This window comes from Aphis gossypii, chromosome X (assembly GCF_020184175.1).
Source record: "Aphis gossypii isolate Hap1 chromosome X, ASM2018417v2, whole genome shotgun sequence".
In the NCBI taxonomy this organism is placed as follows: domain Eukaryota; kingdom Metazoa; phylum Arthropoda; class Insecta; order Hemiptera; family Aphididae; genus Aphis; species Aphis gossypii.
The window spans coordinates 11,607,546-11,665,524 of record NC_065533.1 but is presented as its reverse complement, the minus strand read 5'-3'; the positions used below and the strand labels follow the sequence as shown (position 1 = coordinate 11,665,524).

At 26.1% G+C, this 57,979-nt stretch overlaps 5 protein-coding genes across 10 annotated transcripts; 3 read left to right on the top strand and 2 right to left on the bottom strand.

The window, feature by feature from the left end:
• Positions 1-6,783: 6,783 nt before the first annotated feature.
• On the bottom strand, positions 6,784-17,247 carry LOC114130279 (uncharacterized). 2 transcript variants are annotated; one of them, XM_027995231.2, is made up of 8 exons: positions 16,948-17,247; positions 13,370-14,697; positions 13,031-13,285; positions 11,874-11,999; positions 11,611-11,815; positions 11,259-11,482; positions 9,510-9,743; positions 6,784-9,048 (listed from the first exon to the last, which is right to left on the bottom strand). In XM_027995231.2, exons 1-8 carry the CDS (start codon positions 17,024-17,026, stop codon positions 8,770-8,772), a joined length of 2,730 nt encoding a protein of 909 aa, XP_027851032.1. In that variant the 5' UTR covers positions 17,027-17,247; the 3' UTR covers positions 6,784-8,769. The 2 variants fall into 2 exon arrangements, with proteins under 2 accessions (XP_027851032.1, XP_027851026.1); XM_027995225.2 differs by having other exon boundaries at positions 11,596-11,815; positions 16,948-17,245.
• Positions 17,248-20,152: 2,905 nt separating this feature from the next.
• LOC114130266 (peroxiredoxin 1) lies at positions 20,153-23,792 on the top strand. Its single transcript, XM_027995206.2, has 4 exons — positions 20,153-20,359; positions 22,818-22,952; positions 23,024-23,394; positions 23,460-23,792. The coding sequence occupies exons 2-4, from the start codon at positions 22,822-22,824 to the stop codon at positions 23,537-23,539; spliced, it is 582 nt and encodes a 193-aa protein (XP_027851007.1). The 5' UTR covers positions 20,153-20,359; positions 22,818-22,821; the 3' UTR covers positions 23,540-23,792.
• Positions 23,793-26,153: 2,361 nt separating this feature from the next.
• On the top strand, positions 26,154-31,135 carry LOC114130304 (protein arginine N-methyltransferase 5-like). Its single transcript, XM_027995252.2, has 2 exons — positions 26,154-26,456; positions 28,583-31,135. The coding sequence occupies exon 2, from the start codon at positions 28,627-28,629 to the stop codon at positions 30,409-30,411; it is 1,785 nt and encodes a 594-aa protein (XP_027851053.2). The 5' UTR covers positions 26,154-26,456; positions 28,583-28,626; the 3' UTR covers positions 30,412-31,135.
• A 386-nt stretch (positions 31,136-31,521) lies between these two features.
• On the bottom strand, positions 31,522-39,272 carry LOC114130247 (uncharacterized). Of its 3 annotated transcripts, none has more exons than XM_050206741.1 (5): positions 33,511-34,813; positions 33,360-33,436; positions 31,927-31,995; positions 31,787-31,864; positions 31,522-31,715 (listed from the first exon to the last, which is right to left on the bottom strand). In XM_050206741.1, exons 2-5 carry the CDS (start codon positions 33,411-33,413, stop codon positions 31,596-31,598), a joined length of 321 nt encoding a protein of 106 aa, XP_050062698.1. In that variant the 5' UTR covers positions 33,414-33,436; positions 33,511-34,813; the 3' UTR covers positions 31,522-31,595. The 3 variants fall into 3 exon arrangements, with proteins under 3 accessions (XP_050062698.1, XP_027850994.2, XP_027850986.2); XM_027995193.2 differs by lacking the exon at positions 33,511-34,813 and adding an exon at positions 38,602-39,272 and having other exon boundaries at positions 31,526-31,715; positions 33,360-33,447; XM_027995185.2 differs by having other exon boundaries at positions 31,527-31,715; positions 33,360-33,447; positions 33,511-34,796.
• A 90-nt stretch (positions 39,273-39,362) lies between these two features.
• On the top strand, positions 39,363-47,596 carry LOC114130313 (TATA box-binding protein-like 1). 3 transcript variants are annotated; one of them, XM_050206740.1, is made up of 5 exons: positions 39,363-39,470; positions 43,074-43,319; positions 43,411-43,664; positions 47,027-47,121; positions 47,218-47,596. In XM_050206740.1, the coding sequence occupies exons 1-5, from the start codon at positions 39,432-39,434 to the stop codon at positions 47,490-47,492; spliced, it is 909 nt and encodes a 302-aa protein (XP_050062697.1). In that variant the 5' UTR covers positions 39,363-39,431; the 3' UTR covers positions 47,493-47,596. The 3 variants fall into 3 exon arrangements, with proteins under 3 accessions (XP_050062697.1, XP_027851072.1, XP_027851063.1); XM_027995271.2 differs by lacking the exon at positions 39,363-39,470 and adding an exon at positions 39,532-39,737; XM_027995262.2 differs by lacking the exon at positions 39,363-39,470 and adding an exon at positions 39,749-40,100.
• The last annotated feature ends 10,383 nt before the right edge of the window (positions 47,597-57,979 follow it).

The window sequence follows — 57,979 nt, the reverse complement described above, 5'->3', positions numbered from 1 at the left end:
AATAGTAATCCACACGGCACCTAATGTACAGCAGAGCGGTACCCACTTGACCTCGCTTTTTTATATTTATTATTATTATTTCAAAAACTTTTTCATCACCTAATACCGTGTTTGTCTGAACGGAACAAATTACTCACCATCTCAAAAACTGTGCAGGGCATTCCAATTTTTACAATTTACAAACAACACTTGTATAATAAATGTATGAGTAATGAATTAATTCACTTGACGATGAATGACGTAAATATTTGTGTAACTTCAGTCTTCAGGTACCTATCTGTAAATTATTTTAGTTTATTTATTTAATTATATAATTTACATTTCTATACTTAACACCATGTGACCATATCAATTTTAAATTATAAAGGGGAGCTCTTTTAATTAATTAATTTAATAGTATTTTAAGTTTGAAAGTTATATACTTATATGTTTTATATTCAATACTGTTGTCTATAGGTACTCTGAGTGTCCTAAAACATACATAGGTATAGTAGGTATTTTAGTAAATGTTAATTTTAGTTGTATCATTGATGATCGATTTAAATTAACTTACCAATTACCATACTTTACATTTCAGCTAGGTGATTTACCAGTTCACCACAAGTCGACAACCATTTCGACTTCATTATAAGAGATTCAGTAGGTATAAATTATTTGCTTCTTCTACTATGATATTTTATTGTCTCCTCCACATTGCTCTAGTTAAATCATCATAATATGCATACATTACACACTGTTGTCTGGATGATATGCCCTTATATTTTTAGCCATGGAGTGTATTACATTAAATTATTCACAATCCACATAATATTATCTATAGGTTCACGTCTATATTATTAAAGATTAAGAAAAGGTCAACTCATAATAGTTTTGTCTTTGTTATTTTTAGATTCTGAACGAAGTGATGAATGTATTGATTTTACAATGGTGTGTGTTTTTTTTTTTTTTTTTTTTGTTTTTGTGTCTGTGTACAGCATAACTAGTCGAAATAATGCTCCAATTCCAAACAATGGGGGTGGTTTCCGATGTAAAAGTGAATATCCTTGGTGCATTATAGAGGTAAAAAGTTAACATTTTCCAACAGTTTTCAAAAAAATCGAGAAAAACAAAAAAAAAATGACGGAAAAACGGCAATTTTTACGCAAAACCAGTTTTCGACCAAATCGATTTTTTTTTTATGGTTGTAATTCAAAAACTAATCACTGAAAATACTTGAAATTTTCACCAAATGTTAATGTCAGTAGTATCCGTATATAGTTAAATTTTCAAAAAATTTTGACTTTTTTTGAGTTATTTATAGACCACTGAAATTTTCGATTTTTTTGAGAAATTTTTTTTAAAGTGTCGATAAAAAATTTTTGGATGACCAAAAAGTTTTGAAAATTTAATACAAGGTTCCTTATGAGTTGTTTTTAATGTAGCTAAAAAAAATTAAAAATCGTTAGTCACAATTTTTTTTTATAAGCGTTTTTAGTTCAAATTTTTACGAAATCTGTCGAAAACGCGAAAATTTGCAAGTAATTTTGAAGTTGAAAAATCATAAAATTTTTAGATTCTGAACGAAGTGATGAATGTATTGATTTTACAATGGTGTGTGTTTTTTTTTTTTTTTTTTTTTTTTTTGTTTTTGTGTCTGTGTACAGCATAACTAGTCGAAATAATGCTCCAATTTTAAACAATGGGGGTGGTTTCCGATGTAAAAGTGAATATCCTTGGTGCATTATAGAGGTAAAAAGTTAACATTTTCCAACAGTTTTCAAAAAAATCGAGAAAAACAAAAAAAAAATGACGGAAAAACGGCAATTTTTACGCAAAACCAGTTTTCGACCAAATCGATTTTTTTTTATGGTTGTAATTCAAAAACTAATCGCTGAAAACACTTGAAATTTTCACCAAATGGTTATGTCAGTGGTATCTGTATATAGTTAAATTTTCAAAAAATTTTGACTTTTTTTGAGTTATTTATAGACCACTGAAATTTTCGATTTTTTTGAGAAATTTTTTTTAAGTGTCGATAAAAATTTTTGGATGACCAAAAAGTTTTGAAAATTTAATACAAGGTTCCTTATAAGTTGTTTTTAATGTAGCTAAAAAAAATTAAAAATCGTTAGTCACAATTTTTTTTTATAAGCGTTTTTAGTTCAAATTTTTACGAAATCTGTCGAAAACGTGAAAATTTGCAAGTAATTTTGAAGTTGAAAAACCATAAAATTTTTTTCTTTTATAACTAAGTTTTGAAAATTTGGTACAAGGTTCTCCATACATTTTTCTTCAAATATCTGTAAAAAAAACTCTACCGGATTCAGACAAAAAATTTTTATGAGTGTTTGAAATTTAAATTTTTACAAAAACCGCGTTAAATAACAGTTTAGCCTCAAACGATTTTTGATATTTGTTATTATTCAAAAAGTATAAGTCGTAGATACTTGAAAATTTTACCAGTTATTAAGATTCGCTTTTTCTTTACGTGATTTAAATTTCAAAATATTTTGACTTTTTTTGAGCTATTTATAGACAACTGAAATTTTCAATTTTTCTGAAAAAATATTTTTGAAGTGTCGATAAAATTTTTTTGGCCCTATCAAAATACTTGAAAATTTAATACAAAGTTCCTCATATGTTATTCTTATAGTGATTAAAAAATTATAAGAATACATAGGCACAATTTTTTTTTATTAGCATTTGAAGTTCAAATTTTGACGAAAATTCGTCAAAATTATGAATATTTGCGAAATATTTGAAGTTGAAAAATCATAAAATTTTTTTTGTTTATAACTAAGGATTAAAAATACAACACTAAGTTTTCCATAAGTTTACCTTCAAGTATCTATAGAGAAAACTCGAAGCATCATTATAGGAAAAATTTTAAGTGCGTTTGAATTTTAAATTTTAACGAAATAGCGTAACGATAACGATTTATCCTCAAACGATTTTAAATATTTGTTATTATTCAAAAAGTATAAGTCGTAGATACTTGAAAATTTTACCAGTTATTAAGATTCGCGTTTTCTTTACGTGATTTAATTTTCAAAATATTTTTTAGTATAAGCTGGTTTTTTTAAACCACCTTTTTCACCAATCACTAGAAATTATATCCTAGGCTAACAAATCATCTTCGTTCAGAATCGTTTTTCGTATACAATGATAACTATCATTGGATTCAAATTTAACACTCCTATAATATATAATAATGATCCATACGGCACCTAATGTACAGCAGAGCGGTACTCACTTGCCCACTTTTTTGAATTTTTTCTTTTATAACTAAGTTTTGAAAATTTGGTACAAGGTTCTCCATACATTTTTCTTCAAATATCTGTAAAAAAAACTCTACCGGATTCAGACAAAAAATTTTTATGAGTGTTTGAAATTTAATTTTTACAAAAACCGCGTTAAATAACAGTTTAGCCTCAAACGATTTTTGATATTTGTTATTATTCAAAAAGTATAAGTCGTAGATACTTGAAAATTTTACCAGTTATTAAGATTCGCTTTTTCTTTACGTGATTTAAATTTCAAAATATTTTGACTTTTTTTGAGCTATTTATAGACAACTGAAATTTTCAATTTTTCTGAAAAAATATTTTTGAAGTGTCGATAAAATTTTTTTGGCCCTATCAAAATACTTGAAAATTTAATACAAAGTTCCTCATATGTTATTCTTATAGTGATTAAAAAATTATAAGAATACATAGGCACAATTTTTTTTTATTAGCATTTGAAGTTCAAATTTTGACGAAAATTCGTCAAAATTATGAATATTTGCGAAATATTTGAAGTTGAAAAATCATAAAATTTTTTGTGTTTATAACTAAGGATTAAAAATACAACACTAAGTTTTCCATAAGTTTACCTTCAAGTATCTATAGAGAAAACTCGAAGCATCATTATAGGAAAAATTTTAAGTGCGTTTGAATTTTAAATTTTAACGAAATAGCGTAACGATAACGATTTATCCTCAAACGATTTTAAATATTTGTTATTATTCAAAAAGTATAAGTCGTAGATACTTGAAAATTTTACCAGTTATTAAGATTCGCTTTTTCTTTACGTGATTTAATTTTCAAAATATTTTTTAATATAAGCTGGTTTTTTTAAACCACCTTTTTTACCAACCACTAGAAATTATATCCTAGGCTGACAAATCATCTTCGTTCAGAATCGTTTTTCGTATACAATGATAAATATCATTGGATTCAAATTTAACACTCCTATAATATATAATAATGATCCATACGGCACCTAATGTACAGCAGAGCGGTACTCACTTGCCCACTTTTTTGGAGTTAAAAATAAACGGGTAAAATCGTACGGAATCGTGTACCTACCTACCTACCTATCTTAAAAGGGTATCGCCGATGACGAACATATGCAATTGTGTTTTATCCATACATTTTTAATTCAATATTATATACGTCGATACATTGTACCTAACAAACTTTGTTTAAAATACTAATAAAATTAAAAATTGTTTTTTTTCGTATTATCGAATAAATAATGAAATTTTTTTTTACAGAATACCTACCAAAAATTTTTTTGATGTACAAAAGATAACTAATAAGACCTAAAAACCCATAAGACGATGAGATAAGAGATCCATGCACGCTTGTTTTACCTACCTTATAAAAAAATGTAGTATTATTTGCGTGAACTTGCGTTAACAAAAAATTATAGTCGTAAAAGAATCTTTAATTAAAAAAAAATCTATTTTATTAATGAATAAAACTTCTCAATAAGAGTATAACTGTATACAAATATTAAAAACCTATAATTATAATAAGAAAAAAAAGAAAGAATAAATTTTTAAGTACATTAACATTAGGCCATACTTTATTTATTTTGTTAACAATTAAACAAAAATAAAAGCGTAGTCAAGTGGGTACCGCTCTGCTGTATAAAAAAAATGTTATGAGCGTCTTAATCTTAATTTTTTTACGAAATCTCGTAACAATAACGAAATATACTCAAACGATTTCAAATATTAATTGTTATTATTCAAAAAGTATAAGTCGCAGTTAGTTGAAAATTTCATTAGTTGTTTAGATTGGCATTTTCTTCACATCATTTAATTTACAAAATATTTCGCTTATTTTAAAGGTATTTTATTGAAATATTCGTTTTTTTTTTATAAACGCCGACAATTTTTTTTTTTTGCTAAGTCAAAATACTTGGAAATTTAATACAAAGTTCCTCATTAAAAGTTCAAATATTGATAAAAATTCGTCAAAATCATGAATATTTGCAAGTTATGAGTATTTTGTAATAATTAAAAGTTTATAAAACATTTTGTGTAAATAGCTTAAGATTAAAAATTTAATACAAGATTTTCCATACGTGTGGCTTACAATAATTATAAAAGAAGTTGAGTGTTGGTCAATTAAAAAAAAAATGTATCTTAAGTTTATATTTTTACGAAATCAAATATTTACGATAATCGACAGTCGATAAGTTAGGTAATCATTAATTATCAAATAATTTAAGATTTTTGTTATAGTTAAAAATTATTCTAGTCGTAGAAACTTGAAACATACACCAGTTTTCATTTTTTTAAATATATATTTAATTGAAGTACACAATTTTTTCACACAATTTATCAAATTCACAAAAATTACAAATTAAAAGTATTTTGTAGTAAACATAATAAATTCTTAAATTTTTAAGGATGAAAATTTTATATAATGCTCTTTATAATATCATAAGTAGTTATTTAATAATGGAATTAACAATATATTTTTAAAATTAAAATTTTGAGATTTTGTAATTAACAGAATTTTAGCAGATATCACTGAAATTATTTAAACATGTAAGAATATTTTTTGAAGAAAAAGTCACTTGTTAAATTTTAAATGTTAAGAATTATTTTTCATCAATAGAAAAATTTAATAAAATGTATTAAAACAAATTTGTTTCTTATAATATATGAAACTTATTAATTATTATTAATAAAATATATTTTGACGAAAATATCATAAGCATTAAAAAATTTACAGCATTATTATTTATTCCATTAAAATTTAAAAACAAGTAATCAATCATTAAATAAAACTACACAAGAGTAACTTATTGTTAGTTATAATACATAAAAATGGTGAGAAATTAATAATTAAATTGTATGTAAACAAAAGGGAACAATTAAGTTTCATGATTTCCATTACTGCTCTAAAAGCATAACCCACCCAATGCTGCTCACTAATTGAAAGTTTTTACCACATTTATTAACCAATATTAATTTCTGATAATAGGTAACATTTTTCTCAAATATTTTCAGTTCAAACTATTATTAATGTTTACAAATAAAACAATGTATACATAAATTATAGTGATTTTAAAATAATAATATTATATATTTTCAAAACAATCATACATTTAGTTTAATTTTTTATATAATTTTTATAAAATTCTTGTTATATTGGGGGTGTCACAGTAATAGTTAGTCTATTTAAATAATATAATAGAAAAGGCGGAATCTGATAGATTTTATATTATCATACTTAATAGTAATAACCTTAGATTTTTTAATTTGACTTCTACATTATATTACCATTTTTAATAATTGTATATTTTAAAGACAATGAAATAATAACAAAAATAAAAAATATATCAATTATTATGAACGAAAAATAATAAAATATACTTGTTTATTTTTATAATAAACAAAAGATGTGGTCAACAAATTTTGAAATGAGTATTAATTTGGAAAACAAATTATTAAATACACGTATAAATATTGATATAAATACAGTATTTATAATCAATGGTATTAGGTATACAATATACATACAATATTTTTAAAATAAGAATAAGATTGTTTAATGTGATATAATTAGGAAAGTATTTCATTAATTTGAAACTAACAAAATTCTATGTCAGTACATTTTATATTTTTGTTATAACCAGCAATCAGCGTATTATGTACCACAATACCTTAAGAATTGATGCACCAGTGCATACAAAACAATAACTGCTGTTTATTAACCATAAATCATAATACATAATATTTACAATAGTCTCGCTAATCCTGACTTAATGGGACCAGACACTATCCGAGTTATCGAAAATCCGGATGAAACAGAATGGCATTTTTTTTAACTTGCTAATACGTATTTTTCAAAAAACACCTTATGTATTTATACAAATTCAAAATTTATTGATTTACAATTGTACATTATAAATTATTATTATTAATCGAAACAATAATATCTTTATAATGGGTATTCAGGTATTCTCGAATATATACATTATACAAGAGTACTAAAGTACAAAATACAAATTGTCCAGATGTCCGGATTAGTGAGACTCTACTGTATTACTTATTATTATTTATCTTATATCTAATTTATACAACTTTTTAAAGAATACATAATTATAGTATAGTTTTTATTTTAATAATTACTATTACAAATAAACTTAATGTATTTTTCTTACTTGGTTAATATAAAATAATCATTTATACAATTTTGATGAAGATAAATTATTCTTATCTTGAAATATAGCATATAAATTCATATTGTTTATAACAATTTATTCTCTAATTGCTATATGTGATCTTATAAGCAAATTAATACATTTAATAATATTAAAATTATACTTCATAAAATTGGTAAGCATATTAAAAAACTATGGTATAATAATGAAGTTTTAAGAGTAAATAAATACTTTAATATTGAAAGTAAAATGAAAACATTCTTCATACATTTAAGATGCTTAATAAAAATATGACCACGAGAAAATGTAATATATCAATAAAATATTTTTTTTTTATTAATAAAAGATTTTATAAAAATTAAATGTTGAAGTTATGCGGTATACTAAGAACACTAATTAGCAATATTTGATACAAAAATTGGTAATGAATCAAAAATAAAGTACAGATTAAAATGAATATTTCTAATATTACATAAATTTACAATGAAATATTTAGAGGTATACAAGAGAATTATGTTATTCATACATTTTCACAGTATAAAGTTTATCAATTGTATACATAATATAAGCAATAGAAGAATCTCAATGTTTGATAAATAATTGTACAGTAAATATTTTGTAATTTATATAGTTCATGAAGTCATTTAGAATACATAACATATTGTAATTTATTAAATTTAAGCGGCTGATAATAATTTAGGAACTTTAAACAAACAATTTATAACACAACAAAAGAAATACCAAATAATTCAATATTATACAAAAACGTAAAAATGTAAAAATATGATAAATAAAAATATAAAGGTATTAATGACAATAATCAGTCAAAGCACATTAAAATATAATATACTTTTTGGTATATATGTGTGTATAAATAAAATGAATTATACATAATGATAAACAAAATTCTTACATATTTAATGGAATTACTTTAAAATAATCTCATACATAATTAAAATATTTAAAAATGATGATTTTATAAAAGTTGTATTCCAACATTTTAAATTATATATCTAGCTAAGAATATAAGACACACATATTTTTTAACATTGTAACTTTTCATTTATTGATATTATATTAATTATAATAATAACCTAGCTCATTGCCAACCCTTATTAGTTATTTTTTCAATGAGATCTAATTAGGAAAACAAATTATTAATTCAAAATATTAATAATTAACTAACCTGTGAAACAATGAATGTTTGGAAGAATAATTGAAATATAACATTCAAAATAAAAATACTAGAACATCTTTACTCATTCATAATGTATGTTTATATTTAAAAGAGTACCAAAAATGAAATATTATTTAAGTGTACAAGTCTTAATCTTGATCTAATGATTATTTTAGTAAAATATCACTCATTAATTGTCTTATTATAGGGTTCACGGCATTTGTATAATAAGTAACTTTTATAGAAGCTAACACAGACAAAACATTTGAAATTTCTTCAGCGTTCATTCGTGCTTTTGATACATAAATTAAGCGATGTAACATTGGTACTAAACAGTCTATTTTTTTATCGCCAAGCAATTTTATTACCATTGTAATTTTAGTCACACTGTTGATTATGAAGCTAGCGTTATATTCTTCTTCATATATACAACACATGCTTGACTCCTAAAGATAAAATATTTTGTTAGTTATTAGAATAAAAACAATATAAACTAAAAAAAATGTATCACATTATAAGAATATAGTATAATTGTGTATTAGTATCATTTTATTATATAAATACCTATTAAATGAATTACTTTGTTGGAAAAATTATTTTTAACTATAGCAAAATTAATGGTGTACAGTATCGACTGTATTTAATTATTATACATATTATATTAAATTACTAGTTATAAAATATTTTCATGAATTACTATTTATTTACTCACAAAAATTCATATACAATTAAATAGGATAATTTTATGCTTTAATATTCAATATATAAAATACTAAAATATTATTATTAATATAGTTAGTCTAGCAATGATTATTTTTAAACCAAAATATTATTCAAATTGTACAAGGAGGAGCTAAAGAATTATATTAATACACATTTAAACATTAAATAAATAAATAATACTTACATTTGCAGCATTAAAAAAGTCAAACACAACACGTTGTATATAGTCCCACTCACATTGATTATTGCAAGGTTTATTTTGAACAGCAGTTTTCAAGTAAACAATAATTCTCATTACAGCATTCATCACACAATCCAACAAGTAAAATGATGCCTCAACAAAGTCTGGAGGTTTGGCTGAACTTAAATAATTTGCTATGAAATTCCTTATTTCATGTGGTGTGAACTTTGGCATAAACTATAATAAAAATTATAAATTTTTATTTATATACACATACAAAATAATAATTATATTAATATATATATAAATAAATATAAAAGTAAATGACTCGACATAAATAATTCTTAAAAAAACGATAAAAAGAAGTTTTATGAGTAATTAAACAGTGCTAAGATTTATATGCAATGTAAAGAAAATAGTGAAATTTTATTTTTTTAGAATAAATAATATTAAATATACAATTTACTAAATAATTAATAAATTAAGTGAAGAGAAGCATTTAATAGCATTTTAAATAATTTTTAATTTTAAATAAATCCATACTATATTAAATATATTTTTACTTTTTTTTTTAGATTTATTAATGGTTTTATGTAATTGAAATTATGAGAGTAATATAACTTTGAGTAATAAGATTTATAATTAAAATATTCAAAAACATTAAAAAAGCGGCTATAATGTGCATAATTCGCAAAAGAATATTGCAAAAAAAAAAACACACCAATGCATATTGATCTTAGTCCTAATGCTTATAAAACATAGTTAAATGTAGAACTATCTATCCATGAGTTTTGAAAACAACTAATAATATTTACCTAATTTTAAATATATAAGAAAATAATTTTTTTAATCAATGGAATAGGAAAACTTAATTTTTAAGTTATATATTAATAAGTTATTTTTGGCTACATAACATTTTAAAACTATAACGAGTCAAACTTGATAATTTATAAAACAGTAAAATCATATTAATATCGTAAGAAATTAATAATTATATGCTTGGGTATTATTACAGTAAAAATATATACTTAATTTTTTAAAAATTAAATTAAATTATTGATTTTCAATATTCAGTTATTATATTAAATATTTCAATAACCAACAGCTTATGTAGTGTACTCTCAGTAACTCAAATTTCACGGTGGTAAAAAAAATTCAACTTCATATAAATTTTGAGTTATCAAAAAAATTTTTTTTTTCAAAATTTAAATTAATTATATTAATTATCATAATAAATAATTAATTTACATAAAAGAAATTAAAAAAATATACATACATACTTTTTAATTTTAAAAAATTGGTCCAAAGGTTATTGTTTATTTTTATTTAAAAGATTGTTCTCTATTCTATTTTATAAATAATTGAGTGATTTATATACATATTCCATACCTTCATTAGTTTCAATATATTTACATAATTTTTCTAAAGCAAGTGTTGCTTTTTTACTTGTGATAGTACAGGGTTCTATTTGCGGGTCTTCAACTTCTTCTTTATTATTGTCCAATAAATCGGAGACGATATTGTTTTATACATACATATCTACATATATTTAATTCTGAATTTGGATAAGAAAATTTGAGATATCGAAATCTTGTTTAATTAATTTTTGAGTTGACAAGTTTGTTATAACATTAAGTTTTATTGTTATTTAAAAGGGAATTTTATTTATTCGAGATATCAAGAATTACGAGTTAACAAGGTTCGAGTTACCGAGAGTAGACTGTATAATAAATTGTTAAATAAGAAAATTACTGTTGCAATGCTAAAAATAAATTCTTCTTGGGCTCTTTGAGTTGATGATCTATTTAAATTAGAGTATGAAATATGACTCTGTGAATGAACGGTCATAATTAATTGTTCATCCATTCCATCTATTGTAATATATTCAGATGTCCACAAACGTAAGAAATGAGAACGAGTCATCAAATGTAAACTTGATAATTCTTGTTTGATATTTTCCAAGTGTGCTGATTTAACTAAAAAAATACATTATAACTTATATTATACAAAACAAAATAACATGAATTATTTAATTTTTTAAATTAATATTTTTATGATAATATAATCTATAATACATTATGTAACTTACTTAGATTACTATTACCTAATGTATTTCCCCCGTAGTGTGTATTATAGATAAGAATAGGCTGAATAGTTACAATGATCGATTCACATACATCAACTTTAATAGATGAATAATTATGAATATTCCAACGTACATCATCCATTATTTTAGCCAACTGTGCAAGTAATTTATCCCAGATTTCTAAGTGGCAATCTTCAATAGTTTGAAAGTCATCCACAAGTATCTACCAAAATGAAAAGTTTTAAATAATTAATTTTTAATTACAAAGAAAATATACTCACTTTAGTTAAATTTATCAAATATTTTAAATATTCAAAATTTGGCGAAGGGTTTAGGAGAGGTAACATGACGTATGTAAGAAATGGCTTTGTTTTTATAAAATACAGCTTCTGGATAAATCCTAAAATCTGTAATAACAATGTTTACAATATAAATATATTTCTGTTGTACGTTTAAATATATTATGTGCTATTCAAGATAAAAGTGAACACTTTTGCCTATGTACAGTGATCAGTAGGACATCATCAGCCCACTAGACAAAAGCTAAGTTTTATACATAGATAATATATAATATAATAAATATTATATATTATCTATGGTTTTATAATATGCTTATTGTATTCTAACTGCACATTTATTATCAACCACACATGTTTCTATATGCTATAATATGGAGGTCTACTACGTAATTTTTTTAGTTACTTAAAATATGAATAAATTTATAAATGTAGAATTATAGTATAGGTATTTAATAATACAAAATAAAAATAATAATTCAATAAGTTTACACATCACAATCTAATCCTGAATGAAAAAAAAATTACACTGTGTAGGTATGGTACACCCATGGAAAAATAATAATTTAAAAATATATGTTATAATTATATATGTCAATGTATATTAAAAATTAAAAAATACTATTACCTATTTTTATTATTTATATTAGATACTATATAATTTAACATCTTTCAAATGTGTTACAGCATGAATTAAACTAATATCTCATGTGTTTACGACTACAGTTACAATTATTGTTAAGCCCACGTTTTATTATAGTATTATTTTATTAGTATAGAAGTTACATTGTTAAGATTAAGTTCAATTGTCATCACCGCCAAATTGTTGGAAATAACCATAGATGCATGATATACAACAGATTTTTAGACTTTATATGACAAATAAAACCATGTGTGATAAATGTTAAGTGTGCGTTAAACTATATATAATAATAATGATGGTTTTATGATATTAACTGTTAATCAACTGTATTTGCTAACAATCACCAATCAATGGTTTATTACATTGCATAGTTGCAGGATATATTTATATATGTCTGTGGATACAGATATGACACTATAACTAGTTTTAGTCAACTGAGTAGTTCACTTTTATTTTGAATAGAATACATTTTAACTAGCTAATATAAAAATAAACTTACGCAATTATGAAAGGGCTCACGTGCAGATGGTGGTAAATTTGGATATTCTAACATCAAGTTCTTATATTCTTGATAAATATAACCAGTATCCATGTCTAAATGAAGACTAAGCAACATTTGGTATAAACATGATCTATTAGAATCTATATCTTTAGGGTTTAATCCACAAATACCGGTTATATACTGCTTTATTAATATATTAAACATTTTTTTTGGTTGTTGTATCGTTAGCCAAATTGAAATGGACAATAATTCCTGTAAAAAGTGACATTTTAATAAAATAGCAAAAATTAAAATTAAAATATTTATACTTTTCTTCAACAAGTTAGTAAGACTTACTTGATGATTAATATTATTACTATACTCATTGTGGGCAACATAACGTAATTTTTCATCAAATTCATTTGATACAAAAAAAGGATTATCAATATGGTTCACAACAACATGTCTGAGAATAGTCAATTTATCTTCTAGATCCAAGTGTTTGATTCCTTTAAATATTACTTTTCCCAGAGCTTCGGACACTATGCCTCCAGTTTTACAAAAAGCCATAACATTATCAACGATAGCCTTAAAGCAATTGTAATCAACACCGCTTATGTGATTGTACATTACTTGAATAGCACGGTCATGAACAAAAACATTTTTGTTTTCTATCATTTTTTTTATCCAACCATTGAGATGAAATTTAGAAGAATTATCTACACGTATAGTCATTGCATCAATATCAGTAATATCAATATTACTAAAATCAATCTTTTCTATGGCTATGTTACGTAGAATTGGATGGAACTCTTTTAATAAAGGTTCATTAATAATTCCATTATCTATCAAACTACATAATTCATAGCATAGATGTCCAATAGCTGCTTGTAGATTAGTGTCATCTTCAATAACTTCCACTTCATACCAAGAAAGCCAAGTATCAATGCTGAAATTGCACATATTCATACACTTATACATAAGTACATCAAAAAATTTTTTAAACATAATATGACCAGTATCTGTTGACGGAACTGAAGAACGTAATGATTTTAATTTATACATAGGATACATCCTGTAAGTATCAGGTATACTTTTGAATTTAATCATTTCTATTAAAATGTTAAATATGCTTTTCACCCGAAATCCATTATACTTTGTTATTTCTTTTTGCTCGTCTGAGAAATTAAGTCTTCTCATATCATGAGGTAAATTATCCTTACTGAATACTAGCATGGCTTGATTGAAATGACTGGCTACAGAACCTTCTGAATTAGATCTTACTGGTGCACGTCTAACTGATTTCATTAGAGCAATAATTAGGTTTTCAGTAGCAACTAGCTGTGAAAGTCCATCCATATCTTTTATTCCATTTAAATAAAATTCAATTAAATCGCTACAAAAACTGTAAGGAGTATACATTATAGTTTCAAATATAAATGGCTTTAAATCCAATACATTAACAATTATAAAGTAAATGGAACTAGGGAGAGGGCTGCCATGTACATATCGTTTGAGGTTAAGTGATGCATCTTCTTTCACCCAATTACAATTTTCCAACTTAGTGTTCAAATATAGAATAAAATGAACTACTCTTTGGCCATGATTTGAGAATTTATATTTTTTTGATTTTAAATTATCATTAATTATGTTTGTAATATCTTGTTCATTAATGCCCATTAACGCTGAAAAAAAACAATAGATAATTTATTAATAAACTTTGAATGCTACCAAATACATACAAAAAATATAATATATATAGTTCTTATTTTCTAAAAAGTTATAAAATATCTTAAATTTTTGTTTATAGAATTTGTTCAATATATTGTTTGCCAGAAGAGAATACCATATTATGTGGTGATTGGCCAAAACTGGTTTATTCTTGTGCATCTCTAGTACAAAACATTCTAGATCAAGTTTTATTGAATCATTTTGGTTTTTGGTAACAGCTATACACTAGCTCCCCCTCAGTGGAGGGAGGGATGTAGTCTTATAACAGAGAAGCGTTGTTACTTGGAAACAAGAACACTGTGTGAATATATATTTTCTTGTGGTACAAAATATAATTGTTTTTATTTTTCTGTTGAAATAAATTTCAATTTTTAAATATGTAATACTAAAATCATATCAAGATTTTTTATCTATGAGAACTATTAATTATATTTGTGATTTTTAATTTTTAATTCTCTATAATATTATCTTTATTTTAAACAAGAGTAAGTTTTTATTTAAGTAGTATTTCAAAATAGTATAACCAAAATGTCATCAAAACATTTTCCAAAATATATATATTTTCATTTACATAATAGGAGGTATTTTATCTACAAGTATAAAATAAGTTCTTCTAATAGCAAATACAGTCAATCATTATTCACCAAAAGTAATAGATAAGACGTCTCGTTAAAAACATTAATTCATTAAAAATTAATCACTTTTTATAAGTTTAAAATTTTAGTATGTTATTAAAATTACATAAAATCAAATAAACATTATAATGTATCTTAAAATCAAGATTAATCATTATTTTCTGTAAGAGTCAATAAAGTGATACCAACCAATATCATGTCATATAGCATATATTTATTAATCACATTGCATTGGTAACATGTTACCTACAATGCCTGCAACTTCATATCATAAGCTTCATAACAATATAATAAGAAGAATTGTGGACGGAAGTTAGATATTGGGTTAATGAATCGTTTTAAAATAGAATGATAATGCTTATATTTTATAAATTAATTAAGGGGCCCAGTGCCAAATTTTCATGTCTTCCGCAATTCAATAAAATTTGAAAATTTTGTGTTTTAGTTACCACCTTAATTATAATACTTTTCCAATAATTTACTACTCGATACCTATTTAAGGGGGGGGGGATTGATAGGGTGTATTATATCGAAAAAATATTACTTCATGGAAATAATTATCAGGCCTTGAAGAATTTTTGGATTTTGGTAACTATATTTTTATTTGAAAAAAGAAGACTTCCTACAGACCGCATCAAACTCTGATTTTTATTTTATTAAAAAGAAATAGTAAAATATAATTTATACAAAATTGCTTAAAATTGTATTATTTTTTAAGACAGATTATAAAGTTTAAGATTAAAATATTAAAAAAACGGAGATCGATGCGGCCTGTAGAATATAACCCTCCATTAGTTAAAAAAAATTTATCAAATTTGGTTGATTCTACAGAACAGGATCTCTATTCCCACAGAGCATATTTTTGTGTACAAAATTGCATTTGCACCTGGTGCCTTAATAATCATAAATTGATAAATAATATACATTATATTATATTTATTTTGATTTTTAATACATTAATGACTAATCAATAGGTACCCTATTTAATCATTGGAAATACATAAAATTAATTACACATCACCGAGATATAGCTCCAATGTGCATATTTGGTATAGATCCTCATATTAGGAGTATTAAATTAATGTTTGGCTTTTAGTGACAGCTGGTTAACAGCTTGATAAGATTTAAGTATCGATTATAATATATTTACAGTAAAAAAAATGATATACCTATTTTACCAACAAACAATAGATTTATTAATACATTAGATTCATACTATGTACAATCAGTTAATAATAGTCAAACTAAGAACACAGGCATTTATTAATGAGTTAACATAATAAAACAATTAAGTACACGAATACATGATATTAGAAATCACATGACACGAATAGTAAAGGAAAATATATTACGATGTACACCTAAAGCAAACGAAATTAGTATCCAAAACAATTTAAGTTTGATTCTGTAGGTACCTACGATCAAGCATGCGTTTATGTTAAAATGGAAATGGTAAGATCAACGCAGATAATAGGACGACAGATTAATGTTGGCATCACTAAAACGATTTACCTCACGTATCTACCTTTAAGTATACATTTAGTAATAATAATATAATAATATTTGTACCAGCATTTCTGGAGTTGATTTGCTCGTTTATATCGTCCAGCAAGCCGAAAATGAAACGGACATTTTCACTGGACTCCATAGCGTTCGGTGCCGGTGTACTATCGTTGCCCTTTGGTCTCCGCAACTGGTGCGAACACGCAAAAGCCGAATGGGGCGAGGAAAAAATTGAAAAAAATGGGTTTGACAATCACCGACAGAGGTAATGCACGAAGAGAACACAATCGTCTTTCGTCAATATGGCATTATGGCGCGTTCAGGCGTTCGGCTATGGTACTATAATATTGTTATCATCATTATAACCTCCTATCTATACTAGCCATAATGACGTCACGGAGGTAGATCATTATTCCGTGAAAACGCAATTACTGCGCATGCCTGGTTAAGTTTTAAGACGGATATACGCAATGAATTTATTGTTTAATCGTGCGATAAAACTACTTGGTAATCGATTATTTAATATACAAATTATATTATACTAAATTATCATCAATACGGCGATTGAGCATTAATTGAGCCGCAGAATGGATTTTAACTTTTAAACGGTCGAGCTTGAGCGGCTGTAGCCGAATAATACAATTTATTTTGTCATGGGTATTATCACGAAAACACAATATCGACAGCAACAGCTGCTGCTGCTGCTGCAGTACAACAGATTATTGATTAAAAAGTTAAAATGAAATATTTCATACTACATTACTACCTATTACAATTGATTATAAATACTACTTACTAGTATATTTTATAATCAATGCTATTACTGTGATAGTGTGATGTATTATTATTTGTTAAACATTTTAATAATACAACATTAAATTAGATATAAATGGACAGTGGATGATAAACGCCTCCGTCTCGTTAGAGTGACGAGTCTCGAATCCTAATCGGACAGTCGTAATAATATTATGAAGTATGAATGCATAGTGCAGGCACGTCGCCTGCGAAGACGACATTTTATTTTACTATATTGATGTCTTGTCGAAAATTGCATTTGGCAAACTAAATTGTAATAGGTATGGGCAAATGGACGCAATTAATTGTAAACAGGCACACATTTTATTAATTTACTGTCATTTAAAGCTCTATAGATTTATTTAAATGCAGGAAAATAATCCCAAGGCCTGTCTATGAATTAATTTATCTTGGAAAATTACAGTAATATTATGTGTTATTTGTTTCCTTGGTTGTGTGTAACAGTTATTACGAAACACATTAGGCAACTAATATAATAAAAAAGTTTTTTAGAGTCGTGACATCGATGAAATTAAATTATTTAACTAAGACGTCTCATTAATCACGAATCATTGTTAGAAACTCTAAACTCTCATTATAATCTTAACAGTAAAATAAATTAACAAGAATTTTGAAAATAGTTTTCAATTTTAGTTGAATAGTTCACGTCTCACGACTTTCACGATGTATGTACTTACCTATAAGTATACTATGTATAATCAATGCTATATGATAGCATTGATAGCCGATAATATAATAGACTATAGTAGGTTAGGGTTAAAAATCAAATTTTATCCAAGTTACTGAACACTGAATGGTATAACGAAAATTATTGGATATCTTAAATATCTAGTATTAAAACCAATTATATGACAATTATTTATTTATTTTAGATTCTGAAAGGAGCAATGCATGAATGTATTGATTTTACAATATTTGTTTTTTTCTGGTAACCTAGGTAGACAGGTAGGCAAGTGGGTTTTTACGTTATTCGTGATAGTTTAGTAGATTACTATTAAATAACACAAAATAATACAATACAGATATTATATACATATTCAGTAGGTATTACAAAATGCTTACGATATAAAATATATGACGTTTTAATAACTATTACCTATTCCAATTTCCAAACGATAGCAAGATTTTAGAATAATTGATTTGTATTATTATTAAATGTAAGATACATGTTAAAGTTTAAAATGGGATTCAAAATTTAACTCCTGTAAATATATATTATTTATTAGTATGTATAGATAGATCATAGATCTATTCATATTTTAATACCTATTTAATAATTTAAGTACATATTTATATAAGTTCATAAAAGAAAGTTCTAGAAGATATTTTAAGGTGATGAGTTGCTAATTAATAACACTGAAAAAAAAATAATATTTATATAGTCTTATAAATTATATAATAATAATATTACATAAATTGAATAAAAAAATAAAATAATTTGTACGATGTGTTAAAAATGTTATAGAAATTGTAATAAAGGCAATATAATGCAACGGGCATACATTAAATTTAATTAAACATAGTGTGCCTTGTGCAGCGCGCCCAAGTTTAGTACATATTTTTTAAAAATATTATTGATAGTTTATTGAAGATAAAAAAAATTTTAATAATGTTAAATGTGAAATCATCGGGGCTGAGAACCTATTAAAAAACGTAAGTCTTTCTCTAAGGGCACATTATTGAGTAGAAAAATCATATTTCGATTGTTTTGAAGGCATAAAATCAGTCCAAATCGTATAATACTATGTATTTAAAATTATTAACACTATTAATAACGGTGACGTAATGGCAACTTTTTTCCCCAATTCTTGATATATTTCGTTACAATAATAATTTTATTATTTAGTGTTTATCCGATGTAAAATAGTACCTAATATGTTGAAATAGTATTGTATTGTTTATTATACGATACGCAATATTTTATTACGCGAACGTAAACAATTATCGCGGTGAGTTTGTATGTTATATAATATTATATCGATTATTAATATAGGTAAATATAATAATAATATTATCTTGCAAAACTACAGAGGTCGGCGCGTCCGCGGGCCGCGGCTGCCGAAAAATGCCGAATCATTCCGATAATTTAGTAATAATAATAATAATATTAAGTACGCCAAGGAGATATCGTGCGTTCGTCGTACGGCACGACGTTAGCACTACCACGGTATTGTCTATTCCGTCTATAGTCGGTTCATCCGTGGTTCAGCGGTTACGACATTCCGATTATTCGACAACCGTACGGCGTAAAAAAGACGGGTGGCGGACACAACTTCCAACGGGTCGACTAGTCGATTTTCCGCGTTCGACATAATATTACATATCATTACAAAGCCGCCCGTACGGTGGGGCGGTGCGGTGCGGCGGCGGTGTTGCAGGCTGGTGCGGTGCGGTGGCGGTGTTGCGGGCCGGCGCACGACTTACGCACGAACAGTAACCTACCACGACCACTGCCGGCGACGCCAGCGCCGCCCGTAATAATTTAATCGGCCGATCACAATCGTCACAACTCACGATCCGCATTCCGACGGTTCCTCGACGAAGTACGAACTCGCTGACTTCATTATTCGTTTTGTCGGCGTCCGTTTAGCACGCACACTTTGCCCGCCACGCACGGACCACTGACTTTTCTTTGTCGATTTTCGCGCAACTACAACCGCAGGTAAATATAAACGTTTTTATTACAATCCTACAGGTCCGGCGATGTTTTTCGCCGGTGTTTTTTCGCGGTCTCTGTGGCGACCGCCCGACACGCGTTTTCCCATCATCGGTTTCGCCGGACCGATTACGTAACTACGCCGACATGTTGCGGTCGGCCGTGCACGGTGTTAGGTTATACGTTTTTTTTTTTTTTGCCGCGATAATCGTCATTATAATATTAATGCTATTATAATGCATCTCTGTTAGGACGCGACTCGGCTAGTCTCTCGTAAACGATTATCGCGATCGGCTCATTTTGTTTCATACATCAGGCACCACCGTCGAAAAACGTGACGTCGATCACTCGTTTTTCTTATGCAAATCAATTTTTTGTACTTGTGTACACGTGTTGTGCAATAATTATCATGTATTTATGCGTTCCTTATGTATTAAATCATAGTCTACCTATTTGGTTTTCAAATTTTTTTCATTTTAGTTTGACTTTTTAATCTTGTACATTTATTATTGTTACTTTGTCTGCTTATCTTGGTGCACGCTGGTTGTTATTTTTATTTAATAAATAATTAACTGTGTAAATCAATATGTCGATATCACACACGTATTATATGATTTCAAGTGAATTGTACTTCACATGAGATAATGATTTCGAGTATTGATTAAATTAAATATCTAATATATTGTAATTTAAAAAAATTAGTAAAAGTTTATATTGTGAGTATGAAATTAAATAAAAAAAACAAACAATAGGTACATGCCTATCATTTTATATTTGTTTAAAGAATTAATTACTATTAATTAATATCAAAATGTAAATAGGGTTTCATATTATAAAACAAATGAATTTTATTTGAATAATATTATATCATGTGAAGTATTTAATTTACAAATTAAATACATCTACTATAGGTACTTGATTTTAAAAAAAATTCTAGTTTTTGTCATCATTTTATTTTTCTGTAATACTTAGTTTTTATTTTGATCATTTAAACCTAATATAATGGATTCTGATGTCTACATAAATATGAAAATATCTATCTACCAAGTGGTTTAATAGTTAAATTAATTTTTTTTTCATTTTGGATAAACTTAAATTTCGAAGTAATTATTTTAAACAATTATTATAATCATATTTTGTTATCAGTGCTGCTTGTTATTTTTCTTAGAAGAATATGAATTAAAATAAACTTAATAATGCCATTATCTAATTATAATAAATAACATTATTATTTAATTGTGATAATCTAGTATAATAAAATTACAAAATAGTTGACCAAGCTAAAAATTGTAATCAGTTATTTTTGGTTCAAATATTTTTTTCTTCCACTTCATAGTATTTAATCTTTTTATGGATATCTTTATTGAAATTCGTTATCATTTCTTTGCATGTACATTTTAAAGAGTATACGTCATAATCTAACATGCAATGTTAAATTATTTAATTTATATTTTAATAAAATGATGCATAGGTACCAATATAGTTATATATAGGGCCTGCCAGCAACCTAAGACAAATATGTTATAATGTAGCCATGATATAAATAATAGAGCATTACTGTAATGTTCATGTTTGTATTTATACTTATAAAAGTCCAATCCCAGTTCTGAATATATTTTCATAATTGGAACACCTAACCAATATTAATTAAGAATAAAAGTATTTGGGACGCCAAAAGACCACTGACATGGTAATTCTGTTTATTTATTATGATGTCAGATTAGTTGCAGCCCCAGAAGAATAATTTGGTTTAGGTCCGTCGGCAACTTAAATGGATCTACTTTAAAGGGACGTCATACCAACCGGTTGTGTTGTATCCATTTTATACACGCACAACATCATACATTTTCATATCAGTTTCAATAATATGCTTTTAGTTATGATGTTATAGTGCATTGACCTATTATCGAACTTGTAGGTAAGAATATTATCAATATTCTCTTGGTGACTTTTTACAATATTTTAATTTTTAAGTGAGTTACGAGTATGAACTATATTAAATACTTGAAAACTCATAATTCACTTAAAAATTAAAATATCATTATAAAACCAACAATGGAACACAGATAATGTTTTTACCTATAAATTTAACAAGAGGTCAATTCACTATAAAACTAAAAGCATACTATTGAAACTGATGAACAGAAGTTTATTATGTTGTACGCATGTAAAACGGAGACAGTATAATATGTGGTTACAAATGACATCCTCTTAACATGCTTGTCTTTGGTCATTGTTGGACTTGTGGTAGTCAACGTGTTAGCATAATTACATGTATTGTTGCTAAAAATATGTGTAATATATAGGAAATACTATTAATATAAGATCTGCGTTTTATCTGATGTTTAATTACAATTATTAATATACATAGAGTGCAAAGGAAAATTATTTAGTTTTACAAGAGACTCATTACTAAAATTTTGAAAGTAATTGATTCTTAAATATTTATTACTTTTTTTTCTAGAAAAATGGTGTTAGTACTTGAACAACCTGCCCCAAAATTCAAGGGTACTGCTGTCGTCAATGGAGAGTTTAAAGACATTTCATTAGAATCATTCAAAGGAAAATATGTTGTTTTATTTTTCTATCCATTGGACTTGTAATATATATATTTTATTTTGTATTTGTTTTTTAATATTTAATATTAAATTTTTTATTTTTTATTTTTAGTACTTTTGTGTGCCCGACTGAAATAATTGCATTCTCTGATCGTGCTAATGAGTTTGCGGCTATCAATTGTCAGTTAATCGCAGCCTCTTGCGATAGTCACTTCAGTCATTTGGCTTGGGTAAACACTCCCCGTAATGAAGGTGGTTTAGGCAAAATGCAAATTCCTTTGTTGGCTGATAAGTCTGCTGCTATTGCCAAGGACTATCAAGTTTATAATGAAGCTACTGGAATACCATACCGTGGATTGTTTATCATTGATGATAAAGGAAACTTGAGACAAATTACAATCAACGATTTGCCTGTTGGACGATCTGTCGATGAAACTTTGCGTCTTGTTCAAGCATTCCAATACACTGATGAACATGGAGAAGGTATAGTGCTTATTTTTAAATTTTAAATTTTCAGGCATTGTAAATTTATTTTATTTCTATTTTAGTTTGCCCAGCCAACTGGAAACCAGGTAGCAAGACCATTAACCCATCAAAATCCAAGGACTACTTCAAAACTGTTGAATAAATATATCACGTATTAAAAGATAATACTGTTTCTTTTTACTAATGAATTATTTTTATAATTATCTTATTTAGATTAATTTGTTTATACAACAAAAGTTAAATTAATGGGAATAAGGTATTACACTTTTTTTTTTAATTAGCAGTTCCACGCATAAGTGATTAATTTTTTTTGTATCCAGATTTTTATTTATTGCCATATAAATTCAATTTAATTAAAAAAAAAACCTTAATTAAATAAAAGATTTACCGTTATATTTTGTCTGTATTTTATATAGAATTAATATAAGTTAAGTGTTTCCATTATAATATAATTGAAATATTATTTGAGATAATTATCTGTGATAGTAGGAGTGTTGCTTGTATGTAACTGTAAGGTTCTTTAGTGCATATATATATCATCTAGATCGGTATTTCTCAACTGGTGTTCCGTGGCACTTAAGTGTGGTGTTAATTGGCTGTAGGTGTGCTCTGAGTCTCGACTGTGGTACTTGTGTATAGTATTATTAGGTGTGAAAATAGAAATTTCCCAGTACTTAATTTTACTATTGTGTTCCGTCAAAATGTATGATTACGAGAAATGTGCCGTAAGCCTAAAAAGGTTGAGAACCACTGATTTAGATTTAACGTTTTGTTATTTATAAAAGTAATATTATAATAACTGCAATAGGTTGAAAAAAGTAACATTGAGTGAAATGCTTTATACATGCATTATGATGGTTATAATATTATGTTGTAAAAATGATTTACAGTAAGTTTATATTATTCTAATTTGATAAGAAATTAAATACTGAAAGGTGTTATATTGCATCTTATGTGTCTTACAGTTTTGATTCATAAATAGTTTAAACTGTCTTTTTGTTAATGATAAATGTTGTTACTAATGAAACAGATTGTCAAGTTTTCCATTAAGAGTATTGTGTGAGAATAAGACCAGAATACCAGATCATATTATATTTAACTGCTGCTATATAGATGTGTAATTTACTTAGCTCAGATATTGCATGTATATAATTATTTATACGTCGTTAACTATAATTAGGATAGGTACGACCACAGATATACATTTACTATTTTATTTAGTATATATATATATCTATGGGTACGACCAATGTTTGGTTATTTGTACCTATATGTTGTACAATGTACATTGTATGCCCTGCTTACTTCATTTGAACAATTCGGTCAAGAAATTGTAAACGTGAGCGCAGAAGAGTGGTGTTTAATGTGAGAAAAATACAGATATCAATATCAATAATTAATTTTATGTAATGCTCACTGATACTAATCGCATCTCATTTTATCTTTTCACTTAACCTCTAATCAATCATTAATCGTAATTCATCAGTGAGTAGCAACTTACTGTCAAGATCATAATAAATAATATAATAATTATGTTCGGCATCGGCGATGTTCACACGAAGTCTAATCACGCACGTATACAAAATAGCGTTGCTGAGCGTCATAATATTATTTATCACGAATCTCTGCGACGTATACCTTTCCTTCTCAACGAGCGTGGACGTCGTTTTTCTATCCTCTAATTCTCTAGACGTTAGCAATGACCAAAATTTCGTGTAATTACTAATCACTATAATCATCGCTGTAGCTACCGGTCAGAGAAAGAAAAATACGTCCAAGCCTCAAGGTCAAGACCACGAACTAAGATCTTAGTTCCGAGGTCAAGATGTAAATCTCGCCCGATATCGGTTGCCACTTGTTGTCATAGAATATTTATGTAAATTGTAAATGTTAAATCGTAAATAAATATACAGAATATAATATTTTGTTCAGGGAAGTCTTCGGTCGAGTTATTGTTGGCAGTGACGCAGTGTGGACCAACTGTAGTTCAGTAGTTGTAACTTGTACCTTAGGAAAATAAAGGATTTGGTTGTTACATTACTGCTGTTGTACATTTAATTTATAATATAATGTTATTTTTCTAATTTGGACTAATAGTTTTTGAAAAAAAAAATTTATTTTTCGGAATGAATATTGGAGAATTATTATTATTATTATTATGTATTGATTTTTAGTATTAGTCACCTTCATAATTTCATAGGTATTCGGACAATAATTAGTCCACGGCTTAAAAGTTAAATAGGTACAAAATATTTTTTTTATCATTAAACGTTCTTTAAAATGTGTTTTCAATAATATAATACTTTTAGAATATATTAATGCGTTATATGTATTTGTTTTTAAAAAAATAAAAATTAACATCATAATATTATAATAACGACGAATAAAAAATAATTTAAGTATAATAATATAATAATGATAATTTATGAAAATCTCGCATGGCTGTATAAATCATAGACATATAAATTAATACATCTATGATACAACCAAAAATCTTGAATAAATATTTTTAAAATAATAAGTCTCAATTTTTTTTTCTATGTATACTATTGAAGTCCAAACTAACTTTGACAAAATTCATCAAAATGACGAATATTTTGTTGTTAAAAATATACAAATTGTTTAAATTTGATATCGCTTCAAAGCTTAAAATTGAATGCAAGGCTATTCTAAAAGTATTATTTTATTGAGAATACATTTTAAAGAACGTTTAATGATAAAAAAATATTTTGTGTTTAACTTTTAAGCCGGGGACTAATTGTCCGAGTACAAAATTACGACGGGGACCAATTGTCCGCATATGACATTGTTTCGCGAGGACCAATTGTCCTAAATCCTTCGCATACCTACTTGTTACTGTTATCAATTATCATAGCGTGTGATTAACATTTACTTTTCTTTTTATCATACTAAACGAGGTTTTGAAATTTGAATACACGCTGTTGAATTTTGCTCACAACAAGTAGTTAGGTGTAGTACTTACTCGGAGTTCAGTTTTATTGGAATCAAGCGATTTGAACAAACGGTTCGCCAGAGGATTCGACATTATTTCCGGCACGGTAATAACGAAATTTATATTAATTATCAATTGAATTATTTGAAAACTCTTATGGTTTTATAGCAGGTACTGCTGTAGTAGGTACTAGATAGGCATATAATAATTTCATAATCCACAGCTATTTTACAAGTATCATTTTTGTTATTTACTTTTTGTGTTTGTAATTTTGGTGCTCAGAACGAGTGGAAAATGATGATCAGTACACTTCAAAAGTGCCCTTGTGAATTGTATTAGAATTGGACTAAAATTTAATAATGACTGAGTTTATTTGAGTAATCAAACTATACTTGAGTTAACAATCGTAAATTAAAATGATTGGTAAGGTTAAATGTTACAAGTTATAATTTATAAGTATAACACTTGTTGAATATCTATATGTGTCATATATTTTTAAATAATATGATTTTGACAAAATAATTGTGTGCCAAGCACAATATGAAATATCAACTTTAGACTGAAGAATAGTACTCGAATATGCTCTAGATTTAGCCATTATTTACGCATGTCACATGTGAGAATTACAAATAATCTATGCTCGATAAATAGAAAAAGCTAGTTTTAGTAGTTAATTATAGGACTTAATAATCGTTCTCAGCTTAAATTAAAAAGTTTTATTCAGGTTTTTATTACAAGAGTTGTGTATGACCTCAGACCTACGCTTTATAAATTATGTCGTAAAAGCTAATTGACCCATATCAGTAAACTAATATGATTTTTTACTAATAATTAAAAACAAAGTTACGTATTAAATTAAAATATAAATATATATCTTTTTTGTTTGAAAATTGTAACTATACGTTATTAAAATAAATAACTCAAATCTAAAACTGATTGATTTTCAGTGATGTCTAATTATGAATTCAGTACTAACATGACAACTAAAACTTGGTTTATACTTAATTATCAACTATTTGTAAAAACTCATATTAGTTCTCAATTATGGTTCAATCGGCTTAATTGACATAATTTGTAAATTTTAGGTTATATAATATAATGTTAATAGTAAATACTTGAATAAAATTAAGCTTTTCAGCACTTGCCTTTTACTAAATACGATCATTAAATTCTAGTTAGTGTAATGTAGCTTAACTTAGCAATCTGGCTTTGTTATCAGAAATATTGATTAAAAATGAATGATATAGGAAATCAGTGCCAGATAAGGATGTCTCCCGTCGAAAAAGGTATTTTATTAACAGAAAAATTCCCAAGACTTTGGTTTTTTATAATTTAAATTTCTTTTCATTTCATACAGACTTAGGACTGTCTCAAAAGAAGTGTGGTTAAGAATATGTTTGTTTACACTAAATAAATGATTACAATTATAGAAAAAATCATTTATTATTGTGAATGAAATATTATTAAAATAATATTAAATGTTAGCTTTAAAAAATGAAAAAATATAAAAATTCATACTTACATTCATGGGTAAATTTTTTTATATAATTCATACATGATATTTTACTCAATAAAAATATATCAATGATGTTTCTAATGAGCTCCTGTATTTTTTTTTAAATTTAGGTGTATTGACATTATTGAGCTTTATTTTAATTTTTAATCTTATTAGATGGCAGTTGTTTGGGAAGCACCACCAGATAGATAAAGTACTAGCATTATATTTTAAACTAGCCGTTTATAAACCTGTATATATGGATTAGAATGATTAAGTTTAATACTTTATTTACCAAAATATAATTTGACCCATAGGATTTTATTTGGTATTTTTCTACGTCTATCTGAGTCTGCTCAATACTCTCATATATTTTTCATAGTTAGAAATAATTATTAAAAATTCTTAAGTTACCCTATTATTGCAATTTATATAAATAGAGTATATAAACCAAAAATATTATCTTTTTTTTTTTTAGCTTTACAAGCCATTTAGGTTTTTTTCTGCTGAAACTATTTCTTTCCATTTTCCTTTCCAAAAAATCAATATATTCAATTAAATTCAAAAGTATTACCAATTATCTGCTTATCATTATTTTTTTCTATCTGATAATAATTTTATAAATATAATTATAAAACAAAGATAAAGAAAAATATTATATTTTACCAAATATTTTATTGAATTTATTTTATACTTATACATATAATACAATCTAATAATTATTAATTATTTTGCAGGTCTTGTAACATTCAATACAGAAATTACAATCAACTAATACACCATGTCAATTAAGGATGTTCGTTTTGGTTTCAATTTTTTAACAGACACAAATATCAAGGCATGTATGGATTCTGTGGAAGAATTAGATCTCACATTTGCTTGTTTATCAGTATCATGTCTTAGGTTAAAATCTAATTCTAAAGTATTGGATCCATTAAATACTGTTATGAATCCTGAGTTTTGTCAAAAATGGTGTCATTGTGTTGTCGCAAAAATTCCTCTACCTAATGTGGATTCAGAAGTCGAAAGTACTAGATTAGAAAATCAAAAAACATTTACACAAGACATTTCATGGGCAACATTTTTAAATGTGTACTGCATAATGTTTGAGTTACCACTATACGGCGATGTTGTAAATTTGGTTAGATTGCTAGACAATCAAATTGATATTTATATAAATTCTGCTGTATTAATACAGTTTTGGGCATTAGTACCAATAGTCAACTTAAAAACAGATCCATGGAAAAAATGGACTAAATTCATATCATCTATAAGAAATGTAAATAGAATAAAATTAGCATTGGAAATTGGGACTGAGTTACCTAGCAATGAAGAACTTGACCGTTGGTTAGGAGAACCAGTTGCCGCTTTAATAATACAGTCTAAAACATTTTTGACAAATAGAAAAGGTTACCCAGTATTACCTAAGCCTCATCAAGAATTTATCAAAAAAATGTTCAATATTGGTTGTCAAATCGTAATATCTGGAGAGTTAGGTATTAAACAACAATTCAATTATTTAGCTCATCTATACCAAAATACTACATCATTAACCCCTTATAGCTCTGATTTTATTAGCGGCTTTGAAGATTATCTTCAGACACCATTACAACCGTTGAAACATAATTTACAGTCTTATGTTTATGAGACATTTGAACAAGATCCTATCAAGTATTATGAGTATCAAAGAGCAATATCAAAAGCTTTAAATGATAAATACGAAGATAAAGTAATTGTTGTTTATGTTGTTGGCGCTGGTCGTGGTCCATTAGTAGATGCTACATTTGAAGCAGCTAAGGAGTCAAATATAAAAGTTAAAATAAATGCTGTTGAGAAAAATGAAAATGCTTTACCATCATTGTTCTTAAAAAATAAAGAAAAATGGGGGAATAGTGTTACTATTATTAATGAAGATATGCGGTTGTGGAATCCACCAGAAAAATGTGATATTCTAGTGTCAGAACTATTAGGATCTTTTGGAGATAATGAATTATCCCCAGAATGTTTAGATGGAGCTCAAAATTATTTAAAAAATGATGGTATCAGTATACCTTCAAGTTATACTTCTTATCTTGGTCCAATACAATCACGTAAATTACATGCAGAAATATCGTCCATTAGAAATAATAAAGATAATTGTAATTTTCAAAAACCTTATGTAGTACAATTAAACAATGTTTATTCTATAGCTCCTCCAAAATCTCTTTTTACGTTTGTTCATCCCAAAAAAAATTTAGAAGAGAGTAATGACAGAAGTGGGTTTTTGAAATTCAATATTTCCCAAGATTGTGTATTGCATGGATTTGCTGGTTATTTTGAAACTGTACTTTATAAAGATGTACGTCTTAGCATTGTTCCAGAATCATTTAGTGAAGGCATGTTTAGTTGGTTTCCTGCTTACTTTCCTTTAGTAAAACCAATTTTTCTGAATAAAGGAGAAGAACTTCAGATTAATTTTTGGCGGTCCAGTGACAAGTATAAAGTGTGGTATGAATGGTGTATGACTAAACCATATCAGAGTATTATACACAATATAAAAGGAGAAATGTATTTTATGTCACTTTAACTCATTTTGCTAGTCATAATTGTCAATGTGTTTATTTTGTAATAACTGAAACCTGTATGTTTTGTTATTTTATGATATATTATTGAATTGCAGTTATAAAATATTTTTTCATGACTAACGTACATTTAAATGTTTGTTATATTTACCATAAGTGAAACTACAAATACTTAATAATAGTAATAATGTAATAATGATCATTTCATCTTTTGAATGATAAAATTATATTTTGATATTGTATACAACTTTTTTTTTATAAAATATATGTACAATAATCTGTGTTATATTGTATTCTACTATACACTTGATTACTTGAAAATGTTTTTTTGTAAAATGTTTGTATAATATACAAACTATGTAAAATAGTCTTAATTTTGAGGAAGATTGACTATTATATTCTAATATTATTGTATTTTACAAATTTTTTTTGTAAAACACACTTCAAATAAATACAAAAAGCTTTAATTTTTTATTATTCTTAAATTTTTAAATTCTTAAACTTAAATTTAAATTATTTGTTCATATAAGTATGTTTATTAATGTTGTACCTTGTTACTGTAATGTATTACTCTCAAAAATTAGCCTTAAAAAACATCCCTAAGTATAAGTTGTTATAAATTACATAAACTCCGGTTTGGTAGTAAAAGCATTTTTTTTGATGCAAGTATATATTATCATGAGTTATACTTTGTTTAAACTGGTAAATAAAATAGAAATTCAAAAATTTCCTCGAGATATTTTATTTTAACATGTTTATATTTAATTGATTATGTTAAATATTACAAAAAAATAGCTTTATTTAATAATTATTTTTTATAGTTTAAACATTTTGATACACTTTCAAAATAAAATATTGTAAGTTATTATTTAGTATTTAATATTAATTTATGTATAATAATTAATTATTATTATTACTAACATAAAAAGGCAATCAATCTATACATTAATTATACTATTATATTATTATAATATTTTTGGATTAAAAAAAAAAAAAACACAGTAAATCAGTGATTTATAGAGACCAAATAATTAATAATAAATATATAAATACCTAAATTGTTAATTTTGAAAATATAATAATTCAAAAATAATTTATACAATCACTACTTAAATATTTAAAGTATTTTTAACACAACATTAAATCTTTTATGGAATCTATTTCATTTGTACAACTATAAATTAAAATTCTAAACATCTTTTAGATCATTACAAATATCTTGCAAAAACATAGTTAACCCTTGTAGTTCAATAATTTGTTGTTTTCTTCTTTTTTCAATTCTTTCATAATATTTGTTATTGTATTTTATCTGTAATCATGCAATTAAAAAAAAGATAATTAATATAAATCTATAAGTACTTATAATTTAAACAATCTTACCATTTTTTCTACTAAGTTGATTAAATAAAATATTGATTGAAAATCGGTTTTAATAGTATGATGATATTGATTTGGAATCTGAAAAAAATATTTTATTTTATTTTGGGATTTGATATTTGTTATGAAACATTAAGTCTTACGTTATTTTGGGGTTTACATTCTAAAGCTCTTATTTCTTTATTGGTTTTGCTGTTACTATTGGAATTTGACTGTAATACAAATTACATAATACAAGGTATTAACTAAGAGGCAAATGCTATATTTTTAAGCACATTTTAAATTAAAACAAACAAATGTCATTAATGTCATGGAATGAGGATTATTTATTTAATTAAAGTAAATAGTAAATAGTAATTAATTTTTTATTAAAATTAAAATAATAAGTTCTACATTATAATTGATGAACAACAAATGTATGAGTAGTGATTAATTAATTATAATAAGACAAAAAGTTTAAGTAATAATTTACAAAATAATAATAAAAATACTAAATACTAATAAGAACATAGTATACTAAAAATTGGCATAGAATTTTTAAATTTACCTATAGGTAGGTACTCACATTGAACAATGAACATGCAAATTTAGATTTTAAATTTTTAAATACGAGAAAAAAATTAAGTATAGTTTAAAATGTTTGAATACTTCTAGCAACATATTTTTGGGAGTAGGTATTTGACAATCTCATTATTCATACTCATTTTTAATTAATAATAAATAAATGTATATAATAATAAAATATAATAATTAAAAGATTATTGGTCATAGATAGGTAATCTTCAGAAATATAGTTTTACTGGATAAACATATAAAATAATATGTTATTTATTTTTTATTATTGATTTTAAATTAATTAATAAGTATTATATTTATTAAGTGATAATTTATGAATTATTAATTTTAAGAAATGTTGGAAATTATTAATAAGTTATAATAATATAATCAAAAATTCAAAATCATTATTATCGACCTATAGCCGAGGGTTATACATTATTTGTCGATAAAGGTACTATATTTATTATAATAAATATGACAGAAATTTTTCATTACATAATATCTATAATAATGACGGGGAAAATATATTTAACTGTTTGACGAGAAGTAATTTTTTTATGAATAAAAATTCAATATCAATAAAATTCAAGTAAAAACTGTAAATTCTTATGAAAAGTAGTTTTGGAATTGCAATTAATTTTTTTTTATGTGTTAAATGTTTAAATCTCAGATTTGAACAAAAAATGTTTAACCATCTACTATTTCTTCGTCAATGTTGAATGACAGGTTTGATTTTTACGTAATTAAGTTTCAATAAAAAATATATCTATTTATTAAAAATTTCAAAATTATTGCTTATCCTTATTACAAACTTTAAAAATATATTTTAATAAACAAATCGAGTATGAATATAATTTAAAAAAGGTAACAAAATGAAGATTTTTTTAAAATAAATGATAAGTGTTTATTTAATTGTTATACTTTAAAAAAATGATATTCTCAACACAAAAATGAAAAATATTAATAATTATTGTAAATAAATAATATTAGGTATATATTATTTTAGTAGGTACCATACCTCGAGCATTATCCATTTATATTCTGGAATGTATTCTACGTTGAATATCACCATTTTAGCATTCCGTATTGTCGAACCTATTAATCACCTATTATGTAAAAAACAAGTAGCCGAGTTAGGTGTTAGATACGAAAGTATTTATTAATTTTACTTAGCGGGTCGGCGTAGATATATCTATTTCACAGTATTAGTGTCGTTTGGTTTTCGATATGCTCTCAAAGACACAAGTAAACGAACTGTAGACGGTGTAGAAGTAGAACGGTTTTAAAATAACTATATTATATACTATTTGGTGAGAAATGGAGATCTATTATTAAACCTCCATGAAGCCCAACCCTTCTTACATTGTAACTTTATTTCTCCAGTTGGCTTCTAAACTATAGGAAAAAATTATTACAAACGCCGCTCACAGCGTTTTATAAATATACTTAGCAGCACCTACAACTATATTATATTATATTCTCCATAGAGATATTTTACGCATCCCATTTGATTTGTATAATATACCTAGTTATTATAATATTATATACACAGAATTATTTCCTTTATTAGTTACCTATTTCAATTGACTGTCCTGTACACCATAAACCTGCAGTGAACTTAAAAATACATATCCAAATCTATGACTGTAAGTCTGTAATTCCGTTATAATAATATTATAAATTTATAATACAATAAAGCAATAAGGTACTTATATCCTATTAAGATAATATCAAAAATTGGTTTGTCTTTTTATGATTGCACATTCACTGCAGTTATATACCTAATTGTGTTAGGGTTGCTTATTTAGAAATAGAAGTGTTTTATCTATCATTTCTATTTAATATAGGTACAAGTAAATATATAATTAATATATTACAAGTATAATATAGGTACCTATATAGCAACAGTAGCATTATAATATCGATCTACGACAATACTTTTATTTCCATATTTTTCGATTATAGTTCAATAGATGATGCTGTAGGGCGTAGTCAATAATTTTAGCTTTTAACTTAGCAATAATTGTCGTATTTTTAATACCACAATAAATAATACTACATTTCTAAATCTTTGTCAAACAATTATTATTTAATTAGTTCCTGACTTCCAGAGTAAAACCTTTTGGATGCTGGTAATATTGTAACATATTACTGTGTTAAGTTTGAATTTAATGATAATATAATTGTGCACGAAATTGATTTTGAGCGGAAATATTCCATCTATTACTTACTAGGAAGTAGGAATGGTATTTCATGATATGTTTTAGATACCTGCTGAGTGGTGTGAATGTGTGACGAATGTATTAATTTTATAATAATGTGTGGTTTTTTAATTTTTTTCGTGTATGTATAGTGTATACACAAGCAATAAGTTGTTGAAAAAATACTTCAATTTTTAATTTTGAGGGTGATTACTGATTATGGATACTAAATTGGATTTAGTTTGTACATCGAAGAGGTCAAAATTAAAAATAATCTGTATTTTTTCATAATAATCGACAGAAACAAACAAAAAATTAATGTAAAACAAGAATTTTGGTGTAAACCCAGTTTTTGAAAAAATCGATTTAGTTCAAAAAATAATAACTAGGTAAGAATAGATACATGAAATTCTAACTAAATATTTATGTGAGCCTTTGTTACTCATAGTTTAAATTATCAAATATTTTGAAACTATTTATAGACATTTAAAATTTTCAATTTTTTTTTTTATACATTTTGATGGAAATTTATTCACTGGAGAAAAGTGTTTGACAAATTGTACGTTTATTAATTAAAATTACCAAAGTTATATAATCATAATATTTTTTATAAGTTTTTAAATTTAGAATTTCAATAAAATTCGTGTAGGCATAAGAAATGTTCAAATTATTACAGGAATTTATAATTTAAAATTTAATACAGTTTATTAAAAAATTATTTAATCCCATGTTAAAAAAAAATAATTCTAGTGGAATTTGAAATAATTTTTTTAATACCGTTGAGCTTAAAATGTTTATTACAATGCATATTAACCCGTAAAAAATTATTTCTCATAAAACTTTTTTTATATTTTGTTGTAATTATAAAACGAAGTACAGTATATTGTGTATACTTTAAATTTTTACCAAATGTGTTTGTACGTTCATTTTTTTTAAACATGATAAAATTCTTTCTCTTCATGCTATTAATTTCTTATCATATCAATTTTGCTTATTGAACATAATTAATACAGACTTATAAAATGTTAATACAATTAATAAGCAAATACAATAGGTACAAGTACCTAACCTTTTAAGTCATCTCTTTTTATTTTTTAATTTAGTACATAAAAACCATTGAATAAGTGTGCAGTGTGAATATGAATATATTATTAATAAAATCAGTATTTTTCTAGTATTTAGATTATATAAATTATTGATAGAGAAAAAAAAACATTATTTTTAGGGGCCCCGTGCTCCCCCTAAATCCGGCCTGGTCATGATATCCTGATTGAGCCATTGGTTGTGTGATAAAAACAAAAGTATAGCTCTACTATCAACAGACTAAGTTAGTGAGTTAGTTAAATTGTTATGACATTTAATTTAGTTATTAGTTATTAATAGGGCTCATAACTTATAGCTCTAAAAAAGATTGTTATAAGCGCAATAATATTATGCTCTAAAAATATTCATATAAAAATTTATTATAGTGTTAGGTTATAAAAATACCGCCAAATGTTATAGGGATTTGAATTTGAATAATAATGTAAATATTGTAATACTATTTTATCATTATTCATTACGTATTGTTCTATGGATGTACCACGGATATTTATTAATATTAGTATTATGTTTTATGGGTTATACACACACGTTTTTAAAATAAACAAAATTTATGATACATTTATACATTTATGAAATTGCGGTTTTTTTTTATTAAACTCCTAAGTGTCCTAATTCATTTTAATTTGAGATTAGTTATTGTATAAAATAATTTATATTAACAATGCCAAACAAAATTTGTTGGTTTGGATGTAACAAAACAAAAAAACTATCGGTATTTGTAACACCAAAACATCCACATTTAAAAGAAAAATGGTTGGATGCTCTAAATATTAAACATTTAGACACAAATGATGTTATTTGTGAACAACATTTTCTAGTTGATTCAATTAAAAAATAAAATAATATATTGGATAAATTAGGAAATATTGTATGCTTAGTATAAGTAAAATAACAATAAGTATTATAGTATTTTTATTTTATTAATTTATCAATTATTTAACCTCTCAAATTATCAACTTTTTGTTAAATGTAAAATACCTTTTTGATATAACTATAATAGGTATTACATTTATTAATATAATATTTACACTACATTAGTACGGCTTCGCTTAAAACCAATTAACCTAATTAACCTAACCTACGGAGGGGGGGCTACATGGGGTCTGGCCCCCTCGTAAATCCGTCACTGCTTAAAATTTATAGATACAAAATGTTCTGAAATTTTTTTGGGTATAGATATTAGATAGAAAAATTCATAACATACGTTATACGCAAAAGTTATACTTTTATTTTCCTACGAATAATGTTTTTGAATAATTATAAAAAATAATGAAAAATCGTTATTCATTGTTGAGACACTTAATTTTGTCTAAATTAAAAATATATACAAAAAAATCACGTTTGTATATTTTTAGATTTTTTAGTTCCAGTATGAACTACTTTTGAGGAACATTCTAAATTTAAATTTCAAACACAAAACAGTTTTTTATTTATAGTTATATCGCTTAAAATTACTAACCATGTTCGCGGGCCGTGTTATTCCAGTTGAGAATCACTGGCATAGACTGTCGATGCTTCAAAGGTACCATATAAATTATTATGTAGGCATGTAGCATATAAATAATAATATGTAATTTATAATATTATTTTTTGAAGGACTAATAAAGGAATTTACCACTTATCAGTATTAAGTGGAGTGTATTATATGTTTATATAATATAATAAGGGGAACTGTGAAACCAAGAAGGGCATCTGGCTACGATGCGATGGATATGACCCACATTGTAATGTTAGATTCAATTTAAATTTTAGCATACATAGTAATAATCGTTAATACTATGTCGTTTGTCAGTACTAATATTTAACATTTTTTTGTTTTATTTTTATATACCTATATATTTTAATATATTTTTAAAGTATAAATAATAAATTAAAATATATTTTTTTAAATATTATAATTTTAATGTATGTTTAATATTACCTATTAAATATGTACCTATAGTAAATAGAAATAAATATAATGTTGTATAAAACATCTTTAAAAAATGGATATTTGTATCAGTTAGTGATTCAAATTAGAAACACGCACCATTAACTACTTAAAAATAAGTATGAAGTTTATTAAGAAACCAAGAATAAGGTATTTTGATCTGTGCAGGTAGTAACATACCTATGTGTTTGCTATAGTTTGAAAATCAATACCTATTAGGTGGCTAAAAAAGTGCTATTTTGAAAAATTGAAGTTTCTTTTTATCAATAATTTAACTTTACCGTAAAGTGTAGACAAAGCTCACCGACAATAAGATCAGTAAACCAGAATATGTAAATATTTGCTTGGCTTCATTAGGTTCAAAAAATTATATTTTAAATCCATTGTATGAAAATTAAAAATATAACAATGGAACAAATACTGCAATCTTAATAAGTAATAACACGGTTTGGTTAGTTTTCAAATATCACTACGAAATTTTTTATATCATACAACTAAAATAATTTTTTAAACATTAGAAATATATACGTAAAGTTAATGCAAGTTTGATACAACAAGAAATGTTATTTAAAGAAGGCTGTTAATGACATTAATGATCAGTCATAGTAAAGACAAAAATTGGGATTTGAAGAAATGGGATCTCGTTTTGAAGTTAATAATATTGAAAATGAATATATGGTTTTTAGGATTAAAAGGAAGGTTCAGTCGGTTAAGTATTAGGCACAATAAAGAGGATAATGAGTGATCGTCACAGATATTATCGATAATCCGAACTTATAGATAGTACTGTGTAGTGTATATAGAACTACTTTTTAACATTAATTTTACTACTGCAAATTTTTCGAATGTTAACTTGTGAAAACGATTGAAAGAAATCAAACAAAAAATTATTTTACGAAACGTCAAAAGGAATATTAAAAATGTACTGATTAGTATTATGTAAAATGTTCATATCACAAAATATATTCACTACCACAATATTGTCATACTATAAATCACTTAGAAAAATATTATTTTATACTGACCAAGTCCCCATTGTCCGAACGCAAATAGATTTAATCATCAGGTCCTATGGTATTGAGCATATTATTAAAAATGTCGAATCAAAAACAAAACAAAATAGTGAGTTAAATTTCAATCGATCGCGGAACAGTCGAGGTTGGAAACAACGCGATTATAATAGTTTTACTTTAAATAGCAATTGGTTTTAGCCGCACGACAAGTTTCAATTGCAACGGCCGATAGTTAACGCTGAAAAGGGGGAAATTTTTTTTTGCAAAACTCATTATGATAATATTGTTCGTGTAGAAGTGGCTCCAGAAGAAGTCCTAAATAAATTTGTCGCTCTCTTCTGTATTAAACAATACCTATATTACAAATCACGAGTATATTGTATCGCGTACATTTAATATCAGAACGGTGGTTTATACGTTTTTCACGAGGTTTTAATATTTTTCGTCACAAAAACCGCGACGAGTGTGCCCGCGGCGGTATCGTCTATGCGCCAGAAAAAATGTCGGACCCTCGAAATTTGTTTTCAGTCAGTCATCGTCATATATTGGCCTTGAATATTATTAAATAATAATAAAAATAATGATAACACTACGACGACGATGGATAATATGTATAACGGCGGCGGTAAACGTTTGTGTAATAATAATAATAATAATAATAATAATATAGTTTTTATTAACTTCTAACACACACACACACACACACGCGGACCGTGTAATAATAATAATATTATACCTACGCATTTCCCCGACGACTGGTGCAGGCGGCGTAAAACCATCGGACGCGTCGTCCTGCATCGCGCAGTCATCATAGACGCGACGCGAGTTTGGTCGCATCCTCTATGCACGCTCGTCGCCGTAATAATATAATAATTCGTACGGTACAGTATAGTAATAATAATAATAATATATCACATAATAATAATAATATTATAATGCAGTCGTATTATTCCGTTGTCAGCGGTCCGCTGTGAGCAGTTGTGATCAGTCCTCTAACAGCGTTGCACCGTTGCGATTTGTCTCGACGTTTTTTGTTTTTTTTTTTTGTTTAATTTTGTTTTCCGTACAAGTTTTCAAAATCCTTTTTTTTTCACTTTTTTCCATCGACTATTGTCGTCGTTGTCGCCGCTCCGGTCGTTTTTTACACTGTGCGTTTATATATATTATATTATATTATATTATATATCATATTATTATTTTCGTATACCACGATCTCGATTCGTGTGTAATATGTTATAACTCTGCGGAACGATATTTTTGCAGTCGATACCGCCTAACGCCCTCCTCCTCTCCCCCGTACGTTTTTATTCGTTTTTTTTTTTTTTGCATAAAACACGCACAATCGGTCATTTCACTATATTATTATCTCGCCGCACAGTACGTTTCACGCGCGCCCATATAATCGGAATACAATATATTAAATCGTGTAATAATATTATATTATAATATATACATCGAAACCGCACCGTTTGCATACCTACCGTCGTGTCGTTCAGATACCTACCTATACCGTATGTATATGTTTTTTTTTTTTATCGCGTAAGCGTTATATAATATATTTAAGTACCTTATATGAAATAATTGTGTTATTTCGGTATCTATACACATTATTGTGTGACGTGTATGAAATATTAATTATACGAGCTCATAATAATAAATCGTGGCGTAGGTGTTAACTGTTTATCATTTTTTTTTTTTTTATATTTTACGTCTCCAGCGTCGATTTGAAAATCGTACTTGTGGTGGTATCCACGAGTCCAGGGCTCGGATTTAAAAAATATAATTTAATTTTAGGCCGCAAACGACTAACACGTTACCCGTTTAATTTTAACGTTTTTACGACATTGTTATGCGTATTGTTTTAACGTAAAAAAAAATGTCTTAATATTACACAATACCTACATTTCGGGATTGGAAAAACGTGGAAACCTATCTGGTATTAATAAATAAACTATTCGTTATTCGTAGAATGTGGGTATTAATAGTTCTTATCTGATATATTAGTAACTGCAGTTAAATAACCTACTAAACATCTAAATGTGCATCTATAGCTACTTCTTTAGGTATTACTAGTATTAGGTACCTATTTACTACTTTTTTAATAATATGTCAGTTTTGTCGTATCGGCAGAGTCAGACTGTCGTAGTTTTATTATTTACGCGTCTAGTAATGTTTAAAAAAACGTCTGGTAAAAAATTATTTTTATTTTAAATTTTAATTACACTTAAAATGTCAATCATTTTACAATTCAACAATTACGTTTTAGTGTACTGCTGCTGCTATAATATACACAACAATTATTACTGACGGTAAAAATTATTAATTAGCACATTGATTTTGTATCAAAATAAATCTTCAAGTGTTTATAATAGATACAAAAAAGTGTTTATTTAATTTAAGGTTAAAAAATACAAAAATATACTACAAATATACCTATAAAACTATAATAATACCTATAATATTAAAATAAAAATACGAATTTACTATTATTTATTTAATTTGATTAGTTTCATTAAAATTGAAGTAAGGTGCTTATAGTATTATATTATATTAATGACATTAGTTATGCATTGGAAATGATCTTTCTTCATCATCAACCGATGTTATGGGAATATATTTTATGTAAATTAAATAATTATTTAAGTATATGGTTTAACTGAATTCATGATTGATGTAGTATCATTATGAATGTTATTTATGTTCTTTATGACTGTATAATATCACAATATTCAATAATCATTTTATCAGTAATTTACTAAATTTCGATCATTTTTACTTATTAGTTATGATTTTATGAATAATAACTAATTACTTATTTCTGGTAATAATATAGACAGTATTGTACCTAGGTTAAATTAATATAAATTTAGAAATAGGTGACATTTTTGAAAAAAAATTACCAAGCAATGACATCATGGGGAAAAAAACGCAAATTAAAGATTTTTTTATTGCAATAGAAAGATACAAAACGCATTTGTATAATATGAGAGTTACCTTTCTATCATACTCCCCACTAAAAAGGCGTTTGCTGTAAAAACCGAGCCCTAGTGATACTGATTAAAATATATTTGTTGTTGTCCTTGTTCAATTTTTTTAACTTATGTGACATCCTCTTTCACTCCAATTGTTTTTAATTTAATAGAAAACACTTATTTAAAAAATAAATTGCAATAACTACCTACTGGTTTTGTATTAAAAATATAATACTTTTCATAAGAAGTAGTGTCATAAAATACATAAAAAATGATATCCAAAATACAATTTAACTATATCTGTTTTAGTCATCGTAATAATAGGTATATATTTTCCATTTAATGTTGTTTTAGTATATTAAAATAATTACAGAGAATATTATGAATTCAATAATACTATTAGACTAAACTTCAGATATAGTTACGATATTATAAATGGAAGATAACTAGCCTAAGTCATAAAATTGAATCTACTTGAAATTAACGCACCTATTATTTTACAAAATTTAAGAATTCAATACATATAAATATATTAAATATAAAGATAAAAATAATAAATTATAATAAATAGGTATCCAATATTTATTTGGATATAAATTATTTTACGTAAAATTATAAGTATTATATATTATGTAGGTACCCAATTTATAAGTGTTCCAAGTGATCTATAGTGGAACGTGTTTAAGTGAGAAGAATGTTTTCGTTGTTGATTACATTTTAAATTTAATGCTTAGTTTTAAAATACATTATACCTATTAACAGAATATTTTGTATGAATAAATTTGTTATAGGTAATCAAATGTATTAATCTAAAAAAGTTACAATTTTCAAGATCACATTTTTTTCAAGAGCTTATTTGACTTTGGTGTTTAAATACTTTGATTCTGTTGTATTAAAATCAAAATAGGTAGGTATAGGTATAGCTCACATCTCGTATACTAGCTGTGTAGGCCAGTTGCATAAATAAGAATTATTTTCACCGTGAATTAATTATATTTTTAAGGAACCCGGAGGTTATAATTATGAAACATATTTTGATCGAACCTGAAGTTTCATTTTTGGATATTGTCCAGGTGTCCCGTTCCCTACATGGCCTACATACTTCGCTTGACTGGAATGAATTCTGGTTAAAATTTGTGTTTAGCTAAATTCACGTTTTAGGAGAGGTTAATAGCTTAAAATCAGATTATTAAATCGAATAAAATTACTACAGAAATAAAATATGTTGTTCCAAATAATATTTTTGACTCTAATCCCAATACTATCTCTATATCTCTATACTTTCTTACCAGAATTAATTTTTTAACAAAAGTTGTTTCATAATATCTCCTTTAGAACAATATATAGAATAGATAGGTACTTTAGTGTGAAATAAGTTAAAATTTGCAATTATTCTTAGATATATTTGTATCTAGTTACAACTTTAAATGCGATATGTAACAAATATTATTTGTATTTTGTTATAGTTTAAGTTCAATAACATAATTAATATATACGTTTATCTTTTTGCAGATAATTATGACACCTGTTATTAAAATAATAAACAAAAATAATTTAAATATATCTCCGTTAAATTTAAATGAAAATATGATTTATTTCAATAATGATTTTCATGGTCAAGAGCCTACAATACCTATACAAGGCTGTTTAAACGTTAATATAAGTAACGTATCAGCTAGTTTTAATGTGAAATCGCATTTAAATCTCAGACACTTGGCATTGCATGGTCATAATGTAGAGTATAGACGTGAAAAAGCGGTAATTTTATAATATTTATAATTTCTTTTAGTTTAGTGCCTTTTGAATTTAAATACGTTAATATTATGTTGTTCTTTTATCATTATTTTAGAAACTGATAATGAAGTTACGTAAGCCAAGTACTACAGCAAATATATGGTCGAGTGGGAAAATAGTTTGTATTGGTTCAGCATCTGAAAATGATTCAAAAATAGCTTCAAAACGTATTGCTAGGATTATTCAAAGACTGGGCTATGCTGAAGCCAAATTTAGTGGTTATAAAATTGTCAATGTTCTTGGTTCGTGTAGCTTACCATTTTATATCAGAATTATACAGTTTTCCGAAAAATACAAATCAGATTCTCAGTGAGTACCTTCTAAAAATTATTCAATATACGTATCTTTTAAATTTACAATATAAATATTATAGATTCAATATTATTATAATTATTTTTTAAAGAAATTAATAATGGGATGTTTTAAATAGCATTTACATTTTAAAATATGTATTAATTTTCTCACTATTTCACACAATATTATATTAGGCCATTGCAAATTTTCAGTTTTCTCTATATTAGTGAAAAGTGATATGAATGGTAATGAGAAATATTGAAGTGTTCTGAGATTATAAGATTAAATACAATTGTCTTCATTGTTTTAATATGAAATATCGATATAATATTTTTAACAATAATTATCGTTAATGGAATGAATAATGGATTCATTTATGTATAGAGCATAGGTACTCAGTACCTACAACCTACTGCAAATAAGGCAAATGATATAAGCATTTAAGAAATAAATAAAAAAACAATCTAACGTATAGTTCCTTAAGAATTATTTTATAAACTATCGACTCATAATTGAAATATTGGTTAATTTACATCTAATTAATGTATTAAACATTTTAATAGATAGGTACTTCATAATATTGCATATTATACAAATACGTTATATTTCAATAATAATTGTAATTTTATGCACATTTCTATTTTATTTATTAAATTTCTATTTTATATTTTAGTAGAAATGCTCCGTTTTTGTCGCCCTTTTGCATGTTGCCAAGTACATAAAAACAATTATTGACAATTAGTATCTATACCATCAGTGGGCGAAAGGGGTGGAAAGGATAAACCCTCCACCGGATCATGGAAATTATATTATAAATAATATTTATAGTACCTATTTTATATTATATATGATTATTCATTCATTATCATTCAATGTTCATAATTTATAGTAGTTATTGTTATTTATTAAATCGCATTTTCGCTATTGCCTGTATGCGACCATCAACGTACTAGATATAATGCGTACCTACTGTATTAGTGTGGTTAACTAGATGTCCAGATAGAATGTTCAAATTTCATATTGTTGTATTGTTGTATTTGCTATTTCACTGATGACAGATATCACACGGTCGTTCATATATTATATTTCACAAAAATCGTTGACGTAGTTAATATTATAGACATATTTATATTTTTTAGTTAACACGGATTAAATAAAAATATATATATTTTTTAAACATTATATTATTATAACCTTTTGAACTAAAATATATATTTAACTCTAATGACTGATTTATTAACTAATTGTTATTAAGTTAAATTTTATAAAATAATCAATTTAATATAATATTATGGTAGGAAAATTCTATTATCTTTTTCAACTTTTATGTAGTGCCAAATGTGTTATGCATAAATATAATTTTTCTCCTGAAACGTTCAAACGACATTATATCATCGCAAAGTTTTATTGTTGTGTCGTTTTTAAATCACAGAGAATAAAAACAAATCCATTTAGTCGGAAATTGTTGATGTAATACTAAATTAACTTGTACGTTCAATTTATAACAAAACAATTAAACCTCTGTCAAAAGATAAAAACGATAAAAGCACATTCATATGAATATAAAAACATTTTTTATTTTAGTACTATATGTACCTAAACATTTTAATTAAACACCGTTATCCGTAAACAAAAAATCTGACCGGAATATCAATCAATGAAAAATCGTAAAAAAATAGATTTAAGAGAGTACCTATACAACTAAAAAATATCGTATTATTTATAAAATACAATTTTAATGGTTTATCATTATTATGTGTATACAAATATCTAAAATATTGATACTGTATTAATATAATTAATGTTAGTAACTACATGAGTAAAATACTATTTTAATAATATTATAATCGTTAAAATAGTGATAATAATAACTAGTAGTGAATATTGTAATATTGTTGTCATTTATGCCGATCGCTTTCAAAGTACACTAATAAATCGAATCACAAAATTATTAAAAAATATAAGCACTTTATTGACACTACGGTGTTCTATAATACAGTGACCGCGTCAACCGATCATCGCCGAAGTATCACTTCCGGTCTTCTCTAATTTCTTATATAATAATATCATTGTTTAACCTAGTTTTCCATGTTGATATACATAATTGTTATTAGTCTACTAGCTAAAATGTTTACTGACTAAGACTTGTTGGTAAATTTGATTATTTATTACATAATTGTTTTCTGAATTTAGTATACGTCGCGTATCTAATGCAAAATACAATAATACCCATATTTAACAAAACGCACGACTTCACATTTTAAAATTAAAATGATAACGATTTTATGTATGTTTATAAAATTATATGTTGATGTTATATTAAGTTCTCTTAAATTTGAATGAACCTACATCTTTTTTTAAAAATTCTTTGTGATTATAATTACGTTTAGATGTCTAGTTTAAAGTTGATTCATTAATGTATTTATCCTAAAGTATAGATGTTTTTCTTTTATCGAATATACCTACCTAAGACTGGTTACGGTTACTGGTTACGGAGTGACCCAAGTAATCACCGAGGATTGAGGAAGGAACATATGTATGTTTTTGTAGAATATTATACTCAGTAATTTTCATTCTTAATATAACACACTTTGTCACATATAAAAATATGTAAGCACTTGAAATCGCGATGTTTTATAGGGCAACAAGTAACAAGCGATTGCCGTTGAAAAGAACCACTTTTCGTCTTCTATTATTTCTTATATATTCTTATCGTAGCTAATCTAATGGTTTTCTATGTTTTGATATACATAATATTGTTATTGGGTTACTAATATTTACTGATTTACATTTATTGTAAAATGTTGTTACTAATATTAATTGTATAATATATATTTTTTAAATTTTAGACTAGTTTTATACATATCTAATGGATAATATAAATATATAATATTGTAAACATTTCAGAATTAGCCAAACATTTTCTTTCTGAATACTTTCAAATAAGGTTCCACCGATGATGCTTATAATATGCTATTATGATTATAAATATTTATTTTATTTTTCTAGAATATGCTAATGAAAATGTTGGCATAAAATATGTGATGTGCATACTGAATATTTTTAATTTCAAATGTATATTTAAATCCAATTCCTAAGTTATTATCACATTCACATTTAAATATGTAGAATTATACATTATTAACTTTTATTTTTTTGTAATTATATTTTATTTTAATACACGCATTATATATTTATTTAAACTGAAAAAGAATAGTAATTTCTTCTTCTTATTTTTCTTCTTTTTCAAAAAAAGAAAAACCTAATATAAAGTATGCATAAAAAACCATAGTACATTTTTTTATTTAACAAGCGATTAAGATTTCTGATAAAAATTTCATTGGGATTTGTTTTTGAAATTAAATATTTTTTAATAGGTATGAACCTGAGTTACACCCTGGCGTCACTTACAAAATTAAAGAAATTAAAGCTACATTAAAAATATATTCTACTGGTAGCATAACTGTAAATGGTAAGAAAGCTATCAGAGAAATATGAACAAAAAAATATTATTTTAGCATACATATCATATTAAACATTTATTCATTGAATTATATTTTGTTCACAGCTCCGAGTGAAGAAAAGGTTAAACTTGCCATTGAACACATATATCCTTTAGTATTACCATTTGGGCGAAACAAGATATTGGATGATAAGTGTCTTGTAGGAGTGACTGGAGGAATCAATTACCGTGAACAAAATACTAGAATATTGCAATCCACTAGTCATTTGCCCGTGTTATATCATAGCCCCGTTGGAGAATTAATTAAAAATTGGCAACTAAACACTTTCGTACCTACAGTAGACAAAAATCATGATATTTTATTAAACTACACTGCGTAAACTCTTACACTTTTCAATGTGATCACGCCTCAAATCACAATCATTGTTAATTATTATAATATTACGTTAGAAATTAATAAAGATAATTATAAAATTTACAATAATAGTATTATCGTTTAGCACTATGAAAATAAATTGGATCCACATTTTTCGTGACGTGTGATAAGGATGTAAACAAATCAAGCTTAGGTACACTGTAAACGGTGGCCAACTAAATTTTAATAAACTGGTTGTGTAAGAACTTCGATCATTTAGTAGTATATCGATGGTAATAATGAACTATTATTAAAATAAAAATAAATGTAATTTGATTTACTTTATCTTAATTATACCTATGTTTATAAATATTCACAAACGCCGTGAATGATGAGCCTCTAGTGTTTGCTATTTATGTTACACTTTTTTTATTTTAGTTTATTAACTTTATTCTTAAAGCCTTATGGCAATAATGTGCAATTATTTAATAATATAGAATTGTACATAATAATATCTAGTAAGTATATCTATGATAAATTTCTAATTTTCTAGACACTTGTAACTAATTAGTAAGTAGTATAATAAGTATAAGTATGTACCATTAGATATAAGTATGAATTGTTAATTCAATAATACCATAATAAAATTTTATAATTTTGAAATTGTTATATATTTTATTATTTAATCTATATATATTATATACTAGGTGGTACTTATGTGTACTACAACACATATCGCTACTACGCTTTAGTAGGCCATAGTTTTAAATTATTAAGGTACCACACAAAATTACATTATCATAATGTATTATTATTTTTATTAGCTTAATAATTTTAGTTTTTTTTTTGTAATTTGTTTGAATTTTATGGTGTTCATTTTTTGTGGCACAAATAAATGTTGTAACATCACAATTTATATTTAATGTGTACCTATTATCATATCTAGAGTTAAAAATTTAACATGAAGCCTTATAAATTTTAGATTTTGAGCGGAGCGAATGTATTGATTTTACAATGATGGGTGTATGTATACACGATAAGTAATCGAAAAAATGCTTTTAATTTCAAGGGTGATTTCTGATAATAGTTAGATCTAGTTTGTACTTTAGAGAGGACAAAATTAATAATTTCCAGTATTTTTTCAGAATAATCGGCAAAAACAAATACAAAGTCAAGTTAAACGGGAATTTCAATGAAAAACTATTTTTTCTCAAAATCGATAGCTCACATTCCAATAACCGTAAATACTGGAATTTTTTATCAAACGTTTATTTTTGAAATTTCTACTCATAATATTGACTGAAAAATATTTTGAATTTTATTGAGCTCTTTGTAGACATTTAAAATTTTGCATTTCTTTGGTAATACCGATAACATTTTTTTTAAAGTATTAGTGGTTATAGCACAAGCTATAAATTTTATACAATTTAAAATATACACAATCATATAGAATACATACATAAGTGAATTAAAAATAAATATCGATGGTTTTTATGATTAATTTACATCATTAACGTCATATATATTTTTTATACTATGTTGGGTACAATACAAGCTTTAAAGAATAAGTACTATGTCTAATGTCTATATTAGAAATAGGTATATAATATTATTTGATAATATGTTGTATAAATTAATACAAATGTTATATTTTTTTGATGTAATTATAATAATTTTATCATACTTCAATTAAATGTTGTATAATTAAATATTATAAACAAACAAATAGTAAAATAATACGAATTATTATTATTTTTTTAAATTGTATAGTATAGAATATAAATTCATATATTATACGAATTTAAAAAATGTTAATATTCTATTTTAATCATGGTTTAAGTCTACCATATTATCTCGAATAGAATATATTAGATGATCGTTGGTTCATTAAATTCATTTACTGCTACATGTATCTATACATTCCTACCAGGAAAATAGCAGAAACATGCGTGAGTCTTTACAAGAGTAAAAATTAGTTATAGCTAATGTTTTGATAGACACAAATTTGGTGAAAAATATTAATTAGAATTTAAGACTCATAACTTGTATGTTATGATTGTTTTTGAAAATTAAAATGTGTTTGTTTTTGAGTGCTTAAGTATAATATTATATACAATTATAAATAAAATTATTATAAAAAATGTACAAATGTGCTGTAAGTTTATCACAGATACCTATCTATAATTAAATTAAATTTTTATAATTGAATACTAAAAAAAAAATAACAAGTAAAATAACACAACAAAGCAATAAAATAAAAATAATATTTTATTTCAATCTATTGTTTTACAACAGTTTAAAATACACAAATACATATAAAATTATTAATTTTATATACTATGAGTACAACTAAACACAATGAGATAATTAAATTTTAAACACAATTAATCTACATAGGTACGTTGTAATTGTTTTAAGTCTTGAGTTTGAAGTAAAGATGGATATTTTTTTAAATTTTATATAGTAAATATTCCTGATTTTAACGTCATGTTTAGGAATTAACATTTAACACGATATCTAAATTTTAGTCATGTATTATAAATATACGAGTACATGCATAGTTTTACTTGCTATATCATGTAAAATAATTTATCATTTTCTATCAGGATGGTTTACAGAGAATAATATATACAATTCCAAAAGGGGTAGATCTGGCCAACTCCCTTGAGAAAAAATACAATAACATAAGTTTTATTATGATAATATATCATATTATAATTAAGCGATAAAAGATATTGAAAACAGTGAAAACCAGTAATAAAGATAATAAAATATTTATATTTTTTATTATCAAATCTTAACTTACAATAAAAACGTAAAATAAAATGAATGTGATGTTGGGTAACTAAACATAGATGATTTGTGATGATTTTTAGTTACATTGTATATTTAGTTGCATTTAATCATGTTTCAGGCGCATAATAATATTTTTTAGTTTACTATACGAGATAAAGTCTTAATATTCATTAATAGTTCATTTAGAAAAATTAAGGTTATAAAATATAAATACAATTAATCTATATAATCTATTTTAGTATTGAAATTTGGTATCAACACACTATTATACTATAACGTCCAATAATATAAAGAGTGGTCAAGTGAGTAACGCTCCTGACGTTGTATAGTAGGTCACTGTAATTGATGTATTCAATTTGAAATCCAATGAGAGGTATCATTGTATACGAAAAATGATTCTAAACGGAGATGATTTGTCAGCTTAGGATATAATTTCCAGTGGTTGGTGAAAAAGATGGTTTATGTTTTAATGGCCTGAATACACTAAAATTTAAGTTCTTTTATAATAAAATTATTGTAAGTCAAACTTATGGAAAATCTTGTATTAAAATTTTAACTCTTAGCTACTTATACAAACATTTTTATGAATTACATCTACAAAATAATTTGCAAGTATTCATGATTTTGACGAATTTTGTCAATATTTGAATTTCAAACGCCAATAAAAAAAAATTGTGTCTATGTATTCTTATAATTTTTTTTTATCACCATATTAAGAATAACTTATGAAGAATTTTGTATTAATTTTTCAAGCATTTTGACTTTGCCAAAAAAATTTTATCAACACTTCAAAAAAAAAAAATTTTTAGAAAAATTGAAAATTTCAGTTGTCTATAATTAGCTTCAAAAAAGTCAAAATATTTTCGAAATCAAATCATGTAAAAAAATGCCAATCTAAATAATTGGTGAAATTTTCAAGTATCTACGACTTATACTTTTTGAATAATAAGAAATATTTAAAATCGTTTGAATATAAATCGTTGTCGTTATAATATGAATTATACCTACAAAATTTACAAATTTGACAAATTTTTGTAAATTTATTTGAACTTCAAATGTGAATAAAAAAAAATTGACTATGTATTCTTATAATTTTTGAATCACTATAAGATTAACTTATGAGGAACTTTGTATTAAATTATCAAGTGCTTTGACTCTGCCAAAAAAAATTTATCGATATTTATATATAATATATATATATAGGTATAAACGAATATTTAAAATACCTATAAATAGCATTAAAATAAGCGAAATATTTTGAAAAGAAAATTATGTAAAGCAAATGCAAATCATTTAGAACCGGAAATATTTTAAGGTATTTTTTGGATACCTCTGAAAAATCTCTCAAAATACGCCACTGTAACAGATAAAATGATAATAATATACATTAACGGTATTGTGTATAAGCTCGACGTGGAAATATATAATTATTCATGATTTGTTTTATTTTATTATTATTTATTTGTTTGAATATTTATTTACAACTAAAAGGGTTTAGAATGCATAAAATCCTTTGGAAGATTAAGTTAAAATAGGGTTAAGTTCTGTAATTTAGATTGAAGCTGGACGTCCAACCGAGCTTGATTTCCTGGCAACGCGTCGAGTCCTGGCGACGGTATCCGGTTCGTTGTGGCTCGTTCGGTGACTAATTGTTCCGCTTGTTTCTGCAAAATCGTCAGTCATTTCACCATCAGCAACACTAGACATCTCAAGTTAACTGATAGAACAGCCACCCCTTCTCCTCTTTCTCCTACTCCTTCTTCTTCTACTCCTCCTATTGCATCCTCTTGATCGCCTGCTTGAGGACCTTCTCCTCCTGCGGCGTCTACCACATCCTCTGGTTGCCATAGTTGGAACGCTACTACCATCGTTGGACAATGCGGTGTCATCGGTGGTCTCTGAGTCGGTATTATCGTCGGTATCGTCTTCGTCGGTTCTGATGATCTGATCTGGATGGCGACGTCGCCGACTGCCCCTTCTTTTACTCCTCCTTCTTCATGACGTTCCACTAGACGATGCATCTACCGTTGACGGGTCGTCATCTTCGTCGTCTTCTTCAGCGTTCGTGCTGGAGTCGTCTTTGTCTTTTTCAGTGCTGTTGACGCTACCTTTCCTTATCCGACGGCGACCAAACTGCAATTGGTCACGCCTCCTGCCACTCTTCGATTTTTGCATTCTTGGACGTCCACGTCCACGTCTCAATGTTAATACATCATTGATATTACTGATTAACTGACAAACGCTGTCCAAGGCTTCAGTAATACCACCGATGTTGTGTCTTTTTGGGGTTCTTTCACGTCGTTCTGCCGACACTGACGATTGCTTTGAATTTGAACGTTTACTAGACATAATAAAATATTTGGTCCAAGAATTTAAAAATCAATTATAATAGATAGCACTCATTAAAAATGTTAGTTGAATATTTTTTGTTTGCAATAATCTTGGAAAATAAATAACTGTGGCGTATCCCAGTAAGACGTACCAAATAAATACTAAATGCGGAGATTGTATTTCAGGCAACAAAAATAAAATATTATTGAAATCCGCTCTTGATGGTGTAAATTATAACTAGGTATATTTCTTTTATTTATTGTTTGACTACATATAATTTGGCAAATTATTGCCCAATGACCAGATAGAGTACTATGTAATGAATCAGATTAAGGCAACTAGTATGACTAAATAAAATACTATTTTATAATAATGTATTAAAATGCTTGCTAAATGTTGTCCTCTTTTTGTCAATTTATTACAACTATATTTTATTTTCATTAGAGTCATTATAAAAAAAGTGTGGTCGAGAACCTCATATATTTGATAAAGTAGTAAATGCTGGTTGTTTTGTCACTATACTGTTTATTTATTCCTTGTAGTTTAGGTGGTTTTCTTGAGTACCTATAATAGTTTTATAAATAACTTATGAATGTATCGTTTTTAGTTTATGCATCATTCTTGAAAAATAATGAATTTAACAAAAATTGTTTAATCAGTTGTACGTTTCGACAAAAGTAACTAATGGTTTTAATAAAATATTATAGTTGATTAAATTATTGTTTGTTCCCATCAATATTTATAATCTATAATAGTTTTAAGAAATTATTAATTGAAAATTGTTTTTTGAGTACTACAAAAATACATTAATATACAGTTTATATTTACTAATTAATTTCTGTCTAGTAGGTATAAATTTATCCCGAAAAAATAATTTATTCCGAAAATCGGGATAAAATGATAATAATATACATTAACGGTATTGTGTATAAGCTTGACGTGGAAATATATAATTATTCATGATTTGTTTCATTTTATTATTTATTGTTTGATTATTTATTTACAACTTAAGGGTTTAGAATGCATAAAATCCTTTGGAAGATTAATTTAAAATAAGGTTACGTTCTGTAATCTAGATAGAAGCCGGACCGACTGAACTCGATTTGTGGGCAACGCGCCGAGGGCTGGCGACGGTCTCCGGTTCGTTGTGGCTCGTTCGGTGACTTGTTCCACTCGCTTCGGCCAAATCGTCGATTATTTCACCAGCAGCAACGCTAGACATTCTGAGTTTACTGATAGAACAGCCAACCCTTCTCCTCCTTCTCCTACTCCTTCTTCTTCTACTCCTCCTCTTGCATCCTCTTGATCGCCTGCTTGAGGACCTTCTCCTTCTCCTCCTGCGGCGTCTACCACATCCTCTGGCCACCATAGTTGGGACACTACTATCATCGTTGGATGATGCGGTGTCATCGGTGGTCTCTGAGTCGGTATCGTCTTCGTCGGTTCCGCTGATCTGACGCCGCCGACTGCCCCTTCGTCTTCTCCTCCTTCTTCTTGACCTTTTCCTATACGACGCATCTATCATTGACGAGTCGTCATCTTCGTCGTCTTCTTCAGCGTCCGTGCTGTAGTCGTCGTCTTCGTCTTCTTCAGTACCGCTGACACTACGTCTCCTTGACCGACGGCGACCAGACCGCGATCGGCCACGCCTCCTGCGGCTTCTCGACCTTCGCCTCCTTGATCGACGACCACGTCTTAATGTTATTAAATCATTGATATTACTGGTTGACTGATCAACGTCGTCCAAAGCTTCAGTAATATCACCGATGTTGTGTCTTTTTGGGGTTCTTTCACGTCGTTCTGCCGACACTGACGATTGCTTTGAATTTGAACGTTTACCAGTCATAATAAAATACTTGGTCCCAAAATTTAAAAATCAATTATAATATGAAATATTATAATATTTAACTATCAATTATTATTAAAATTAAGACAGTACTCATTAAAAATGTTAGTTAAATATTTTTTGTTTGAAATACTCTTGGAAAATAAACAACTGTGACGTATCGTCGTATAACGCACCTAATAAATATTAAACGTGGAGGTTGTATTCAGCCAACAACAATAAAATATTATTGAAATCCGCTCTTGATGTAATTTTACTTTACTATGTATATTTATTTTATTTATTATTTGACAACATATAATTTGGCAAATTATTGCCCGATAACCAGATAGTACTATGTAACGAATCAGATTAGGCAACTAGTATGACTAAATGAAAAAAGAAATACTATCTTATAATAATGTATAACTAGAACAATGTTGTTAAGTTATTTATTAGATATAATTGATGATTTGAATTCAATGAGAGGTATCATTGTATATGAAAAACGATTCTGAACGAAGATGATTTGTCAGCCTAGGATATATTTTTGAGCGAGTGGTGAAAATGGTGGTTTATGTTTTAATAGACTGAATACATCAAGATTTAATTTCTTTTATAATTATTGTATACTTAACTTTTGGAAAATCTTGTATTAAATTTTCAACTCTTAGCTACTTATACAAAATTTTTTATGAATTATATCTACAAAATAATTTGCAAATATTCATGATTTTAATGAATTTTTATCAATATTTGATCTTCAGACGCTAATAAAAAAAAATTGTGCCTTTTATAATTCTTATAATTTTTGAATCACTATAAGATTAACTTGTGAGGTTCTTTGTATTAAATTATCAAGTATTTTGACTCGGCCAAAGATATTTGTACAAAAAAAAAAAAAAATAAACAAAAATGAATATTTCAAATACTTATAAATAGCATTAAAATAAGCAAAATATTTTGAAAATTAAATTATGTAAAGAAAATTCCAATTTAAATAACTGACGAAACTTTCAAGTACCTACGACTTATACTTTTTGAAAAATAACAAATATTTAAAATCGTTTGAGGATAAATCGTTGTTGTTACGCTATTTAGTAAAAATTTAAAATTCTAACGCACTTAAAATTTTTCCTATAATGATGCGTCGAGTTTTCTTTATATCTGCTTGAAGGACAACTTATGGAAAACTCAGTATTGTATTATCAATCCTTAGTTATAAACACAAACAATTTTATGATTTTTCAACTACAAAATTACTAGCGAATTTCCGTGATTTTGACGTACTTCGTAAAAATTTGAACTAAAAAAATTTGTGACTAATGATTTTTGATTTTTTGTAAACTACAGTAAGAAAAATTCATAAGAAAACTTGTATTAAATTTTCAAGTTTTTCTGGCCATCCAAAATTTATTTATCGACACTTTAAAAAAAAATTCTCAGAAAAATCGAAAATTTCAGTGGTTCATAAATAACTCAAAAAAAAAAAAAAATCAAAATATTTTGAAAATGTAGCCATGTATTAATAGTTATAATATAAACATGTGGTGAAATTTTTAAGTATTTACAGTGATTAGTTTTTGAGTTACAGCCATATAAAAAATCGATTTGATCGAAAACTGGTTTTGCGAAAAAATTTCCGTTTTTCCGTCACTTTTTTTTTGTTTTTCTCGATTTTTTTGAAAACTATTGGATAATGTTTACATTTAACTTTTATAATGCACCAAGGATATTCACTTTGCCATCGGAAACCACTTTCGAAGTTGGAATTTAAAGCATTATTTCGACTAGTTATGATGTACACAGACAAAAAAAACACGTAATTATAAAATCAATACATTCATCATTTCGTCTAGAATCTAAGAATAAATATAAAAGAATAAAAAATTTTATTTACACTTATTTCTATGATGGTTTATGTAAATCGATCGATTTATTTATAAATGAATTGTGATTACTGATTTGACGTTATTCTATTAGTTGTATATTTTGTTTGTCATAACTTTTGTAGAAATAATTAATTGATTATCAAATTAACGTGTTATTATAGCTTATACACTATAATATATACTTAATGAAGTTAGTTTTTTATAAATTTCTCATAAGTCAATTAATTTTGCTATAGGCTACTATTTTACCATTATACCACTAATCCTTTCACTATTGAATTATGTTTTCCCTGTGTAGGTACTGTGCTGGGATAACAATTTATTATATTTTTTGTAATGCATAAAGTTATAGTTTAAATATTAATAATTAATTAAAGAAATTTTTTTTGATAATTTTTTTTTAGCAGATATTAGTTAAGTGTAATATTATGTGACTATTTGATTATTAACCAAAAAACGAAAATCGAGTTATATGGTCGCTTACCGTTTTAGTTCATGGTCACCAACCACGGAACAAGTCCCCAAGGACTGGAGTGTGGTGAATTTTAAAAAAATTCACGGTTTTGAATATTTAGGTAATTGCAAAAACTAAGAGAAAAACTCACGAAAAAAAAAAATAACGAATAGAAAAAAATTAAGCGTAGGTATTGAAAAAATAATTAATGCAGTGCCGAGAAAGTCAAACAGGCATGAGACTCGGACAGGGAAAACACGTAACATAAAGACAACAATAATATAAATAAATAACGAGGACTATAAGGAACAAAAGGACCGTTCCGTGACCTTTGTTTCATTGTGTTGTTATTATTAATAACAAAACAGACACTACATTTTTTTTTACATGTAAGACGTGTGTATATAGTAGCTCCGATGGACGGTTACCGGCATATTATGTAATAATCAATCGATACCTACATAATGTATATAATGATATTCGAACGAACTTGCCAGATAATAAAAAGAGTAAAATAATAATAATGATGACAATACGTATACATAATAATACGATATGATTAACAACGGATCACCGATCTAGTGTGGTCGATGGTGTCCCGGAAAACGTTTTTCCCCACGAACATCGCTTGGAAAGACTTTTGTCCGCTCTATAATTACTCCATGTTTATGAAAATTCAATTATATAATGATATATTAAGTAGTAATAATAACCGGGTGTTTTTTAGCGGACGGTCGAAAAGAAAACGAGAAAGACGGTGACGGAACAGACAGGCTGCTGTGAATCAATTGTCGCCAGCTGTAGAATTTGCGGTAATTGGCATAGTAAGTTTATTAAAAATATATTGTGAAAATAGCATTGTTATTGTACGATTTATAGCGGAAAGTGTAGTCGGCGCATGTCACGAAAGTTCGTAAGTAATATTGTAGTAAAACAATAAAATGGTCAAAACAAATAAACCAAACCTTCTGTAATTGAGCGTCACAAGTAAATCAAAAAAAAATTTTAAATTAGTATCGGTATATTTTTAGGAACAATACACACGTTTCGATTACAAACAGCAAAAACAAAAATATCGTTTCTTGTATTCACCATGTAATAATATCATCACAATAATATGGAAAAAAACTTATATAACGTATTGGTTATAGTATGAACCAGGTGTTCAATGGCTTTGGAGATTCTTAATATTATTGTATGCATATTTTAATATC

Excerpts from the sequence above, each read along its gene's own strand:
- LOC114130266 (XM_027995206.2), top strand. The coding sequence starts at position 22,822 with ATGGTGTTAGTACTTGAACAACCTGCCCCAAAATTCAAGGGTACTGCT. Across the intron at positions 22,953-23,023 it reads TTTTTCTATCCATTGGACTT|TACTTTTGTGTGCCCGACTG; the intron begins GTAATATATATA and ends TTTTATTTTTAG. Across the intron at positions 23,395-23,459 it reads CACTGATGAACATGGAGAAG|TTTGCCCAGCCAACTGGAAA; the intron begins GTATAGTGCTTA and ends TTTCTATTTTAG.
- LOC114130279 (XM_027995225.2), bottom strand. The coding sequence starts at position 17,026 with ATGGAGTCCAGTGAAAATGTCCGTTTCATTTTCGGCTTGCTGGACGAT. Across the intron at positions 11,483-11,595 it reads ATTAGGTAATAGTAATCTAA|TTAAATCAGCACACTTGGAA; the intron begins GTAAGTTACATA and ends GTATTTTTTTAG. Across the intron at positions 9,049-9,509 it reads ACTTTTTTAATGCTGCAAAT|GAGTCAAGCATGTGTTGTAT; the intron begins GTAAGTATTATT and ends TTTTATCTTTAG.
- LOC114130247 (XM_027995193.2), bottom strand. The coding sequence starts at position 33,413 with ATGGTGATATTCAACGTAGAATACATTCCAGAATATAAATGGATAATG. Across the intron at positions 31,996-33,359 it reads ATAAATGGATAATGCTCGAG|TCAAATTCCAATAGTAACAG; the intron begins GTATGGTACCTA and ends TTTGTATTACAG. Across the intron at positions 31,865-31,926 it reads AATGTAAACCCCAAAATAAC|ATTCCAAATCAATATCATCA; the intron begins GTAAGACTTAAT and ends TATTTTTTTCAG.
- LOC114130304 (XM_027995252.2), top strand. The coding sequence starts at position 28,627 with ATGTCAATTAAGGATGTTCGTTTTGGTTTCAATTTTTTAACAGACACA.
- LOC114130313 (XM_050206740.1), top strand. The coding sequence starts at position 39,432 with ATGCACGCTCGTCGCCGTAATAATATAATAATTCGTACG. Across the intron at positions 39,471-43,073 it reads ATAATATAATAATTCGTACG|ATAATTATGACACCTGTTAT; the intron begins GTACAGTATAGT and ends ATCTTTTTGCAG. Across the intron at positions 43,320-43,410 it reads AGTATAGACGTGAAAAAGCG|AAACTGATAATGAAGTTACG; the intron begins GTAATTTTATAA and ends TCATTATTTTAG.